The 53,496-nt window shown below is 45.6% G+C and overlaps 1 protein-coding gene across 2 annotated transcripts; it reads right to left on the bottom strand.

Moving 5' to 3' along the window:
* Nucleotides 1-14,967: 14,967 nt before the first annotated feature.
* Nucleotides 14,968-47,712, bottom strand: LOC142923224 (uncharacterized). Of its 2 annotated transcripts, none has more exons than XM_076064158.1 (15): nucleotides 47,566-47,712; nucleotides 41,794-41,987; nucleotides 38,759-38,852; nucleotides 38,174-38,302; nucleotides 36,337-36,450; nucleotides 33,319-33,429; nucleotides 30,720-30,787; nucleotides 30,310-30,595; nucleotides 26,600-26,875; nucleotides 24,317-24,384; nucleotides 23,899-24,172; nucleotides 23,403-23,678; nucleotides 22,419-22,597; nucleotides 21,661-21,741; nucleotides 14,968-15,414 (listed from the first exon to the last, which is right to left on the bottom strand). In XM_076064158.1, the coding sequence occupies exons 2-15, from the start codon at nucleotides 41,848-41,850 to the stop codon at nucleotides 15,226-15,228; spliced, it is 2,202 nt and encodes a 733-aa protein (XP_075920273.1). In that variant the 5' UTR covers nucleotides 41,851-41,987; nucleotides 47,566-47,712; the 3' UTR covers nucleotides 14,968-15,225. The 2 variants fall into 2 exon arrangements, with proteins under 2 accessions (XP_075920273.1, XP_075920274.1); XM_076064159.1 differs by lacking the exon at nucleotides 47,566-47,712 and adding an exon at nucleotides 46,255-46,305.
* Between the last annotated feature and the right edge of the window lie 5,784 nt (nucleotides 47,713-53,496).

Below are 53,496 nucleotides of genomic sequence, written 5' to 3'. Positions count from 1 at the left end.
GGATAGTTGCAAGCGGCAATTTCAACATCGCTTGCAGCTGGGGTTGGCAGCTGGGGTGGGCAGCATCCCCCATCCTGATGCGGAGGGGAAATGGGTGAGGTTCATGACTGTGGCTCATGACTGGCTCATGCAGCTGCAATAGCTGCATTGGGTATGCAGTCAACACCTCCCCAGAGACCCCAGCTTAAGAAGGAAGTGTTCCAGCTGGTTGAGAGAAAACGACAGGCTGATTCCCGTTGTCTACAACATCCAAATCTCCGAGCCTTAGCTCGGAGATTTAAAGAGCCATGCAGTGCTGTAAGGATGAGTGGTGGCTGCGGGTTGCTCACAAGATGGAATCTGCCTCAGTAGTCCGAATCACGAATAATTAAATCCATCAATAAAGTAATTTTGCAGCACCTCACCTATTACTATCCTTACGGGAAAGAACGGCGATCCAATCTCCGACCCCTTTGAACAGGTCTGTAGGTTTGGAGAGCATTTCTGTGTGGTCTGGGGAGAGAGTAATCCCTCAGCCCAGACAACATCATGGGACGAGGTGGAGACGACCCTGATAGGGTTGCGGTGCCTAAAATATTGGCCAAATTAGCCACCCCTTCTGAGTGGTTAGCTGAAGTGATATCTGTGGAGGAAGTACGAGGAGTGATCCGGAGTCTGAGAACAGGAAAAGCACCGGGCAAAGACGATCTCCCAAGTGAAACGCTGAGGGAGGATGGCATCTGTGTGAAAACTGCCCTACATGACATCATCACAAATGTCTGCACCACAGGAAGGGTTCCGCAGGATTGGAAGGATGCTCTAGTTGCCCCCCTCTGGGAAGGATTATTATTCAACATCTTCCCAGGCACGCTGAGGAGATGCTTGCAGAGCCCTAATGTGGTTTCAGGAAAGGGTGGTCCTGCACAGATGCCATATTTTCTGTCCGTTTGCTGCAGCAGAGGCGTAGGGAATTCCCACAATACCTACATCTCTGCTTTATTGACCTGGTCAAGGCCTATGACACCATTAAGAGGCCTGGACTCTGGGCTGTTCGTGCTTTCGGAGTCCCTGACTCTCTGCTCACAATCATTAAGAGCCTTCATGATGGTGTGCAGGCCCAGGTAAAGCTGCATGGCCGGGAGTCAGAGCTGTTCCCAGTACACCTTGGGGTGCGACAGGGATGTGCGACAGGGATGTCCTCTGGCTCCCACATTATTTAACATCTATTTTGACCACGTAGTTCGTGAAGCCTTCAATAGCTGTGCCGGGGGAATTTCCATTTGGTACAGATATAATGGGAGGCTGATCGATGCCCGGTTTGAGAAGCTTTATATGGCTGTACCAAAGAAATTTCAATCTGGTACAGATACAATGGGAGGCTGATTGATGCTCAGGTGTGGTCGAGGGATGGCTCCCTATTGGTCAACCATGTTATGTATGCCGATGATTTGGTAATTGCTGATCATTCAGAGGAGGAATTGGAGGCCCTGATGCTTGACCTGGAGTGTGCTACTAAGTGTGCTGCTAAAAGGTGGAGCCTTACTATCAGCCCCAGAAAACACTAGGCACCTATACTCTTTGGTTCTGGGTATTTTGTGCCATCAAACATTCCACTTCCTCAGCTCCCCATTGTTGATGGGGCAGTTGTGGAGAGAGTGCAGAGTTTTCTCTACTTGGGCAGTGTGCTTATGACCAGCTCCGGTTTGACAGCTGAGGTCTCACTCCGAATTAGCTGGGCGGCACTATCTTTTCATCAGCTGCATAATGCTGTGGGGAAGCTACTTGTTCTGTCGCTCCACACAAAGCTTCGGGTCTTCTCGGCCACAGTCATGCCCTCTCTTCTCTACGCTTGTGAAAGTGGACCCCTTTATTGGAATATATGTGCTGGTTAGAAACATTCAGCTTTCCTGCCAACGATCCATCCTGGGTTTAACCAGGCTGTATTGTGTGAGGGGCTCACAAATCCTCGAAAAATCTGGACACATTCTCATCAGTGAGCTCCTCTGGCAGGTAAGGTTGTGTTGACTTACGTAGTCCAAATGCCCAGCCATCGCATGGCCAAGCAACTTCTGTTTGACCAGATAGAGGAGGCTCAACGAGCATTTCACGGCCTTGAGAAGAGATGCACTAATGCGGTTCGGGATGATGTTGCACTGATTGGACTTGCCAAAGACTGGTGCCAGCAGTGTTAAGATCGGCCTCGATAGATGAGGCTAGTGAAGGATGCTATTGGGCAGTTGGAGGCAGTTGCCCTCAAACAACAACGGAGGACAGAGGAGCGATGCTCACAACAACAAGCAGAGCGCCGGGTGGCTTAAATGCAGCAAGTTGGCACAGTATACATCTTCCAATTATCTCAGTCATTCAACCCATGGCACCTGCGAGCCTTCAACACTTCACGTGGCCTTACAGTGCACCTGGCCTGGAACAGGCGCCATGGTGACATCACCATCAGTTTGTGGCGAATGGCGGGTATTGGTAATAGTATAGCAAATTGTGGGGAGCGGTATTGTAGCGGTTAACTACCTAAATTACGAACCCGGCGACCAAGGTTCGATTCCCGCTCAAGGCCACCATCAGTGATGATTATTTGAACTGGTCCTCGGCCTCCCGTAGGTTGACGCAGTCTCAATTGATTACCTGGTATGGTGTATAAATACTTCCACCAGGGAGACAAAGGCGGCTGATGTGGTGCTCACCCACTCCTTCATGTGCCGTGCTTGTCCTCATGCTGGTCCTCATACGTGCTACTCACCAACACCACTTATCCCAACAGTCTGTTGAAGACTACACTGGGTCTATTTGTCTTTGTAATGGACTAACTACCTGTGATACAACCGCTGCATTCAAGCTCTCCGAAGAGTTTTTGTTTTGTTTTTCACTCATTTTTTAAGCACGATGTTAAATTTTGGTTTTAATTCCAAGATTATACTCTCACGATCAGTGCTGTATTGTGATTCCAGCTTAACCAGTTTATTGTGAGTGAGATCTTCTTGTGTAGATATAAAGTACAAAAATAAGTTAAACTATAACCCTCCATCGCCACCCGGCAGTAGAGGTGATCAAATCAAGGAAGTTGTTGGCCAACTTTAAACTAAAACTATTTTCCCAGCTAAGGGACACTGAGTTATGTAGCTCTTTTTTAGAAGCTACCTGACCACAAATGATAGCTCAACCAAGTGGCTTATCATCACGTGGAAGTTTATAGCAGCCAAATACTCTGAACGTGTAATTTTGATTCTAAATGTGGAGGGAAAAACCGGATAAAAATTCACCCGACCACAACAGGGACAGGGAGAGACACACTCGCAAACTCGACATATACAACAGGCTTCAGGGACGGGATTGAACCCACGACCTCCTGCATACCAGGGGAGGGAGATAACATCTACCTTGCCACCGCGGCGCCCCAACTAGGATGTTGGAAAAGAGTGTAAGGTTTTTTTTTTATTCCCCACGTTTCGTTGGAGATTGCACACGGCATAATGAGACATTCACAGCAGCTCTTTTTCGTGTGAAACAGCTTCCAGATCCACGTCAGTCAGTATGTGCTATGACGTCACAATGACAGCCATGTGGTACATTCTGATCTATTTTTATCGATGCGTCACAAGTCAGGGCCTTGAATAATCTTGATGTAACTTTTATTATTATTATCCTCCGTTTTATCTAAGATGCCAGGCTACCTCATTCCACGAAGCACCGTGATGAGCTCACTAAAGTAAAATTTCCTTCAACAGAACGGAGAAAAACGAACTCTATCTCTACACAATATTGAATATGATCAATATTTTGTTGTCATCTGGAGGGAAAATTTACCTTCCATTTGTCTTTCCCATCATCAATGGCGTTCAAGGTTACTGCTTTTAAAGTGCAACCATTTTCTTTACGGTATTCAGTTGGTGCCTCGCGGTGCTTTTAAAATTAACCAACAATAATAGCCAACTTAAGCACTGCAACAACAGTGGCCCGGATAGATTTTGAGGACCATTAATGAGATTTAACAAAAAGCTATGTTATTTTTGATGTTCAACCGTATATGCTGTTTATTGTCTCTGAACTGTCATTCTTAAACATGTTTTCTAAGTTTTGATGTTAGGTTAGTAACACGGAGTTAGTCTGTTCTGCTCTCCAGTTTCCTTGGTGAAAAGTGTTGCCCAATCCTGGCCATCTGGCTCAAAAACTGACTGAAATGACCAACAATAATCAGAGTTGATTGCTGGCTGATTGGTTGTGATTGGCAGGTTAGGTTAGTGGTTTGTGATTATATTGAAGTGTATTGTTTGTTATAAAGCTGACGTTTTAATGCCAGTATGACTTTAGTTTAGTGTTAATTGGTTATTAATAGGGTTAATTTAATAATTGTTTTGGGGATTATCATTGAGGGATGAGTGATACAGTTTGATTGAAGAGGTTGTGTTTCTTTGCTATAATACACGATCAATTGATTTATCTAAAATGGCTGGAGTTATTTGTTCCCATTGTGAATTTAATGCTGAATACTCTCGCGGTTTTGTGCCAAGTTTATCGAGGTACAGAGGTCGGCCAATTGCACCCCCTGTGGCGGCTCGACCATTGACGGTTGACCGCGAGATTTGTGGGGGCTACCGTCCCCCGCCATCATCGAATTGTCGGGGCCGTTGTCTCCCGACTCCCCCGCTACATTCGTCCCACTACCCCCCGGCTGTTCTGTGAGGTCCGGGCTACCGGCCTCCACTTCCTCGCCCCCCTGTACCCCCGACTTGGTTGCATGTTTCAATCGGTGAGGCCGCCTGCTCTACGCTTACGACGCGCTACGCTGTTCAGTGGCGGCGTGCCGCGGTGAGCGCGCTCGCAAAGTAAAACCCCGTCCCGCACGTATCCTGAATTTGAGTTTTTAATTATACAGTTGTCATGCACTGAAGCGTTTCATGCTTCATTGGACTAAGACTTATTTTTACTCCCCCCCTCCCCCCTTGACAATTTTCCAATGTAGAACCAATTCACCCTTGATTTAAAGCTTTCGTAACTGCAAGAATCCATGCTCTTTGGTTCTTTTGGTAAAGTCACTTAGTTAGAAATAAAAGAAAATAAAACAAATCACGATTTTTCGATCACAACACAAGCGGTCGTCATCAGACAAAGGAGTCAGCCTCTAAAGGCAAACTGTTTATAAGGGTTTGGGGATGGGCGTAGCCCAAGTGCACCAACAACAACAGCAGATGCACGGGCGGTGCACGAGTGCCAATGCAGCAACAATGCCAATGCAGCAACAATGCCAATGCAGCAACAATGCTAATGCGGCAGCAATGCCAAGCGCTGGGGATGTGGAGGGGGGGGAATTAACTCGGAAAAACAGACTAGTACCCAGCAGATATGATGGAACAACCATAAACAGTTAAGGTTTTACCTGGTTACTAACACCCTTCCAATGATTGCTCAATTTGTGTCCATCTCGGTTGAAGTTTTGTCTATGTTTATATATCTGGATGGCTTCATGAACAAACCTTTTATAGTAGCCCGTAAGTTTGCAGAGTACCTTGGTCTCAGAAGCAACAATATCATGTGAGCCCACAGCATTATAACAATGGTCAGCCACGGCAGAGGTATTGGTTCTGCCGTGTTTCAGATCTGTTTTGTGTTCGCGAACACGGTCCGAGACATGTCGTTTCGTTTCCTCAATGTAACTGCCACCGCAGGTACAACTCAGTTTGTAACCAACGAATGTGTGGTACCACCGCGGCGGAGCAGCTCCGTCGGAGGCCGTATTCACCACTGTGACACCGCCACCGGGGAGTGACAACGCCGACGCGGAGTGCCCCTCGCCCCCCCCCCCCCCACATGTATACACACACACACCCCACGTAGGGCCGGGAGGGAAGGTCACCTGGCCGACGGGTTTTTATCCAGAAGCCCCTAATGGGATCAAGCTTCATGGTTTCCCGCGGCCGGGAAATTGGGCGATCTACCCCAGAGACTGACACGCACCGCGGCACCGTGACCTGACATTAAAGTTGCGTGGTCACGGCGGAGGCCGTTGCGCCACCGCGAGCGAAACCGCACACACACGGCACGGGGCGTGTGAACCGCGATATGCCTGTGGTTATAGATGGAATTAGGAACTGAATGCCTGTTGTTATAGATGGAATTAGGAACTGAATGCCCTTGATTATAGGTGAGCTCCCGGGTCCAAATAACAACAGGATAGGAGCATTCAGGCTTCTGCATAGACAGGGCGGCGCGGGGCGGAAGCATCTGAATGACTTTTGTTCTAGAAAAGGTCACGGATCAGCATGTGAAAAAGGACGAACATAACTCAGCCTCTGAATGGACAGGGCGGTACGAAGCGTGGGAACCACGGTACGCCTTTGTCATAAGTAATATTACAGATCTGAATATGACGGAGCATGGGTGGGCAGGCGCCAGAGCAACGGAATGCCTTTAGGGTGTATAAAATACGGAGGCTTAGTGTAGCAAGAGAGAGTTCTTCTTCAACATCATCGCGGCCCACGGAGCTTTGGAGCCGGCCGTTTGGATCGTCCATGTGAAGTGTTTGAGCGCAGCCAGGCACGATCTGCTACGGAGACGACTCACAGGATCGCCTTTCTACAGCGTTCAGCGCAGCAGAGTGGAAGTAATCGTAAGTAGAGGAGAGGTAAGTTTGGGCTATTTAATCGAGGGAAAAGAGCGGAGTGATAGGCAGGATAAATTGAGCCTAGGATTCCCGAAGAATAGGCTAGGAGGGCCTGCTGACTCACACAATCACGCGTAGTTTAACGGGTTACTCGCGGTAAATAAAATAACTAGTAGGGGGATAAACTGTGTCGTGTGGTCTTTGGGAGTGTGAAGAGGAGGGTAGAGCGTGCTTGGTGTTCGCGTGCATGTGCGGTTGTTTACCACGAGGCGGCGTGTTCAGCGATAGGCAGGATAAGCTGAATCTGGGATCCTCAAGGGATAGGCTAGGAGGGCCGGCTGACTCGCACACACGTAGTTAGCGGGATACTCGCGGGGAATAAAACCGCTAATAGAGGATAAAACTGTGTCGTGGTCGCTGTGAGTACGAGGGAGGCGGAGTGTTTTGTGCTCGCGCGCATACGTGGCTGTTTGCGGCGAATACAAGAGTGCAGCGTCTGGTGATCACGCCCATGCACGGTTGTTTACATTGAGGTGGAGCGCTTAGCGTGTGCGTGCCTACGCGGCTGTTTATGAGCGTGCTTGGTGTTCACGTGCGTTCGCAGTTGGTTAACACGAGGTGGGCTGTTCAGTGTGCGCGTGCCTAAGCGACTGGTTTCGGTGGTGTTTAGCGCTCGCTGGCCTATGTGACGGGGTGGCGGTCGCGCACCCGCGCGATTGTGTAATAGCGAGGTAGCGAATTAAGCGCTTGGCGTGCGCGAATACGCAGCTGTGTAAACGGCGCGTTAAATCGGAGCAAAGTAATCGCGGCGTGTTTGTATTTGCTTAAAGCGTGTGGAGCGTGGGTAGGAGGGAATCCCACGGCAGCGCGCCGCACCTGTTTATTCCCGTGCAGGACGGGATTTTACTTTGCAAGCGCGCTCACCGCGGCACGCCGCCATTGAACAGTGTAGCGCATCGCAAGCACAAAGCGTACGAGCCGCTAATTAAGCTATGCAAACGCGGTCGACATCCCAGGCAGAGGTACAGGGGGGCGAGACATTAGGGGTCGGTAGTCTGGGCCTGATAGAGCAGCCGGGGGGTAGCGGTATGAATGGAATGGGGGAGTCGGTGGGCAACGGCCCCGACAATTCAGTGATGGCGGGGGACGGTAGCCCCCAAAAATGTGACATCCATGTACATCTTGAAATTGATCATCTGAAGTAGTACTTAAACATAACAGAAAATGTAAAATATTCTGATCACAGATGCTTTCCAACTTTAGCTCAAAGGACCACTTAACCACTATGGTAAAATCAGGAATTGAACCCTCAACCACTGCGCATCATACCACTTCAACAATTAGTCCGATAAGATGATCACGTTTATGTGGCGAAGTCTCCACAAAAACTACAACATTGAAGTGTCAGATCTTGATACAAAACACCACAAGAAAACTAATGACAAGAATAAACATCTTAAAACAAGGTAGGACACCCACTTTGGTAGTTGTGCGATGAAGACAAAACTTAGTACTTTCCATCATACACAGCACACAATATACAGCCCAAATTAACCAACTAACGCACTAAGCAGAGGTAACTCTTAGTTTCCCCTAAAGACAGCCCCCGCAGAAGTCAAAAGAAAAATGACGATGTCAACACGGTGTACAGCATTCAAAAAATCACTCTTGCTTGGATATAATTGTTACATATTACTTGATCTAACATACACATTCTAGAAATTCAACTGTTAACATATCCACTCAATATGGCTTAATAGGTATAACCACACGCAACATTATTTGTTCCAGTTCCCCCATACTTTATGTTTGACTTTTCAGCCACTACATTACATCCAGCCATCTCTTGGGATCCAAATGCATGGGATCAAAAGTGTAATTTCTTCAGCAGTCATTACAGCACTTTGAATTTACTATTTTGATTTAACATCACTATCATTCTGTACCGTATGATACATGTGAAGATGCAATGACGGTGCTAATGCCTTCGAACGCACAGAACGATTGAACGGCTTATCACCCATGTGTGTTCTCTGGTGTCTGTGAAGATGGAATAAAATTACTAATGGGAGAATTCAATAACAATCAGCAAGCAAATCAGCTACAAAACCAAACTGAACATCTTAAGAATTTGTGTATTCAGTACACCTTCGTATGCCTGCGAGATTTGGACATTAAAACAGATTGGCAGAGATAGGATATTGACACCCGAAATATATTGCTAAAGAATGATAATGCATCTAAGCTGGAACCAAAGAGTGACAAACGCATATACTTATACCATACATATACCAGCACAGTGTGATTCTACTACAACCACAATGTGATTCTAATAATTCTAATACAGCCCTAATCCCTAAGCCCCTAGTTCACATATCCGTCCCCAGATTCGCATATACTTACGTGATCCGAGGATATAAATACTTACATGATCCAAGGTTAGGGTGGGAGGATGACGTCACTAGGGAAAAGAGAGAGATGGAGGGGCAAGAGAGGGAGAGAGAACACCCAGAGAGAGAAGGAGATGTCACCGAAAGAGGTGGGGTCAACGGGGCACTTCTTGGTGGGAATCGGAGCAGGGTGGACACGTATGCTGTGAGCTCGTGAGAAATAAAATATAGTGTGGCCCCTCTGACTTCGATTGGTGGACTCACTAAAACTGTTGGCAGCGGTGGGATCATATGATGCCTCGACGCGGTAACAGGAAGGACCCCAACAGAGACCCCAGCGAAGAAGGGGAGGAACTTGTCTCTACTCCAAGCGCCCCGGACGGCCGTGATCCAAAGAGAGCACAATCTGTAGGTGTGGTCGGAATGGCCCCCCGAACCGTGAGATGATGGTGGTGAGCGAGGAACGACATATTCGAGAGCCCTCGACCCCATGACGGAAGGGAGCCCTGGGTGGTCTGGGTTGATCAGCTCACAGAGGCAGTCATGCTACTCCTGTAACAGTTGAGGGAGGACAAGGTGGCTGCTAGCCCGGCGGCGTCAACGCCACCCATGGGGTCCGACCGGGAAAGCCTACTGTGGGGACGCCGTGGGCAACAGCCACGGTGGGGTTGGTCACCGCCCAAGACAGACCGCTGGAGACGACAATACCGGGGATGGGTGAGAGCATGGCACCACGACCAATGGGCTCCATTTTCACGGGGCCAGCAGGTCCATCGGAGGCTCCACGATTTAAATTGGCAGCGTCGGAACCACTGAGAGATGTTGAAGAGTTACCTCAGGAGGATTTAAAGTCAATCTTAGTGGGGCTGACACCGCTAGCTGCCATTGGAGGAGCGGCGACAAAACACCCCCTTGGCCCAGCGGTAATGACTGCTACAAGCTTTAGGGGTGGAGCATTGGAGCCATGTGGGAAGGTGCTGGTACAATGGTCAGAGGTGCAAGGCATCCGTAGCCCAGGCGCGGAATTTATTCAGCCCGGGGGATCAGAACAGTGACGAGGGGAGGGCGCCAATCGACCACGCAAGTTAGGCAATGGTCAGAAGTTTGTGGCTAAACGAGGGGACTGGGGAGCATTTGTTCGCCGATTTGAGGCCAGCTTAATAACCATTGCTAAAGTCTACATCATAGACTGACAGTATACTCACTATGATAAAGAACCAGGCTACAGTCTATATTAGTGCTTTTTTTGTTTCAGAATGGATGGAGCACGAGGCACCGAAGGCTCTTCCCATGGCCCTTAGTGACGATGCTTTAATTATAATATACTCCTCCATACAGGCGGAGAAAAAACAACACCCTGCAAGCAGCTTACCGAGAGATGGAGTGATTTTTGATCCACTATCCAGTGCTAAAAGATGATTCCAGAACCGTTGGCGGGAGGAAGGAGAATAAGCTTTAGGCCTACAGAAGCTCACTCATGGCCCGAGCACCATCTGCTTTCCCAGGGCTGGACGTGGGGGCACTGCCTGCCCCGAATGTACGTGGCACATCTGTCGCAGGCAACACTGCCCACAGGTCCCCTTGGGGACCTCGCCCAAACTGCACCGTCCATGGCAAGCCCTGTAAAGGCCCCAATGTGTGTGGGTCCAATTGGGATGCCGGCACTGATATCTACATCCCACCCGTCTAAAGCTGGACCGGTCGAGGCCTACCATGGACGTAGTACTCCACCCGCAAGACCACCCATTACATGCACCAAAAACCGGGTCACCGCGAACATCTACACCTTCAACAACAACCGCCATTCGCCACTAAGTGGCGGTAACGTCACCATGACGCTTGTGCCAGGCGATGTGCACATTGAGGCCATGTGAAGTGTTGAACGCCCGCTGGCACGAGGACATGGGGCAGACCCAGGTGCCACGGGTCGACTGAATGAGACGACTGGATCATGCACAACTTGTGCCCCCTTCAGTGCCAACTTGCTGTGCTTTAGCCACCCGGCGCTCCGCTCGTTGTTGTGAGCGTCGCTCCTTCGCCCTACATTGTTGTTGCAGGGCGACTGCCTCCAACTGCCCAGTAGCGTCCTTCACGAGCCTCCTCCACAGAGGCAGATCTTGACACCGCTGGTACCAGTCATCGGCAAGTCCACTCAGCTCCACATCCTCCTGTACCACATCACTTAATCTCTTCTCTATCCCATGCCGCACCCGTTTAGCCCCCTCGATCTGGCCAAACAAAAGCTGTTTAGGCATGCGGTGGCTGGGCATGCGGGCTACATTACCTAGCCAACGCAGCCTTGCCTGCCGGAGTAGCTCACCGATGAGACTTTGTCCAGATCTTTCAAGGATTTGTGAGCTCCTCACACAATCCAGCCTGATTAAATACAGGACAGATCGTAGGCAGGCCAGCCTAAATGTTTCTAACCGGCGAAGATGTTCCGTTAGGGGGGGTCCACGTTTCGCAAGCGTAGAGAAGGAAGGGAATGACTGTGACCGAGAAGACCTGAAGCTTCGTGTGGAGCGACAGACCAGGTAGCTTTCACACAGCATTATGCAACCGATTAAAATATAATGCCACTCGACTGATTCGGAGTGAGATCTCTGCTGTCAAACCAGAGCCAGTCATAAGCACACTGCCCAGGTATGGGAAACTCTACACTCTCTCCACAACTGCCCATCACCAATTGGGAGTTGTGGGGGTGGAGTGTCCGATGGTACAAAATACCCAGGAAGGTGCTTAGTTTTGGTGGTGCTGACCATAAGGCCCCACCTCTTTGTGGCAAGCTCCAGGTTCAGCAGCATCGTCTCCAATTCCTCTGAGTGAGCAGCAATTACCAGATCACCGGCATACCTGGCGTGGTTGAGCAATAGCGAGCCATCCCTTGACCACACCCGGGCATCAATCAGCCTCCCATTGTATCTGTACCAGATGGAAATTCCTCCGGTACAGCTATTGAAGGCTTCATGAACTGCGTGGTCGAAATAGATGTTAAATAACGTGGGAGCCAGAGGACATCGCTGTCGCACCCAAAGGTGAAAAGAGAATGGCTCCAATTCGCGGTTACGTAGTTTTACACGGGCCCGCTCACCATCATGAAGGTCCTTAATGATCGTGAACAGAGGGTCAGGAACTCCAAAAGCACGAAGGACAACCCAGATCTCAGACCTATTGATGGTATCATAGGCCTTGACCAGGTCAATAAACCAGAGATATAAGTCTTATTGAAATTCCCTACACCTCTGCTGTAGCAGACGGACAGAAAATATGGCATCTGAAACTGCATCTGGGCTCCGCAAACTTCTCCTCAGTGTGCCTGGCAAGGCGATGTTGAATAATCATTGCCAGGACCTTTGATGGCACACTGAGGAGTGATATGCCCCTGTAGTTGTTACAGTCTGTGCGGTCCCCCTTCTTAAAGATGGGGACCACCGGGGCAATCCTTGCCATCCTGCGGAATCCGTACAGTGGTCCAGACTTGTGTTACGATGCCATATAGGACCGCCTGTGCACAAACGCCACCCTCCCTTAGCATTTCACTTGGGAGATCATCTCTGCCCAGTGCCTTTCCTGGTCTCAGACTCTGGATCGCCTTCAGTACTTCCTCAACAGATGGCACCTCAGCCAGCCACTCACATGCGGTGACTTCTAATATTTGAGGCACCGCAGCCTCAGCAAGGTCATCCCCAATTTGTCCCACGATGTTTTACAGGATGAGGGATTTCCCCTCCCCCAGGACCTCACAGAAATGTTTAGGAAATCTGAAAATCTGTTCCTGGGGGTCGGAGATTGGATCACCGTCCTTCCCTCTAATGATGGTAATAGGTGTGGTGCTGCAAGTTACTTTTTTGATGGAGTTAAAGAGTGATTTGTGATCGCGGGCCATTGAGGCAGAGTCCATCTTCTCTGCAACCTGCGACCACCACCCATCCTTGCAGTGCCTCGCAGCTCTCCAAACCTCCAAGCGAAGGCTGTGGAAAGCCTCCTCATTCCCTGACGTGGGATGCTGTAGACGATGAGAGTGGGCCTGTCGCTTTTTTTGCAGCCAGCCTGAACACCTCCTCTGTCAGCCAGGGTCTCTGTGGAGGTCTGGACCGTGTACCACAAGCAGCCATTGCAGCTGCATGAGCCACGGTCCTTAACCTCGTCCATTTCCCCTCGACATCAGGAGGAGTGGGGGATGATGCCAACCCCAGCCGCAAGTGATGATGAAATTCTCGCTTGCAACTTTCATCAGCTAGCTGAGACCATGCCACTATGGGTTTGAATGGGCTCCTGGGTGTACACCTACCACCGGAGTAGAAGAATGGCAGACACATCTTACAGATGACAAGTCGATGGTCAGCGGGCAGATTAGCTCCACGGTAGGTTCTGGTGTCAAGGACATGGGCCTGCATCCGCTGTTCCGTCACTATGTAGTCCAGCAGATGTTCTTGCTTGGACTTGGCATGCATCCATGATGTTGTGTGGATGGGCTGATGCCAGAACAGCGTGTTGGTAATTACAAGCTCATGGACTGCACAAAAATCTAGCAGTCTCCTGCCGTTGTTATTGAGCTGATCTGGCCTATTACTTCCAATCACTTCATACCAGGTGCCAGCATCATGACCGACTTTTGGGCATTGAAGTCACCCAACAAGATGACTTTATCCCGAGGGGCCACTTTAGCTAGCACCTGTGACAGGAGGTTATAGAAGGCATCTGACTCACCAGTAGTGGTTTTTTGTTGATCCTGGACGAGCCCCGAGAGTAAGGATTCAGTCTTCTGGCTTTGCCAAATGGCATTTGGCCAGGAGACGTCATAGACGCCTGTCCCCCCGTGGCCTCCGGCACAAGCTTTATTTAAGTTTTAAATCGTGGTTTCGTGGTAATTAATTGAAGGTGGAGGGGTACCAGCCCCTCGCACCCGTCCAGAGCCCCTATTTGGCCGCTGTCGTGGTTACAAACGCCATGAGGGGAATGGCCAATCTAAATTGGCTCTCTCTTTTAAGGTCCGATTTACCCTTTGTATGTACTGTCTTGTCTTACAAGTTATTCATTTACTATTGTCTTAAATACTGTTCTGTATACACACATTTTTAATCCCTACACAAACACAAAGTAACAGTTCTCTGGATGAGTTCGACATTGCTTGTTTATTGACCAACAAAAGTGTATTTTTCTTTCATTCCGTTGGATTCGTGCAGGGTGTGGTTTAGTCGAGGATGACTTTTTTTCAAGGGGGAAGGGGGGGGCGTGATGTAGTCCTAATTCTTACGTGATCCGAAGGTATAAATAATTACATGATCCGAGGTTACAGTGGGAGGATGACGTCACAATGGAAAGGAGAGAGACGGCGGGAAGAGAAAAATAGAGAACGCCCAGAGAGAGGGGGGGGGCATCACTTGAAGAGGTGTGGCGCATAGGGAAACGGAGTAGGGTGGATGCGTGCAACGTGCACCTCACAATAAATAAAGTATAGTGTGGCCCCTCTGCCTTAGAACGGTGGATTCTCTACACATACATACATATAACATGCCTACATACGAACATAGTGAGAGTCTAATACAGGAAGTCATAGAAGGCATCTGACTCATCGACTTTTCCTGCATCCCTCCACTGATGTTTACCTTCGGTGAAGGCATGAGCAACCACCATTCCTCGCCTCCGGTTGATGGGGATGCGAGCCCACAGTAGCCTGGGGCTTACAGGTCCACACACCTTACCGCCACGTTCCCACACCCCCTTCATTCTTGGTGAGCCACTCCCTGTTGTTTGGCATTTCCCTTCCACGAGTAAAGTACCATAAAAACAACCCCCGACCTCCTCAGCGGTTCTGCATGGTAACCACAGCCGCCCACGCGGTCTCTAGATGAGTGCGAAGGACCGGTTACCCCTTCACCCTCAATGCAATTACCGTGAAAACACATGAAAAATATTTCACACATACACACTTGCGTACATAGACACACGAGTGTACATGTAGTGAATAACTCGGAGACGATAAGACTTGGAAGCACTTCTTTATTAACGAGCACCATCGGGGTTAACAAACGTAATATTTAGTCCGTCTATTGTCGGCGATGTTACTCAGGCAGGGCAGTTGGTAGGCTGCCTGATGAGCGGCGCCCCGAGAAGGTAGAGACAGAGACGACGACGAGAAGAATGGTGAAGACGAAGAGAAGAATGTCGACGATGGACTTCAGCAGCACGACAGGAATCTCACTCCAACAACAGCCCCGAGGTGCCCCACAGGGACCCCTCTTATACTGTCAGCGTGGCCTGGCTCCGTCCCGGCCACGCCCCCTTTCTGTAGCCTAATAGCGGGTTCCTGGTGGGCCCCTTCTGTGACCTTTCCCCTAGATCCTTGTCTTGTGTATATCCTGGCCTGCTGACGTGAGGACTGCCGTACGCCTCAGATCTCCTTTTCTGCCAGCAGCCAGTGCTATGCCGCTACATACATACACAGCAGTGTACAATCAGACACATGAGTGGACATACACACGGGAGGCCATCTGCTACAGCCTGGAAACTGATGATCATCTTTGCTGTCTTACGGTATTATAAACCACGCTTTCAAGATATACCATTCAGATGATTATGTAACGTTCATAACAGCAATTATAATAATTTTGGTTGATTGAATATAACAAATCACCGTTGTTGTCGAGATGCACCCTTATCAACACGAGTGTCCTTAAATAAATTGATGAAACAATGTCGACACAACAGTTGAATGCAAAGTGCATGAAAGGCAAAGTTAAGAATAAAGGATATATGGATCCTAGGGGCGAGAATGAGAGATATTTCACAAATGAGAATGAGTATCCGAACCAGTGTGCTGTGGTAAAGGCAAACAAATGGATGTACGCACTTGAAAAAGGCGTGATGCACATTAATAAACCGAATCCATTCACAACACTCATTGAACACACTATGCTCCTTGATCTTCAATAACGTGTACCAAGAATTATCAAGCTGAACTTGAGGCCAAGCTGAGCATGAGGCCAATATTCTCAATATTATAAGTAACTAGCTAAGTTATCCGGCTTCGCATGGGTCTCAGTAATCAAATGTTAAGAGTAATGTATTGCCATGTTGTCTTAGAATAATTTAATGCTGCAAATGAAGTCGGTAAACGTGTATTTTGTTACGGTTGTTTTTATTGTGTGATACAGTCACATGACTTGTTTGTTTGATATGAGGACAGCTTTAAAATGTTAACATTGGAGAGCTTCAGGATATACAATATTGGATGTATTGTTATCTAGTGCCAATATGAATTTTTTTCGCATTGCCAACTCTGGAGCGACCAACATCGAGTTGGAATGAGAGAAACATGGGCTTAGCAGGCTTAAGCTAACAACTTTGAGTGATTGACCCTGTGCCTTGTTGATGCTCAATGCAAAACTGAGCTGGACAGGGAATTGAAGGAGTTAAAATTGAAAGAGCAGGTCAGAGGTAATGGATGGAATGCGTGGAATTAATCCTGCTGCATGGTCAGTCATGATGGTCGATTCAATTACACGGGGCATCATTTTCTTCACAGATAATCGCGTACCATTGCAAAGTGTTGGTGGGTCTAGATTCCTAAGAAGCATGATGGGTGTGCCAATATTGAGGTTGGGTTTGTGTGGAGGCACACCAGGTGGTTGCAGAGAGTTGAGAAATTCTGTAGGGTAATTGGCTGCCTCATTAGTGTCCAGTACAGTGTCAATTGACCTGTATGTATGAGAAATACCTGGTAATTCAGAAAGGAGGTCGTTGTTAGTGATATTCACAGCGCCATTTTTTGGTGCGAGGATGCCTCTTTTGCATAGCCAATTGTGGTCATGTAAGTGGCGAAACATCACCAAAGACAACTTATCAAGTTACTGAAGTGTTGCAACTGTTGTGCCAATGTTGGTCAGAGAGAAACTTCTATCTGCATTGTCATTGCCCGTTTTGAGCAGACTTACAGCAAACTGTGGCTTTGCCAGTGGTCCTGGTAATGTTGCAGGTAGGTGCCTCTGCGTTATCCAAATTAAAGTTCAATTTGAAGACAGATTGAGCTGTTCTTCAATCCTGTCAATAGTGACAGCAATGTATAATAATGCAACTGTATTGGAGATAATGTTGCTCTGCCGGATTTTGGCCAAAAGAAGATTTATAAATAAAGTTTTGCCAGAAATAAAATGGCACCACTGGCCGTGAAAACAGCAATAATAATCTTGTTGAAGCCTTCTCTGTGGCTTGGAAGCAGACTTTGCTCATGCAGTACGATGTATTCAGTAAGCTGCTGCTTGTTTTAGTTGGGTTCTCGCAAAAGGCTATGTGGCACATTATTATCTTTGTTTTGTTCTGGTTCAGGAAGGGCAAAAGTTTAGAGGCTAGCTCCACCTGAATCCTGAACTTATCTTCAATGATAATAAGAGCCTGATTGAAGATGGCATCATTGTAGTGATGTAGCAGGTTTGGATTTTGCACGTGCCTGGTGTAGAATGTCCTCTGCCAGATTCTCCTTGTGGTCGTGCCATAGTTGCAGAGGATTAGACACGGCACATGTGTGCAGCATGATGGCAAATAGGTTCCACACCATTGCTGGTGACAGAGTTGCAGCTGCCTCGTCCAAAGTGCTGTTCCATTGCTCATGATCCTCTAGCAGTCCTCGGAGTTGGCAAGCATATTGGTAAGTATCACAGATGGTGCCATCACCTATTCGCAGCTCTTCAAATGACTTAGGCCGTTTGGCCTCATGTAGAAGCAGTCTGAGGTACAAGCATTTAAAATTGTTGGGATGTAAGTGTAAACACGGCCAAGTGCTTCACTGTTTTTTGTGGGTAATTTAACACATTTTGTCCAATATTGCGGTGCACCTACTTTTCTCGCAACATTCCATGTATAGCACTTGGGTACCTCATGATGAAGCAGTGTCTGAGCAAAGCATCATCCCTACAGTGAAGGAAGAAAGCAGTGAGAGTTGTGTGTTGTGGGACTTGGGCTCGCGTATGTGCATGTGTCCATGAAGAAGACTCTTTTCCCATTCTCAAGGTGCACGCTGAGACAAAACACAGTGGGATGTCGCTCGTGAATGGGGAAGTTGAGGATTCTCAATATGGCTTCATTGGTGCTGATGTGTCTACCCAATTCAAAGTTGTTGAACCTCATGATACACTGTGCCATCTGTTGTGAGGCCCAAGATAGCTATGTCAGATCCTTCGTTGACATACTTGCACACAAGCTTACCCCGAGCTCTCAATACTGATGGTGCATTGTCTTTGAGGTGTGCGCTTTTTGGCGTCATCTGGTCCAACACCATGTGAGACTGGGTACTAAGAAAAGCTGTCTCGGGTGTGTACCAATACATTTCAAGGGCAGTGCATACATTATCAGTGTTGTCTTTTTGTTTGCATTTTGACCGCAAATGTTGCGGTTAATGCAAGCATGATCCCGTGTAAAAAGGTATCAGTTTTGTTGCCAGATAAAAGGGTAAAAACATATTATATCTTGCTCCTGGCAAAGGTCTCATAATAGTTGTATTGTTCAATACCTAGCTTTATTAAAATATTTGCGTTAGCGTTAATTGCATTCATAATTTCAATGTACATCGAGTTTCTCAGACTAAAAAGGTAAATGTGTAAAATATTCGTCTGAGTTTGCTTTCCCTACTGATTGAAGCACGGGTTATGAACACTGGCTTGGCGCATGTGGCATAACGTAATGGCCACGTAAACATCAATCAAAGGACGTCACAGGGGATCATCGTGAAGGTGACTGGGCCCAGCAGCAGCGCGTTCACCACTTGTTGAGGTTGCCGGTTTGCATCCGGCAGGCCGTCCTGTTTATCACTGCGGGTGTATGCAATATTACGCGTCGTCTGATTCAGAGTGGACGTCAAAGATCCCTGACGTCATTAGAAACGAGCCAGCCATTGTGTCATGTAATTCGAGGACAATGTAATACAATAGACCTTTATGCATCGCGACTTTTCCCATCACGTTTTCGATATATCGCAGGGTCGGCATAAGAACATTTTATGGGAAATTTTGGAGAGTTTTGCGAAGGCCACAGACGACACGCGAAGGCCAGCAGACGACACACAAAAAGTTTAGTAACTCATAAATGCATAAAACATATGTACAGCACTGTATAATATTAATGTATTTGATCTTTTAATACCATAAATATACCCACATTTTTTTAAAGTAATATTTTGTAAAAGTTTAAGTTTGCGAAAAGAACGCAAAAGCCAGTAGACGACACGCAAAGGCTGGATATGTAGAGATAACTTAAACCCCCCGGCAGGAGGTGCTCGCTCCACTCACCAAGGGGACCAAAACATTTTACGTGTTTTTTTCTAGATCGCGGGGGGCCTGCGCCCCCTAACCCCCGCGATGTGGAAGGGTCGACTGTAGAAGTGAGGGAATTTCAATGGCCCTACCACAATAATAGGTAATTTGCAGCTCTGCAATGTATTGTCAAAAAACCCTCACGAGGGAAATATTCAGAGTTCCAACTTGGGTGCATTGTTCACAAACTCTTCCATATTGATCCCGCTGCACGCGACTTGCTGATCGACTGTGGTGCACCTGGTTTATACTGCTGATAATTGAAGCTACCATTTTACCTAGGAATGGAATAGAACCCATGCCCCTTGGATTGCAAGTCTAGTGTACGAACCATTGCACAACAACAGTAACATTTTGACAGCAACTTCATTTACCCAATGTAGCTGCGATGAACTGCCAGCAGGCAGTGACGTGGCCCAGCAGTCGCGGTTCATGGCCTTGTTAGAGAATTGCAGATTGAGCCGGGCGACCTGCCAGCATTATAGCTGCAGTGTTTATAAACCGTAAATACGACTCTGTGCCGTCCGCTTCCCTGGACATTAAATATCCCCTGGTATCAATCAGGAGCAGATCATTGTGTGCCAGCTGTTTTGTTCACATTCCAAGTCTAAAAATTACCCAAAAAATACCAAAAAATTACACAGTAACATCACCCCCTGCTGTGAAAATATTGCAACCTGTATCTGTGAAACTTAGTGCCTTTGTGATAGCCGTGATGTGTGCATGACAAGTGTACTAAATTACTTCTGCTCAACTTATCCCCAGTCAAATCTTGACTTAAAGCTTTCGTGACTGCAGGAATCCATATTCTTTGTGTCGCTTGTGTTGCAATGACAAAACGCTGTAGTTTTAAGTTATTTTTTCTTTGAACCTATCTACGTGACTTCACCCAAAGACCCAAAGAATATTGTCCCCAGCCCTGCTAGGGTCAGAAGTCGGCAGCATTGAGCCTCTCAAGATGGCTGCTTCTGAGTGTCCACCAACAAGGTCAGCAGTTTGCCAATGCAAAATAATCGATTACCTCTGCAAAGTTATGACGATTTATGTACGTGGATTACATCTGCATCACAACCCAAGCCTGTGATTTTGGCAGCCTTGAATGTACCTTGATTAGTCACCTGGCCATGGTAGCAGACTACAGTACTGCAAGAAATTGACACGTCGGCCAAGCAAAAGCAAGACAGTTTCCAGTGTGTTTCACCTACACAACGTTGAAGACAACTACGAGCTCAAACTGCATCTGAATGCCCGGTTGCTAATGTATGATGCAGAGCCTTTCTTACTTGGAGTTATGTTGGAGAGGAGTCTGGCATTCCTTCAACAGCTTAAGGTATCCAGAAAGTTGTGCTCACGGCACAGTCTTCTAGCACGGCTGGACGCGTCAACCTTCGGCACTGTCGCCCACACACTACGTAGATCAGGTCTCATGATGGATTTGCAGTGAGTCCACCTGAGTGGCAGACCTTGTTCCATAGAGGCACCACATTTATTTGTAACACGTATACACTAAGGGGTAACTGCCCCGTTACCAAATACAGCCTAGGGTGGTGACCACCCAGGCAACTACACTATACATAGGAGTTACAGCTACGAAGGGCCTCGACCCCGTGTTGAAGTCTTGTAGGATGTAGAGCTTCCAGCTTGTAGAATGCAGCGACCCCGGTCCCTCCGAGGGACCCACCTTATATCCTCCCGGGTCAGGGCCGGCTCCGCCCTCGGCCCCATCTACCTTTGCGAGCATTCTAGCTCGCTCTTAATCCCCCTCAAGAGCTCTCCCCGAACACGTGATCACCCTTAAGCCCCCCCACCTGGGACCCTCTCTGTGGACACTCTGGATCACGTGTCTACGGGGTCAACCAGAGTGCCGTGGCCCAGGGCAACCCTGTCCCGACATTCTCCCGCTCCCCCTTGTGATTTTTGCGTGGTGTCTGCGCTATCCCAGCGCTCACCAAGCCCCGCTAGGGCTGGTACTACACCCACCTATGGGGTGTACACCATAACGGTGCATCGCACGCCATGCTCTGCTAGAGCCGGCCTCACACAGCCACCCACACGGTCCATGATGTAGGAACATCGCATGGGACGGCCCTTCTGGGCCAGCATCATACAGTGACATCCCCGATGTCACTACATATTGGTAACAGTTTGTACAAGAACTTGAGTAAATAGAATATGGTGGGGTATTCCACAGACAGGTAGTGTGAGGGAAAAAGGATTTGAACAACATTGGTTTCAAAATTCCATGGGTAACGATGTGCTCTAACTACTGCACCACATTTTTCCTGCACCCCAGTTAGAATTTCTCAAAAATGTCCTTCAATTGTGGGTAGGTTTCACGGAGATCCCACAGCACCTTCCAGAATTGTCTGACCTGTCTTTTCACGCAAACCAGCTCCAGCACGTATTCAGTCGCCTTCTCGCTGCCTTGCCACTGCTCCCTTTCTTTCGCTTCCTACACCGACACAGGCACAAAGCGTGTTGCTTAGAACAGGGCGATGTTCCAGGCATTAGTAAATTTTCAGATCCACTGCCAGGCTACTCTGTGTGTGTTTCAGTTAAATGGCAGTGCTAATGGCAAAGGTTTGACTTCGTTTGATGCTTGTGCATCGATGACAACACAATCCGTTGATGATGTTAAAATTATCCAACTGGGGGCACAAATCAATGTGAGCAAGAGTTTATTATAAAGTTTCGCTGCTATTAGGGACTCGTCTTGAAGGATGTTGGCCAAATTGATTAAAAAGTCACCATAGAGTTGGAGGCAGCTAGTGCCAAAAGGCTTCACTTTGCATCTGGCCTCGCTGACAAGGCACCTCCCCGTTTGCGATCCAATGACGTCATCATGCGTGAGGTTATCTCAGAATGTTACCCATCATGTTCCGTGTGAGGTTTTTTTTATTCTGCAGATAGGAATGTGATGTTATTTTTTATAATGAAATACTTCCGAGGACAAACGTTAGACATGTTCATAGAATACTTGGATCACCTACATGGAACATGTTAATGAGGGCCGTCGTATCTTCATGTTAAGGGCAGACTGCACACCATTCTACACTCTCACCTTGTAATTTAACATTTTCAATTTGATCCTGATCCCCCTTTAATTACTACACCAGCCCATGGACATACCTGCACATTCAAGTCAGTGAATATATTTCGGCTCTGTAGTTGAGACAGCAGGGGTATCACGTTGGAGTGCAGTGCCTGGATCAGCTCCCGTTTATAAGATCGAATTTTTTCTTGCAGCGAATAGTTGGTATACGTGTTCAGAAACAAGCTCGTCTTCTTGCAAAGCCTTTTGAAAAACACTGCAGTAAAAAAAGACAAAGTTAATGCTGTTTCAGCCTTAGAGATGGACAAGTTGAGGTTGGAGTGCTTTTGGAGAACGGAACTCAATCCTGAAAAGTAGCACACATTTTCCTGAAGAATAACAATTTAATTAATTGTACATTACCTGACATGACATGGATCTGACACATGGACATAGACAGAAAGTGGAACACATGTATGCATATTCTTGGTTCTTTCGGTAAAGTCACGGAGATAGAAAATAAAAATAATAAATGTAAAATTAAAAAAAATAAACTGAAAATAACAAAAGCTGTGTATGGTCTGAAAGACGTTCAACATACATGTATGCGTATGGTCCGTAAAAAGTTAAACATACATGCATACAATTTTGGAAGAAGATGCAATGTTTTAGACTGCTGAGAAAATTAATTAGGCTTTGTTGAGACAGGTCACTAGGAGGATTGGGAGCCTGGTGGTGGAGACTAGCGATGGAGTGGCAGACAGAGGAGGGAATGCACCAAAGGGTGTGCACAGCGTTGAGTTGGAGTTGAATTGGCTAAGGTTCTGGAGCTATATGGAATGTATCACATGACTATGTGGATTAACAGTGGCTTGGGGATGCATTCATTCAGCAGTGGATAGAATATAGGTGAGGATGCCTCATAGAAATCGATTACAGGGCTATTAAGCAGGGTTAAAACTGTCGACTCGTTGACAACCGACTCCTTCGTGAGTGTGCTGACCACTTGGTCACCCAGTATTCAATTGGCCGTTATTTACATAAAAAAGCAGGAAGGCGTTTAAAATGTAGTAATTTCTCACCAAGAGAGCCCAGCCACTGCGTGACTTCAGGATACTTGTCCTGCACGGCTTGCAGAGCAAACAGCAGCTGGAGGCAGTCGTCATTGCCTCTGGATATGAAGTAGTTGAGCAGTGCCTCTGCAGACTTCTCACCATTATTCATGCACTTGGCTTGAGTCAAGATCTTATTGGGAATTTGTCCTCGAATCATCAGCTGCAGCAGGAGATGTCGGGGGTCTTTAGCGATCCAAAACTTCAGATCCAACTTCTTCTCTTTAATGGACCGCACGGACTCACCTGTGACAAACATAACTTTGGATGCATTTTACATTTATCTTTTCATATGCATTGTCTTTTCATTTAACTATCCTGTTATTCCAAAATGTGCCAAAAGAATAAAGGAGCAGGCAACATTTTTTATTACAGTATTCAACCATTTTGAAAATTAACATTGGAAAATTGTACAGTTGTACAGTATCCGTGCATATGCACTATGTATTATTAGTGTGGGTCATACCGTGCTTCTGAAACCAGCTCTTTAGTGGCTCGTAGTTCCTCCTCACATAATAGAGACCTTTCCACAGTTCCCACAACGCCGTCTCTTCTTGTTCAAAGAAGTGATCTAGTATAACATCCACACACTCCTCTCCATGCTTGTTCTTGGCTGCTTGGTAAACTTCGTGTGGAATAGAATGTGATTCGTCAAAAATTTTTAGGAAGTGCGATGTATCCGCTCCAATCCATTCCTTGAAATTCCCCTTGTTTTCTTGGATGAGTTTCAATGTGTCACTCTGATTGTGGTCGTGAATTAGAGAACATGGGAGTTAAGTTTGTTATTTATATGTGCAATGGATTCCAAAGCATGCTTCATCCTAAGCATATATACTAAACAAATGAAGAGTGTTCAATGTGCATGCAAACTGCATCTAGTTTACCTGAATTCCATTTGACAGCACATCAACACGTGGCACACTGATTCCATTGCTCTTTGTTTTGGTACCACCTGTGAATAAATACAATACTACTAGGTTACCATTGATTAAAGTGGACAGTTGGTGTGGTTAAATATTTTCTCACTTCATAGCAGCAAATTACCTTATTAGAACTGAATAATAATGATGATAAACACAGAATGTGAGACACTGAGATAAGAGTGATGGAGCATATTTACATTACAAACTTTATAAAATGTTCTACAGACATGAACAGGAATTGAGTTTGAACAATTGCAATAAAGATCAAGATGTCTCTTGATGCTACCACGCATCCCCAGTACATTCAACCCTCTGCCAAATCATGCAGTTGCTACACAGTTGATAAGCGACCTCAAGATCTGCTTAAACTTTATCTCACTATCTACACGTCGGTCTTCCCTTTGTTGTTACACTTCTGGAGACCACGCCAATGCCTGTCTCAACGATTGGCCATGACCCATTGTGTACACACGTCCCACCCAGCGCAAACGTGTTTATCTAACGATATCTAAACCGCTTACAGATCATGTTCTCTTGCCAACTAATGCATTGCTTATGCTATCTTGCCAATACCTTTCTAGAATCACTCGTACATTTGTGATCAAATTGCAACATAATCTTATTTTCAAACTGGAAGTAATGTTTGTCGTCACTATCATGGTGTGGTTGCTGGGACATGGCATCACGTGGTAATTGCTCCTTTTCCATTGTGTGCACGTTTCATTGGCATCTGAATCTCATCTGCCTCTAGTAACCCACATTACCAAGGCTCCCAGTGCCCTGTTGTGGACAACATTGTCTCTCGTGATCATTATCTGTATGAAGGTAGAGTTAAGACTACACAAAATGTCCCACACTCATGAAACCGATCTCTGTAGCCATCACTTCCAGAAAGGTCACTCATGATGTTGCCCATCTTCCACAACAAGGACATGGAGTTGTTTTTCTGGAGAGCAGAGCATTCTCAACGACCAAGGAAATCTCACTTCTAGACAGTGCTAAACCCAAGTTAAACATAACTAAAATAGAAGTGTAGCTAAGCACTGTCTCAACAGGTTAAAAGATACTCAAGAATATGCTAGCCTGCAGAAGTATATTATTTGGGTCTCTCGGTAAAGTCACGTAGATACAGTAGGTTCAAAGAAGATAACAACAAAAACACAAGATACTACGACGTTGCGATCACAACACAAGCGATCGTCATCTTTTTTTTCCTCCTGATGACAATCGCTTGTGTTGTGATCGAAACGTCGTAGTTTTTTGTTATTTTTATTATTTTCTTTGACCATATCTACGTGACTTGACCAAAATACCCAAATAATATGAATTCCTGCCGTCACGAAAGCTTTAAGCCAAGATTTAGCCTGCAGAAGGATAGCGTTATATGGTCACTAAAGCTTTAAACTAAGTGTTACAATTGGTATAATAGATTTGTTGAATATTACACGGGATTTTCACATGTATATATGCCAAGCCACACTTAACTTATCAGCTCAAATATGTATTATGTACATTTTATCAATCTCAATGTGTGCATTAGATCATTTTTGCAAGTAAAAAAAATTGTTTGGATAAAACTACCACGTTCTTAAAGTCAACGTTGTGTCATTCATCCATGATTAAACCAAAGAATCAAAACTTTATAGGATCTATGAATGACCAAACATCCACAAACTTCATGAGTAGTTGTACTGCATAAGTATAATGTGGGTTTACTCTCCAACACACCGGTGTGCTGAAGTTGTAACGAATTGGCATGTTTTGTAAATGTGACAAACCTTACTAAATTGGCTGCATCGGGTGGTGGCAGGTTTAACGGCACATTATATCTAGATGATCTAACCCAAAAACCTCTTATGGTCATGATACCTAGCTGGATAAGGTGACATTGTGTGTATGACTTCCCGAACATTGTCTTGATGATGTTTGCTGTTTTTTAATAATGTTAAATCGAATTGATGAGTTTGGTCTTGAGGATTGCTCTACAACTTTTCAGTGAGATGAATCAATAATAATTGGCATATTAATCGCTAGTACACAGATCTAACGACACAGATTTGGTGCTATTATTCCGTGGCCCAACCAAAAAATGAATTATGAATCATGATGTTGCAAAAACCTACGTGTTAAGATTACAGGGCTGCTGTGGCAGAGTTACGATTGTCTGCTTGTCCTCCAAATTATCATCTTTCCCGTTGTTTACATGAAAGAGGTGTAAGGCATTTTAAATAAATAATAACTTACCAAGAGAGCCCAGCCACTGTTTGACTTCAGGATACTCATCTTGCACGGCTTGCAGAGAAATCAGCAGCTGGAGGCAATCATCATTGCCTCTATTGATGAAGTAATTTAGAAGTAGCTCTGCACACTTCTCGCCGCCATTCATGCCCTTGGCTTTAGCGAAGACGGCATTAGAGATGAATGTTTGACTCTTCAGATGCTCTAGAAGATGGTGTGGGTCCCTACTGATCCACAGCTTCAGAGCTGACTTATTCTCTCGAATGCACTGCATTGCGTCACCTGTGATTGACAGCGTTGAATAAATGTCACGGGTATTTTTTTCATTGCTCTTGACTTTTACCACAAGTGTGCTAAAAGAATCAAGAGGCGAAGCAGAGATGGGTTCATAATTGTACTCAAGCATTACGGCGTTTAACATGAAGCTGTTCAGTCACATGCCACTTGGTGAGTGCCATCTTGTTTTGTGGCACGGAACATAACTGATTAATTATTTGAAAGGGCAAGCACAAGCTGCAAAGTTGTACGGAATCCAAGCATATGAATGACTTTTATTCCTTGTTCATTGTGTAGTGATGTTAAATGGATCACTATGGCGCGTAGCGCCGAGTGCTGCAGAAATGGGCACAGAGCCTCACACACCATGCAGTACCACTCAATGCGCCACTAGGGGCATGGTACTGGGTGCTAGCAGAAGGAAGCCAGATGAGTACTACCGACAGAGTAGGGGATAACAGCCTCTGCCAGCGCCGCAGGTAATCGCCACAGAGTCGGTCACTGGGGGAGTGTGGTGGGGGTGGCAGGCGGCAGGGGGGGGGGGCATGCGAGGACGAGTCACCCCATCAGCGGGTTAAGCACGTGATGGGCTGGGGTGAGGAATGTGGGCCAAGGGTGAACGACGGGACACGGAAAGAGGAGCTGAGAAACGTCTAGAGCAGTGGTTCTTAACCTGGGTTCGATCGAACCCCAGGGGTTCGGTGAGTCGATCTCAGGGGTTCGGTAGAGCCCCCGCCACGGAGGTCCGGACACACTTGAATTATTGTGTAAATTTGTGATGACACACACGGCCCGCTTAGCCATCACTGGCTGCAGATGATCATGCTACACTGCTTGGCCAATCAGCGCTGCGGGGAATTTAGTGCATACTCAGTAGTCAACGTGTGACTGTTGTTGTCGTACGTCGTGTGATTTCTTTAATATTTTATCCATACTAACTATGTCGGGCAAAAGAAGAAAGTGGTCGGACGAATATGTACAACATGGATTCTCATGTATCACGGAACGTGATGGGAGTGAGCGTCCTATCTGCATGATTTGCAACGCCAAGTTGAGCAACTCTAGTCTTGCACCGGCAAAACTAAAGGAACACTTCTTGAAGCTGCATGGAGACAGGGAATACAAGAACACAACACTTGCTGAATTCAGGGTGAAGAGAGCCAGATTCGATGAAAGGGCCATTCTGCCTGCTCTTGGATTTGTACCTGTTAACAAACCGATCCTGACAGCATCGTACGAAGTTGCTTACCTGATCGCAAAGCAGGGCAAGCCACACACCATTGGTGAAACACTTGTGAAACCAGCTGCATTAAAGATGGGGAATCTGATACTCGGAACAGCGGCCGAAGGTAAATTATCCCAAATTCCCCTTTCAAATGACACCGTCAGTGACAGAATAGAAGACATGAGTAAAGACATCTTGGCTCAAGTAGTCGCGGATCTGATTTCAAGCCCGGCAAAATTCAGCCTTCAACTCGACGAAACCACAGACGTTTCTGATCTAAGCCAGCTTGCTGTTTTTGTACGCTATGTGAAAGACGACATGATAAAAGAAGAGTTTTTTTTATTTTGTAAGCCTCTTATAACAACAACGAAGGCAGCCGATGTGAAGAAGCTTGTGGATGACTTCTTCAGAGACAACAATCTTTCATGGGATATGGTTTCTGCAGTTTGTACGGACGGAGCTCCAGTCATGCTGGGAAGAAAGTCTGGTTTTGGTGCGCTAGTAAAGGCCGATGCACCACACATCATTGTGACGCATTGTATTCTGCACAGGCATGCGTTGGCAACAAAAACCTTACCTCCAAAAATGACAGAAGTATTAAAAACTGTGGTGGAATGTGTGAACTATGTGCGAAAAAGTGCTCTGAGGCACCGCATCTTCAGTGAGCTGTGTAAAGAAATGGGCTCTGAATTTGAGGTACTTCTGCTCCATTCTAATATTCGGTGGTTATCCCGGGGACAGGTGCTGAATCGTGTTTTTGCCATGCGTGTGGAATTAGCCCTGTTTTTGCAAGAGCACCAACACTGCCATGCAGATTTCTTCAAAAATCCTGAGTTCATTCTCATTTTAGCGTACATGGCTGATATATTCGCAGCTCTCAATCATCTCAATCAGCAGATGCAGGGTGGTGGAGTCAATATCATGGAAGCGGAAGAACACCTGAAGGCTTTTCAAAAAAAGCTACCGTTATGGAAACGACGAACAGAGAACAATAACTTCGCAAACTTCCCGCTTCTGGACGACTGTGCAAGTAAGATCGAAGATGTGTCTGGAATCGGAGATATTTCTGTATCCACGGAACTGAAGCAAACAATTGCCACGCACTTAGATGAGCTTGCAAAGTCTCTCGACGGATATTTCCCTACAAGAGAGTCATATCCAGCATGGGTGAGACAGCCGTTCACGTTTGCTGTTGAAACAGCAGATGTCAATGATGAATTCCTCGACGAAATCATTGAAATTCAGCAGAGCCAGGTTCAACAGCAACTCTTCAGAACAACAACGCTCTCAACGTTTTGGTGTCGACAAATGAACAAGTATCCAGTTATTGCTAAGAAAGCCCTGGATTTTTTTATACCATTTGTTACAACATATCTTTGTGAGCAATCCTTTTCGAGGATGCTGGACATAAAAACGAAGAAAAGGAACAGACTTTGTTGTGAAAATGACATGAGAGTGGCACTTGCCAAGGTGAAGCCACGCATATCTGAACTGATCTCTCAAAGGCAACAGCAGAAGTCACATTGATTTCCAGGTATGTAATTTGTTGTGAGTTTATGCATTGTGTTGGTTTTATTCTTTGAACAAGGTAATGTTCATGCACGGCTCATTTTGTGTACCAGTAAAAAACATATCTATGTCTTGAATTTGAAAAAAATCACATTTTATTTTTCACTAAAGAGGGGTTCGGTGAATGCGCATATGAAACTGGTGGGGTTTGGTACCTCCAACAAGGTTAAGAACCACTGGTCTAGAGAGTTCCCGAAGGGGGCGTGGTTAAGAGCAGAGCCAGAGAGGGAACAGGTGTGGTGTAATTCCAGAGGTAGGCGGGGCCGAGGGTGGAGCCAGGCCGCGCTGGGAAGGATAAAAGGGGAGCTCTGATCGTATATCGGGGCTGTCTGCAGGTAAAGTGGAACCCAAGTGATATATCTACGTCTTTGTCTTCGACATCGTGGGTCAGGCAGCACGTTGGTTGCTCTGACCCGATTATAGTTATCCTGTATGTGAGAGAAATAGGTGTATTGTGGTCCTATGTGTAACAAGAGAGATAGGTGTATTTAGTCTCGTGTGTAACGGTGTTGCACGAAGTGTAGAATTAACGTTGTTGCATCATAAATCGCGTCTCTGAAAAGATTCACTACAATTGTAACAAAAGCCATGCAAAATCAATTCACTGCCAGTACGCAACTCTTGTTATAATGAACGTGGGTCATACCTCGGTTGTGAAGCCACCTCCACAGCTGCAAATAGTGCTTCCTCACAAAGAAGAGTGCTTCCCACAGTTCCTTACAGCCTGTGTCTCCTTTTTTTAAGAAGTGGTTCAGTATGTGCTCCACACACTCCTCTCCATGCCTCTTCCTGGCTGCGTTGTAAACGTGGTGAGGAATCCACTCATAGTCCTTGAGATGCTCCAGGAGGTGTGAGGGATCTACTCCGATCCAGGCCTTGAGATTCTCTTGGTTCTCTCGGATGAGTTTCATTGTTTCACTCTTCTGGCTCCCCTGTAGTGGAGAACACGGGATCTGATTAATGAGGGATGAAGCCCACAGCTGTCCTTGTGAGTAAGCCTACACAATGAATAATGAATGTTGGAGTCAATGTGTAAACATGCTGCGTTCATTGTACCTGAACTTCAATGAACACAAGAGCAGCAAGTTCTTCGCCTTCATCATTATTCTTTCTATAAGTAGTGCCTGTGAAATAAATGCCGTAAAATTAAGTTACAAACGATTCACTTAATACTTCATATGGTTGATAATTTCCTTCTGGTAGCAGAGCAAAACATTCAATTATTGGAACCCATATTCAATTCAAAGAGGTCATTTATACTACGAACATTTTAATACTGTTTTGAAAATGTCACAAATAAGTGGCTGCAGTGTTGCCGAATGAAAAGTAGTATTGAACGTTAGTGTCCAATCAGAAGTAATCAGTAGAAAACAACTAAAATAGAAGTGTAGCAGAGTGCTGTGAAACTGCAGACCAAGAAAGCAGCAAAGTCGTTCCCCACATTGTGCTGATGGACGCTAATCATTGTCCCGGTGTTAAAAAGCATTTTTAGTGTCTCCACCACAAATTGATTTTCTCCCGTTCCCTTGCCGTTTCCACTCGACTCCTCAGCAATGATCTACGTTCATCATTCCCTGTAGTAGCCTTCTGGCTTATCTCTACACCTGCCACTGCTGAACAGTTCTTCCGAATATGATATTCCTTGTATCTTCCTAAACAAATATTAATCTCACGTTATTGCAAGCATCATATAACCATCTTCTTTTCTACCGCAATTCCATGATCTCTTAGTAAAGGACAAGTAATAAATATAACCTCATATAATACGTCTAAGCGGTTTATCTGAGCAAATGTGTAAAGGGTTTTTTTTTAAAGAACAAAGCCTGTTGAAAAATATGGATTTGGGAACCACTAACATGTTGTCAAAGGTAGGAAAATTTTCGATGGCCACCAAAAATCTCAGCTCATAGTCAACAAACATAGCTGTCCATAAAAATAATTTTGGGTTAGATTGATATAAATGTTTCGTTAAACCCGACACATGACACAGCCAATTAGCAAGGTTTGTTAAGTTCACAAAATATGCCAATTAGTTACTAATTCAGCACACTGCTGTGTTGGACCTTAAAACCACAATATTTACAATTTGAATATGACGTTTCGCTGGTGATTACAACCAGCTTTGTCAGGTGATCATCAAAAATTGTGAAGAAGTCTTCCTGTTTCAGTCGTAAAGAGAGTAAATGTGAAGCCATCATTGTGAGCATATCAGGTGCCAAGACTATAGGGGGTTTAATGTAGTAATATAAATTACAATGGATCATGTTAACCTGAGAATATGCATTACCAATTATTAGTTGGGTTATTCACAGGTAACATAGTGGAATGAGTTTATGTTCACGTTGTTGTCCCTCCCCGAAACCTATGATTAGGATACATTAGATCTGAGATTATTCATATTGATTGGGAAAGCCTACGTGCTGCTAAAATGTTTATATTGAAGGTTAAGGCATTCATTTCCTATGAAAACAAATATTATTTATTGAAGAAAAATGTCCAAATATATTGGAGGCACAGACATTGTAATTCCGGAACACACATGTCATAGTGGCAGAACGATAGACAATTACAATTTTCATAATATCTGGATTTGCAAGTTAGTAACATTTTAAAGGAAACTTTTATGATGGAAACATTAGTCAAATTGTAATCTCATCTAATATTCTAGGCCTTATTAGATTCCTACAAGTCTCCAATACATGAAGTGCTCTCTCAGTTTGTATCTGATTCTTTATCAGTTCCTGCATCATGTTACTATTTATACTTTCTCTTGTTCAACACTATCACTGAGCGTGTTTGGTAGAGGTGCGCTTGTCTATTGGAGTGATGAACAGTTCCCTCAAGGTGAGCTGTGATTAACTAGACGCTGATCAAGAGTTAACTGCATTTGTTTTGAAAGCGTTTAACATCGTAAAAAATTCTGGTAATTTCATTGGCAGAGTATTGAGTGAGATTCATGTATTTTGATTTAAAGCTTTCGTGAATGCAGGGATTCATATTCTTGGTTCTTTCAGTAAAGCCACGTAGAAGGGAAACAATAAAATAATAAAAATAATAAACAATACAATTCTCACGACGTTTCGACTGCAACACAAGCAATCATTTTGCTGTGGTTTTCACACCTGATGATGCTTGCTTGTGTTGCAGTCGAAACGTCGTGATAATTTTATTGTTTTATATTTTTATCATTTTATTGTTTCCCTTCTACGTGACTTTACCGAAAGGACCAAGAATATGAGATTCATGTCGTTGACTAAACTACTGATTGTGAATATGCACGCATTAAGAACTCAGGATTTGGAGTCTTGTTTTGTGGCACGAAATTGAGATTAATGTTGCAGTGGCTGCAAATATACAACAATTAAACTGATGCAAGATGGCTCATTAAGTTCTGGTCTCGCATAATGAGATAGTAAAGTACATGAGTATTGTGTATTTTAACAATCAAATATAGGGAACACCTTACTCATTTGTGTCAAAATATGTATGGTGAGAAATGACTTAACAATTTCTTAATATGCAACAGTTTGTCTCTGAATATCATTACTTAGAGCATGCACCTGGAAGATCTCAAGCGGTGTCGCCATGGTAGCATAAGAATACATTTTTATAGATTCATCCCGTTTTGGATATAATAATGGAACACTATACTTACCATAATGCTCCGATGTTTTTTTCAAAGTCAGCCATTTCCGTTTTGTCTTGAGTAGAAAGAGACTAAATGCAGACAGTACCAGTCCAAGGATAGACCCCAAAACTATAGCTGCTGCAGGTGCAGTGTAGTTTCCCAAAGGATGAGAAACAAACATCTGTCAAAACCAGAACATTTGAAGTCTAATCCACACCTGCTGATGACACATATCAGATCACATTATGTGTACATTTATTATTCGCACCATTCTTTTTTTGCAAGACTCTCATGAAGGAAGGTGCGGTGTTTCATAGACACTGTCTGCAATACGTTCTCAATAGGGAGCGAAGCTGCTATGTGGCTTCATGCACTTAACTCAATTGTGGGTACAGTAAACACTCACTATTCGCGAGTTCTGAATCCGTGGGTTTCGCGAGTAACTAAATGTATAATGACACTAAAGCCTGCATGCGGTGTGAGTGGACTATTGGCCATGGGAGATAATGACAGGGGAATCAGCCTACAGTGTGAATGCACTGGCGGCCACGGGACGTAATGACAGGGGTATCAGTTGAGTGTGAAGGGACTGGTGGCTACGGGAATGATTGAGAAGGGAGCATGGTCAGGTCACGAAAGAGGACAGTAGAGTCTGCTGTGGAGCTAGCATCCAGAGTGAGCGAGAATGATCGAGAAGGGGGGCGTGGCCTCGGTTGGTATATAAAGGAGATGCTCAGGAGACTCGGGGCTGTTGCCTGATGTCAAGTGAACGTGTCTTGAATAAAGTCCCATCTCAAGAGAAGTGTGCCAAGTCGTCATTACAAATGTGTAATGGGTTCAACTGAGTCGCAGATGTAGACTTTGGAGGCAATACATTTATTTAGTTCCAACACATGGGATAACTTCCCCTTAACAGAATAACAACCTTATGTGGTGACCACCTGGCTAACTACACTCATGATTACGTAACTGCTACTATGGACCAGGACCAACGACTTCGGCCCGGGTCCACGTGTTGGAGACTCGTTGGATGGAGATTGTAGATGAAGGGTTTTTTTCCTGGATGAACAACAACCCTGATCCCTCTTGGGACCCGGCTTATATTATCTGTGTCATGGCCAGTTTCGCCCTTGGCCACGTCCACCTTCCAGAATTATTGGGAGGTTCTGGGTCCCAACCACGTGACCCCCCCTAGGCCCCTCTTGGGGCCCCTCTGTCAACTTAGCTGGTCACGTGTCCTCCGGGGTCAACCAAAATGCTATGGCCTCACACAACCTTATCCTTCAGTCGGCACCCACACACCCTATCCTGCAGGGTTGGCATTGCACTTAAAGCGTGGTGCCATCCAGGGCTCTTATGCAGCACACACCGTGCTCCTCTAGGGCCGGTACTGCACCCACAGCATTGAGACATCCAGTAATGTCACTACAAATGTATACTAATTCCCTATTCGTGACCCACTGGACTTCAGTATTTGCGAGTGTACATGGTGCCAGACCACCAATACCTCCTCGGCTACCCACTTAGTCCTCAAGTCATGCAGTGATCCCACTAGGAACTCGCTATTGTGCAGGTTTACTTTATACTTACAATCCACTCGTTTATACATTTAGGTATGAACAAGTCGACTGAGTTGCAAAAATGCAGGAAAGTGTTGTGGCTCGTGTTCTCCAAAATCATAACTGTGCATTGCTATCAAACACCTGCATCTACTGAGTCAACCTCCTAAGCTCATCAACATCACCACCACCCTCCATCAGAGTAAAATCATCATCCAAGGTAGTTACAAAAAACACATGGTTGTTTATAACTATTTTTTTTCCAGGTAAGGCCCACTTGTCAGATATGACTTGGCCACAAATGATAGCTCAATGAAGTGGCTTATCGAGGGGTAATTTAACGCAGCCAAATCATCTAAATGCATGTTTCTAAATGTGGAGGCGAAAAACCTGAGTACCCAGAGAAAAATCCATCTGACCACGGGGAGAACATCCAAACTCCAAATATACAGGTGTCTGGGTTGGGATCGAACCCCCGACCTTACGTATACCAGGCAAGGAACCACTGGGGTGACCACTCGTACAATGAACGTCACCCCATTTTTCCGATTGGAACTAGGTTTCCTCATGAGCGAATTCTGCAATCATGTGCATTTTCAAGAACAAATCCCTCGTGAATAGAGAGAGGGTTTTTCTGTGTACCTCAAATTTTGCGTAATTGGAAGCCAACACACTTGGCACACTCTTTTAGGAACAATATCACGGGATCTCTAATGTTCAGTGTGAACAATATGCAATGTAGTATTTATGGATAATATACCCATAATATTAATTAATGTGGTTGCTGGATTCGAACCCTGAACTTCTGCAATGACACATTACCACTTAGCCATTCAAATTAAGATTGGCGTGAGTTGGTGAGGAGAGGCGGTGATGTCATGAGACGTCGGGGTGGTGAGTAGAAGGGTTTATGACGCCACGCGGGATTTGGGTGCAGCAGGGAGAGGGGGTGAATAATTGTCATTTCTTTTCCGCATACTGTTAACAGAGATAAAAATCTATATTTCTGTATGAAATAATCAGTTTACGAAATCATAAGAGTCTGTACATATTTGCCATCTTCTTACCATAGACATTCTGCGGGTTCCTAATAGTTAAATAATAGCAATGCTCACCTGATTTAAATAAGGCATTCCATACCCAGCGTATGCCTGAGGTCGCTGAATTTTGGTTCCACTGATTCTGCTACTGATAGTGATAAAGACGATGCTAGGTATGGTGATGATGCTGTCTCAAAGTTGTGAGTTGTAAATGAAACGTGCACAATGAATCCTGTTTTGGATTTCACCTTTCAAGAAAGATAATTTTAAGGTTACTCTTGGTCATATTCACATTCAAACACGAGTCTGTATTTTGCCTTCATTCCTATGCAGCGAGCGTCTGCTATTTCAGTTACCAGACTGTTGTTGCTTTGACTGTCAAGATAACAAATCAACGTCTCTACTGCATAACTGATGGCACCGGTTCCAGTGGCTGGTTAGCTCACCTGTGTGGGGATTTTCATGGAGACAAATCCCTGAGCCAGGGTCTCTCTTGAGCCCCTGAATGCACTGACACACGGTGTCCTGGGCCACGGAGCAGTTGTGAGCCACCTCCTCATCTGCAATGAGAAGCATCACATCAAACCACTAACCTCTCCATTCAAACCAAAGTCAATTTAATAGTTTTGTTTTTGCATCATCAGTCACTGAATGAGAGAAAACAATGGTTGCCAGTTTGCTGCACATATAGAAATATCTATAACAATAAGCATACCATTTAAGACTGGGAAAGAAAGGTAACCACTGCTGTGTAAGGTTAGCACACTGAACTTGTAAGCCAGAGGTCACTGGTTACATTAATAATTATCATTGTGTAATTAGAGAGCGCCATCTAGGAGGTTACAAGGGGTTCCTGCATGGCCACAGCTGGGTAATCGGTATCCAATCCTAAGCGGGGATTCCATCTGGGCCAAAGGTAACGGGCAGAGTTGGAGAGAATAAACGGGAACCATCGGGAGGGTTCCACGAGGGGGCGTGGCTGAAGGTGGAGCTTAGCTTCCCCAAGAGGGATATAAGCGGAGGCAGGAGAGGACTCGGGGTCGGTGTGGGAAGCGTCGGGTCAGGACTGCATCGCTGCTCAACCTCTCCTCGCCGACGACCATGTGGCGAACTCCCAGCGAAGCAGCCGCTCCTCCCGGCACGCCGACAGCCAGCGGCAGTATCGGAGAGAGAGGGAGGCGTGCCACGACGGTGGACATAGAACGGCTCGTCAACGGCAGTAGAGAGAGAAAGGGAAAGGAGAGAGGAAGAGAGAGTGGAGATGTGCAGAGATTCTATAACTAAAAAGACGCCAATCAACAGTTGTCGTGATAGTGGTTTATTACAAATGTAAAAACAAAATGCCTCTGTCCACCCCGCACAATGCCATGTATCGTGAGACATCAATATATTCTCACATTGACTATTCAACTTAAGAAAAATTACTTATTAAAAATACAAAACGTAAAATAGTTAAACTGATAGGCTGGTGTTTCATGCTAACACCCTTGGAGTTACCATTGAGAGATGGAATACCTCTTCCAAGACGTCTGGGCAGTGTGGCAGTCGGCCAAATACCCTCTAGAGGGGCTGTCGTGGGCAATAACAAAATAGTATGCTAACCTCTTCCAAGATAGCTGGTCTTCTTGGAAGAGTAGGCCACATATCTGGTAATTAATTGCTAAAATAGTTACCAGTTTTGATTTGACAACCCTTGGCGGAATGCAGACGACTGTGATTTGACCATTTTCAGAGGTTATATTCATGTTATCCAATATGTACCTGAGAAAACATCCAAGAAATATAGTCCTCTTTGTCCCCTGTTGAGGTTGTTTGTTCATACTTCACCACACAGAGCAGGTTGTAAAGGTGAGGAACATAGATGTAGGAAAATACTACAGAAAATAATACAGTCCAATTGATTTTGCTGCACTCCTCAGTACGTAGCCCTGTAGCGGTCTATATCACGAGTTCTATGCATGGTTGACCCCCACTTAAGCACTTTCCAGCCTGAAACTTGTTTAGCTTCTGGTATCTGATGAGATCAGTTACATACCCGAGAATGTGTCATTGGCAGGACATTATTAATTGCTACAGATTCACAAACCAGGATATCAGCACTGCTGGTATCTTGGTCTGTTTGATATCCTGTTTTGTTTCTTCACTGTACACCCCAAATATAACGTATCTGCCTTATTACAAGATGCTGATGGCACTATTGGAATATGATGCATACAAAGAGATAAATCTCAAAAACACACAATGCAGATATGGCAGTAACCTACTTGCTGTGCTGTCATTTACCTTGTCCGCAACTGCTGCACGGTGCACACTTCTCCTCATGGTTGACTCTGCTCATGAAGCTGTCCTCAGGGCATAGATTACACCTCGCTCTCCTTTTATTAGCTGCACAGTCGAACATCTTGTATGTCCCTGGAGGACAACACAGCGTGAGCAGGCCAAGACAAAATACCTCACTTTTGTATTGGTGCTGGACTAAACGTCCAAGCAGGAACTGATTCTTTGGGAGACAGAGTGGACAAACTTTAAGCACGCGCCTTTTAGGAACAATGCATCAACTCGATGCATATTGTTGTGTTTTTTTATTTATTACAAATTAACCCGTCTGGTGGGGCCACTGGAATGGCGCTACCAATTGGAGTTCCTTCACACATCTGTAGTGCGTCAACCTGGCCACCAAACAGGCACCTGAGTGCCATGCTTTTTGTTTCACACAGCAGTAGGTGTAGGGCAACGGTTCTCAACCTGTCTGCAAAGTCATGAAAAGTTCTCCACGGACTTCTGCTGTTTTCATTGTTATCGTGACAATCGAATGCCAAGGGGAGGGAAGTGTTATGACCCTGGATGGCCACGTCTGTGTTGCTTTACCTGCAGGGCACAGCTCACAACAGATGCCTCGTTGTGATTTGTAGAATCCATCACCGCACTCCTTGGCAAGAGACAATTTGTGCAGTAAAGAGATCTGCAGAACGGATCCATACAGAATGATTGGGCAATCAGGCGGAGGAACTGAACAGCAATACGATCCAGCTAAATGAATCATAAATATGCGCCGTCTGCTTCACTCATATTAAAGATGCCCTGACATTCGCACCTTCAATTAGCACGGTTGGATGCGTAGGGTGTAAAAGAAGTTCAACCAACATACGTAATTTGAAAGGAACCAGCCATTGTATGACGTGCCACAATCTAAATTTGCCAAATGTAAATTACCTGCTATACTCAATTGGGGAAAGCACCAATCATTGCCCCCGACTGACAGACTAATGTCCATTTGTAGGCCAGGTGCTGAGTTACCTTGTGATGTGTTTATGTTGCCTATAATTTGCACTCCTGTCATGCTTTTCTATATCTTGCAATTTCACGCCTGTCTTTGTCACGGCTGGTGGAAGGGCCTCAACTACTGGGAGCTCCAGGGGGTATTTGTCGACTCTTCCATGCTCACCAAACGTCTTGGAAGAGGTAGGGGAATTCCCAATTCAACCCATCACATCATCTTATCCTATCAAGGATGTGTATATATCGTCTTATGAATAACTTGAGACCTGACGATCAGACTTAAGTGCGATGAACTCATTTACACTGCTGGGTGGACAGAGGTGGTGGTGTAGATTTAAATTGAGCCACAGACCACTGTATGGAATGTTCAGTGTGCTCACGACTACACCATGACAGCCCCCTTAATTTATCAGTTAAAAAAGTACAAATCTTCATGCCCTTGACATTTATATATTTGTTGCAAAGTGACAATCAGTTATTTTATGTTTTAGCAGTTACCAGGAATGCAACAAATACCCTAATTTCCCTCACAAATCAGCAAATATATTAAGATCCATCAGCCTGTTGGCTCTTCAGACAAATTATATCATTTTAAAGCTTTCGTGACTGCAAGGATTCATCTTCTTTGGTTCTTTCAGTAAAGTCACGTAGAATGAGAATAAAATAATAAGATAAAAAATAAAATTCTCACGACGTTTCGGCCACAACACAAGTGGCCATCTTCAGGTGAAAGGAGCAAACCCATTGTAGCTCTGTCGTCCCGACAGGTTTGCTCCATTCACTTGAAGAAGGCCACTTGTGTTGTGGCCGAAACGTCGTGAGAATTTTATTGTTTTATTTTATTGTTTATTCTCATTCTACGTGACTTTACCGAAAGAACCAAAGAAGATAAATTCTACCCAGTTGTATTTGTTAAAGCAAGAACACTGTGGAGCGGTTTTGAACTTCTGGTTAACATAAGCAGGCAGGCTTTTTAACAAATGGAGCAATATACTACATATAAACTATTGGGCCCTGGTCAACACAATAACTAATGAAGTGTATACCCTCATCATGAATTGGCATGAAACATTAAAGATAAACGCAACGATACACAAAGCTACAATCTCTTTTCACATAGATTTAAAACTATTGTAACGGTTTAGTCTATTGGCCTATTGGCTTTCCATACCAAGTATGATTGGTGGATTACACAGAGATTGTTGTGTGCAGAGAGACAAACTTGCTGCGCTCTGAGGAGCCACATTATTTTCTGACCACTGAACATTGCACTCATGCAGCATTGTCTAGATCCACTGCCTGCTGAGACTCTCATCCATGCCGTTATTCTTGCTTGGACTACTGTGACTCATTCCTCCATGGTCCAGGTTACAGATGATTCAGAATGATTCTCTAAAGCTCCTCAACCATAGACACAAACGTGGTCGCATCACGCCAATACTGCATTCTCTCCACTGGCTTTCTGCCAAATCTCAGATTCACTGAAATATTGCAGTGACTGTTGTTCTATTCGTCATGATCTTTCCCCTGTCTCTTACCTCTCCCGTCTCACCTCACTATTTTCATCGCCACGCACTCTCCTACTCGTCCCCTCTCATCTCATCATTTCTCCCCTCCATGCAGTCTCCTACCTCCCATCAAACCACTCTCCTACCTCTGCACTCCCATCTCTCTTCCTGAAGTTCACAAACTTGACACTGAACGTAAAATTTACTGTCTTGCCATATGGTACAAGAACAAGCCAATAGGTATTACATCTCAGTAGATCGTCTCCTAGATGTACGTCAGCTCTCTCTATATTAGCCTAACTAAAATCAGTTATTTTTCCATTACCAGTAACTGGATGAATAAAAAAGTTACTGGATTACCAAACGCATAAATGTCTTGAAAAATAATCAAAACAGTTTTACTTTTATAACCGACAATTGAAGGAGCTACCGTGGTGTAGTGGAAACTTATTGGCCATTCACAGGCGGCTGTGTGGTGCCATACATTTTTAATAACATGCAATCAACTCTCAATTGCAATGTACAACGCGTTGATAGGGTGGTGGTGCTACAAGTTGATGTAGGGTGGGGATGGAGACATTTTGGGGACCGTATGGGAGGTCAGTGGTGCTGTGGTGGTGAGTGTATGTGACTGGTGGGGTGTGAAAGAGGGTGTTGCTGTATGCTGATGAGTGATGGGGTTTAGAGGCGATTGGTGCTGTGTGGAAGGGAGTGGTCATGTATGGAGGTGAGTTGAAAACCTGGTTTAGTCACAGTTCAGCCTATATTTGTCTCTATGCGAGTCGGTGCCTCTGTATAATTGTATTCCTATGTGTCACTCTCTGAGTTTATGTGACTCTATGTCACTCTATGGGTCGCCATAGCAGGGCATAGGTCTCCGTGCGAGTATGCATCTTTGTGTGAGCCCAAGCATTTTGTTGTGAATCTTTGTGTCTCTGTGCGAATATATGGATCTCAATATAGAAATACAGATTTCGATATAAGTCGTTGGTGACAGGGCTTGAGTATCCGGTTAAACAGCAGGTGGCTGAAACCTTGATATGAACCCAGGACCTCAGCGACACGTGAACCCTTTAACTGACAAATGACTGAGACAATGTGAGTGGTCGTCCTCACCATGAGGAGAAGTTTTACTCCCATCGTGAGCCCCGTTGGGTTTCTCCGCGAGGTCATGATACTCCGCTCTCCACGCCGCAGATGCTCAAACTCCTCCGTCGCTTGTCCAGCTCGTGTCCAGCTCAAAATGTGAATCCAGACAGTGCGACCTTAATTTACCGGCCTCGACGTTTTGCTGCATTCTTTGCAAGCATCTGTTGAAAATAAAATCACTCTGGATTATTACTTCGAATTATTGGATCAGGTCAAGACAATGCTTGATGGTGGTTGCAAATGAAGTAGTATCAAATGATTGTGTTGTTGAACACACGCCCAATATCCCAATAGGTTGCCAACAATACCATAGTGAGACTGTAATTTGTTGATAACTAAAGGGGGATAAACCATGCCTCCTCAGTCAAGGATTCATGGTTGGGTAGCAGAACGCCCAATAAAATAATGAAAAAGAGTAATAGAAGGAAAGTTCATCTGATGAGGCGACAGTAGATCATTGGCAAGTCTATAGGTACATGGAATCAAGTCTAGATTTGAAGCTTTCGTGACTGCAAGGATCCATACTCTTTGGTTCTATTCGGTAAAGTCACGTGACTTTACCGAATAGAACCAAAGAGTATGGAATCAGGTAGCCAGAGGGCCCAGATGAATGGGCTAGCAAAGACTCAATGCTCGTAATGATGGTTAATATATTTCAAAATTACATCGTGAACACGACGTAACAGATGTTTCATCTATGGTCATGACATCTGCCTTGAGTGGGCCGTTGAGTGAGTGTGACCTGCAGTGTGGTGATTGAAGAGAGAACGGATGAGACAACAGGGGCATTCTGGTAGACCGAGACCTCAACATGGATGGAAGGATCGATGAGTGAAGTTCACGGGAATACTAAAAATGATAGTGGTAGCGATAGAAGAGTGATAAGGAGGTGACTGACGAGTGAAGCAGGAACTGAGAGCTCCAACCCAAATGTGACAATTCCAAATTTGGCCGAATTTGCACTTTGTACAGTAATCATTGTTTCCGATTTAAAAAAAAGAAAGTGGCACGGAAAAGAAAGGCTTTGTTGCCTCGTATATGAGTATGTTGAACTTGTTTTGCATCGTATGTAGCCAACCGTGCTCAATCGGAAGTAGGATTGTTGTGTCAACCATATTAGTGGATATGAATATTATTATTCTTAGCTCTTTCGGTAAAGTCACGTTGAAGGGAAACAATAAAATAATAAAATATATATTATTGTTAAACATGATGGATGGGACTGTAATTTCTGGAGTTGCGAGTATTGCATTATATCATTGACTTTAATTGATATTATTCATAATAAAGGTTTTTGGGTTAGATCGCGTTTATTTATAAATGTGTCGTAACCCTCCACCACCCGACATGGCCAATCAGCAAAAAAAGTGTCACGTTGACAAAAGACAAATAATTCACTACTTCAGCCCACCGGTGTGTTGAAGAGTTAATCCACATTTACAGTTTGAGTACGACGTTTCGCTGGTAAATACATCCAACGTCATCGGGCAATTCGCCAGAATGGTAAAGCCCTCGCTTGCTCCCGGTTTTATATAGAGCAGCAGGGTGACGTCATCACTTAACTCATATCAGGTGCAGTGATTAGAGGCGGAGGGGGGGTATTGTAATTATATAATCGATTAGTAATCAGTCATTGGTTATGATTAGTAATGAGTTGTAGATTAGTAATTCTTTAAATCAAAATGTAATGTGTATTATTTAATAATAGGCTTCCAGGCCGCACTAAGCCGGTAGCTGTCAGAGCGATTAAAGTTATTCTTGTTCCTCTCAATTTCAATGGATTCTCTAATCAGTCTTTGCCAGTAATAATTAGTTTTACACACCACTGCAACATTGTCAAAATCAATTGAGTGTCCTTGTTGACAAGCATGTTCTGCCACTGCCAACAGTTGTGTTTGAGATAATTTAATATTTCTCTGATGTTCTTTTAGTCTTACGTTGATGTTACGTCCCGTCTGCCCAATGTAGCAGCTGCCACATGAACAATTAATCCGATATACACCTTCTGTTGATAGTTTAGGTAATGCGTCTTTAGTGCAAGATACTAGTTTTTGAATTTTGTGTACTGTACCAAATCTTACTGTAATGTTTTGCTTTTGCAAAACACGGGTTAATTTGTCAGTTACTCCTGAGATATATGGAATTTTTATTGTTTTAACAATCTGGTCGCTTTTAGCAGTATTGCTTTGCGATCGTGATTTGGCATTCAGTGCTCTGTTAATTTGAGCATTATTGTAGCCATTCTGTCGTAATGCTTCTTTAACGTGTTTAATCTCTCTCACTAGACTCTCACCATCTGACACTGTTTTAGCCCGATGTATGAGCGTCTTGATAAGAGAGGATTTCTGAGCTGGATGATGATGTGATTCTGCATTCAGATAGGCATCAGTGTGCGTTTGCGTTCTGTAAATGCTGTGTGTTATTTTACCGTTTAGGCCATGTCCAAGCAAAATATCTAGGAATGGGAGTGTGTTATTCACCTCCATTTCCATGGTGAACTGGATGGCCGGGTTTTGTGCATTGAGATGATTTAGAAAATCATTAAGTGTATCTTTACCATGTGGCCAGACAACCAAAGTGTCATCCACATACCTAAACAAAAAGGATGGTTTTAATGTGCTCGAGGCAAGTGCTCTTATTTCAAAGTTTTCCATGTACAAATTTGCTATAGCAGGGGATAAAGGAGAACCCATTGCTGCTCCTTCATTTTGTTTAAAGAAATCTCCTCTCCATAAGAAGTAAGTGTTATTTAAACAATGGCCAGCAAGTTTCGGAATATCTTTTGGTAAACCGGTATTCTTTACTAGTGTATCTTACACACACACATGAACTGACACATACACATTGACTCACTTACAGACACATGGATCTACACACACACATGGACGTACACAGACACATATCGACGCACACACATATGAACTGTCACACACACTACACCTTCTCTACTGCTGTACCACTACACCTTCTCTACTGCTGTAAAACTACACCTCCTCTGCTGTACCACTACACCTTCTCTACTGCTGTACCACTACACCTTCTTTACTGCTGTACCACCACATCTTCTCCACTGCTGTACCACTACACCTTCTCTACTGCTGTACCACTACACCTTCTCCACTGCTGTACCACTACATCTTTCTATACTGCTGTACCACTACACCTTCTCTACTGCTGTACCACTACACCTTCTCCACTGCTGTACCACTACACCTTCTCTACTGCTGTACCAATACACCTTCTCCACTGCTGTACCACTACACCTTCTCCACTGCTGTACCAATACACCTTCTCCACTGCTGTACCACTACACCTTCTCCACTGCTGTACCACTACACCTTCTCTACTGCTGTACCACTACACCTTCTCTACTGCTGTACCACTACACCTTCTCTACTGCTGTACCACTACACCTTCTCCACTGCTGTACCACTACACCTTCTCTACTGCCGTACCACCACACCTTCCCCACTGCTGTACCACTACACCTTCTCTACTGCTGTACCACGACACCTTCTCCACTGCTGTACCACTACACCTTCTCTACTGCTGTACCACTACACCTTCTCTACTGCTATACCACTACACCTTCTCCACTGCTGTGCCACTTCACCTTCTCTACTGCTGTACCACTACACCTTCTCTACTGCTGTACCAGTACACCTTCTCTACTGCTGTACCACTACACCTTCTCTACTGCTGTACCACTACACCTTCTCTACTGCTGTACCACTACACCTTCTCTACTGCTGTACCACTACACCTTCTCCACTGCTGTACCACTACACCTTCTCTACTGCTGTACCACTACACCTTCTCTACTGCCGTACCACTACACCTTCTCTACTGCTGTACCACTACACCTTCTCTACTGCTGTACCACTACACCTTCTCCACTGCTGTACTACTACACCTTCTCTACTCCTGTACCACTACATCTTCTCCACTGCTGTACCACAACACCTTCTCTACTGCTGTACCACTACACCTTCTACACTGCTGTACCACTACACCTTCTCTACTGCTGCTGTACCACTACACCTCCACTGTGTAAACATCATCATTGGGATACAAAGACGGCCAAGCATTGTCTTGGCCACAGCACCCATTTATAAGTAGGCACTAACATCACTTGCCCTAGCAATATGTTAGGCTATACAGGGGATCTTTATATTGTGTGTGTATGTGTAGGTGCGTGTACGCATTGTGTTTGCGTGTGTGCGTGTTACATTCCTGTCTGTGGAGGTTTTTGTTTATCAGGGGAAACGAAACTTGTCTCACCACTTCCCTGCCATGTCCACACACGGGCAGAACAAGGTGAAACAAGGTGACCATTTGGTTCTGAACTAAGACAATACAAATATTTCGCTTTACCGTAATTCTATGTCCCTGCGTCTACTATCTCCGAATTTAAAACCCTCCACTGACCTCGCAGTGAAGTAAGGTCACATCACTCCCCACAGCGCACACGGCGTGAGAAAGTCCGCATAGAGCAGGGGATTGACAAAAAGGATGCCACAAAACACATCCTTAATACACACACAGTACATTACCCTCTTCATATCTTACACCACATACACTTCTGTACCACTACACCTTCTCTACTGCTGTACCACTACACCTTCTCTACTGCTGTACCACTACACCTTCTACACTGCTGTACCACTTCACCTTCTACACTGCTGTACCACTTCACCTTCTACACTGCTGTACCACTACACGGTCTCTACTGCTGTAACACTACACATTCTCTACTGCTGTACCACTACACCTTCTCCACTGCTGTGCCACTACACCTTCTCTACTGCTGTACCACTTCACCTTCTACACTGCTGTACCACTTCACCTTCTACACTGCTGTACCACTACACGGTCTCTACTGCTGTAACACTACACATTCTCTACTGCTGTACCACTAGACCTTCTCCATTGCTGTACCACTGCACCTTCTTCACAGCAGTATAAAATATATAGTTAAAATGCATATGCACGCATCCTTTATTCAACCCCTGAAATGTGCTTATACCCAAATAAATAACGTGCTGACCCATAAGAGGTTCATCTTCTTTGGTTCTTTCGTCGTGAGAATATTATTGCGTTATTTTATTTTATCAATTTATTATTTTATTCTCATTCTACGTGACTTTACCGAAAGAACCAAAGAAGATGAATCCTTACAGTCACAAAAGCTTTAAACCATAAGAGGTTTTTTTGGTTAGATCGCATAAATATATAAATGTGTTCTTAAAACCCGTCACCACCTAACACAGCCAACTTGTAAGGGATGTCACGTAAACATGGCAATTCGTCAATAGTAGCACACACCGATGTGTTGGAGAGCCAAGCCACAACATTTACAATCTAAGTGCAACGTTTCGCCAGTAATTACAACTATCTAATCTGAGTACTCCAGCACACCGGTGTGCTGTACTAGTGACGAATTGGCCACGTTTTGTTTCCGTGACAAACCTTACCAGTTGGATGTGTCGGTTGGTGGCATGTTTTAACGACGCATTTATATATTTATGCCATCTAACCCCAAAAAACCTCTATTATTGATGTTGGTCGCGAAAGACTACGTGTTAAAACGTGCTGCCCCATGTCACTCCAACACGTGTCGTGCTAAGAACATGAGACGTAACATTAACCATCACATGCCATGAGCGATCAACTGCTGGATGAAGACTTCCCCGAGCCATAACCATCTCTCACGTATCTGCGACGCGAGAATCCCAGTACCTGCACACGGGATGATTTCATCGTTCCATCTCCTCTCAGACTTCTTCTGTTCTTGGTTGCCTCACGTACTTTGGAGTTGTACGGCACTGCAACACTCAAGAGAGCCTCGCATTGCAAAACGCTGCTGCTGCTGCTGTGTAGAGAGGCGTCGAGAAACGACTGACACCTCTCCCTTTCAACGGCCAAACCGGTTCTGTCGGATTTTTCCCCACATTGCATGAGGGTGTGGGCGAGTGCCGATGGGTTGTGTAAATATTACACAGGTTCTAGATTTGAAGCTTTCGTGACTGCAAGGATCCATACTCTTTGGTTCTATTCGGTAAAGTCACGTAGGTAAAAAATAAAACAACAAAAATCACGACGTTTCAGCCACAACACAAGTAGCCTTCTTCAGGTGAAGGAACAGAACTGTCGGGACGACAGAGCTTCAATGAACGCTGCTAAGATTCGTGGCGTCTTTTTAAACTGGGTGAGAGAAGTGAGGCACTTTGACAAAGGAGTTTACATATCAAACATGATAATTCAGCATTGAAATAGCTGAGGGATTAGCTTGTGACTGGTCACAGAAATAGCTATGTTAAAGTAAAAGTTTACACATCCACAGAGGCACCAGGTACATGGACGCCAAAGGGGCTGTGCTACCCAACTATCATACAGTAAACCGATGTAAAAAACTAAGTCTAAATTACATCAATATAATAAATGTACTCAATATATTCTTCAATAAGCTGAGCTATTAACAGCAACTGGGTATACACTTCAATGGTGTGAAAAGGGAATTTTAAGAGCTGCGAAAGTTTGGGGTACCACTACTTGAAAAAAATATATACTGTACCATTGAAAATTAGTTTACTGTTTGGTTCGATTTAGAAAATCTTTCCAATGGTTGCTTAATTTGAAACCATCTTCTCGGTTGAAATTGTGTCTGTGTTTGTAAATCTGAATTGCCTCGTGAACAAATCTCTGATAAAAACCCGTGGGTTTTCAAAGAACCTTGGTATCGGAGAAAATTATATCGTGATCACCCACAGCGTTGTAACAGTTGTAGCGCCGTGAATTCACTCGGACGACAACCGTCCCTTTTTTCGCCGTCACTTTTATTCCATCGTTGCGTACACACAGTAATTCTCTCCGTGCTCCGCCAACTCGGACACTCCGATTTACGTCAGCATCGTCCGTGCATCCCCTTTCACACACAGTGTTTCTTTGCCTATCTCTTCACACACAGTGTCTTCCCTTCCACACACAGTGGTTCATCTTCTATCTCTTCCACACACAGTGGTTCGTCTTCTATCTTCTCACACAGTATCGCCGCTATCTCTTCACACGCAGTGACTTCCATCTATTCACACACAGTGACTCTATCTATCTCCGCTAACGATGACTCTCCCTATCGCTATTTACTGTCTTTGGGGTCCGGCTCTCTATCTATTCTTCCCTAACATTTCCAGCTGTCTTCTTCGTATCTCTTCACCTCTCGCCAACAACTGCTCAGCAACGACTCTCCAGCAACAACTCCCCAGCAGCAACTCTCCAACAGCAACTCCCCTCCGTTCAAACCACCTCGCGTTTTATCCCCTCTCGCATTAGCCTTAATTAATTGCCACGTGGCTCGCTGGCCGTTTCCCGCCAGCCCGCACCTGTCCCCTTCATCAGACATTCAGACGCCACCACTTAACGCTAACAGCCTCTCGACCAATCACAGCCCTCGTGCCACGACTCCCTTAATTACTTGGGTTTGTTTACGCCACTCGCGACTCGACCACCTTTTCGACCTCGTGTGACCCATTCTCCTTGTCTGTCTGTGTGTACTGTATATGGCCAATTCCTATGCGCATTATCTACTCCACTACATCACCCCCTCCCCCTGTGATGAAAGAACCTAGCCATCCCCGGCTACGATATACTCGAATTGGAGTAGTGGAGTGAAGCGGACGGAACGATGACAACATATATACAAAACGCATTTGCAATATACAACCATTTTGTACAATCACGCAACAACACGCACACAACACCTTTATACAGCATTCCCAACCCCCAAAGTCAATGTATTGTATTCCTCCTGGAACGGGTTCCCACTGCCGGTCCATCTCCCCTGCACGGGATACCCTGCGGTAAGGGAGGGCCTCGCGCGTCTTGCCAATGAACCCTACACCCATCCCTGTCCCAGCGACACTCAGCTGGCGGGGCTGTCCGTCGTTCCCGGTCGGGACGGCCATTGGTCCGGATCTGTGGCCGTTCAATCGGCGTCCGGTCGGTAACCCTGCCCAAAAAGAGCGATCCTGCAGGCACACGGCGGGCAGATCTCTGGGACACGCGCACTTGTGACCTCCCCACAGGTTCGTCGGACACATCCAATACAGGCCGCTCTCGGATGGGGGATGACGCATCATATGGTAACACAAATTTCTTCAGGCGCGACGGGTGAACAAACCATGTCCGACGACCGAATTTTATTCGCACACTCTGATCCCGTAAAACCTCCACAATATCAACAGCCCCCTGCCAGGGGCGGTGAAATTTCGGGGACGTTCCCACCGGCACCATGGGGCAGTGCAACCAGGCTTTATCGCCAAAACTCCACGGCTCTCGTGGCCACTGCCTGCCGAACAATCTTTCGTTAGCGGCTTGTCGTCGTGCCGTATTTTGCAATGCAGCCTCCCGGGCTTCCCTTAGACGGTGTAAAGCCACCTGCATTGGAGCAGGCACCGTCGTAGATTTCTCTCGCTTCCGAATTCCCAATTTAACAATAGCCGGCGCTTCTGGTTCCCGTCCATACATTAGAAAAAATAGCGAGTACCCCGTTGAGGCATGCGGGGCCAATCTATACGCGGCCAGCGTCGCTGCAACATGCAGGTCTCAATCATCTTGAGCGGTGTTTACTTGGTGACAAAGCATGGACGTCAGCGTCCTATGCAGCCGCTCGACCATCCCGTCAGTCTGCGGGTGGTATGGGGACGTCCGGATTTTTTTGGTCCCCAGCGAGTCACACACGTCTTTAATCAATTTCGATGAAATTTTTTTGCCTTGGTCAGTAAGCAATTGTTCCAGGGCCCCGTTATCTAAGACGTACCCTTTCAAGAAAGCCTCAGCGATCGACATCGCTGACTGGTCTACTAGCGGCCATGCCATCGGCCAACGAGTTAAGTATTCCACCCCGACGAGCAAATATTTGTGCCCTCGGGGGGTGACGGGGAACGGACCCAAAATATCTAGTGCCACAATTTCGTTCACTCTCGAAACTTGAATCGATTGCATTGGGACACGATATGGCCGTGCCGGCGCTTTCCTCCGCGCACATTCTTGGCACGCTTTTACATGCTGTTTCACATCATTAAACATTCCCGGCCAGTAAAATTCATTCCCCACTGTCAACGCGGTCTTCTTCTCCCCCAAATGCATCAATTTCTCATGTATCTCGCTAATGAGTTTCCCCCGCAACACCCTCGGGACAACAATACAACATTTTTGTGCTGCCACATCCCAGCGAACAAGCAACCCCTCCGTCAACATCAAAAATGGGCGATCCTCTGATCCCCTTGAACGTGAGGCACGCAGCCTCATCCTGGTCAGCAAGGAATCCTCTACCTGCAGTTGCTTCCACTGTTTCAATGACAACCCCAACAATCCAATTTCTGCTCCAGGACTTATCCCTGGCACTCCCGAACCCGCTGCAGCGACCGTTTGCGGACCCTCCTGCAGCGGCGGGCTGCAACGCAGTGAGCCCTCTGCGCACCGACTCGTCTCAGCCGGTCGCGGCAACCTCGACAAAGCATCCGCGTTTACATGGCGCGTTCCTTTCCTATGTTGGATCGTGAAAGAGTACTCCTGGAGGGTCTCAAGTCAGCGAGCCATCTGCCCCGATGGCTGATCCACGCGCAGCGAGAACTGTAGTGCCGCGTGATCAGTGCGGATCAAAAATTCCCTGCCGTACAGATACGGTTGGTACTGCCGAACAAAATGGACAATCGCCAACAATTCTCTACGCGTCATACAGTATTTTTGCTCTGCCGGCGATAACACCCGGCTGCCATATGCCACCACTGTCTCGACGCCCTCAACCGGGTATCCCAACGGCAGTGCATCCGCCAATGCGGCCCGCAATGCTTCGAACGATTTTTGTTCTGCAATCCCCCATTGAAACTTCACACCTTTCCCGGTCAGCGTATGCAATGGTCGAGCAATCGTGGCAAAATCCTTAACGAACCGCCGATAATACTACGCAAAGCCCACAAAGCTACGCACTTCCCCTGCTGTTCTTGGCACTGGCCATGTTCGCACACAACTCGTCTTTTCCGGATCAGTGGCCACTCCTGACGCGCTAACAACGTGCCCCAAATAATTCACCGATGTTCTTAACAATTGGCACTTCTTTGGTTTAAATTTCAATCCGGCGCGCCGCGCTCTGCCAAAAACGGTGCGCAGTCATTGCAAATGTTAATCGAAATTCTTACTGAAAACAATCACATCATCTAGATATATCAAGCATGACTCCCACTGTAGGCCCGACAACACGAGTTCCATTAATCGCTGGAAGGTCGCCGGCGTGGAGTGGAGTCCCATCGGGAGCACGTTAAATTGATACAATCCTTGTGATGTCCGAAATGCCGTTTTAGGTCTTGACTCCTCATCCAGGGGCAATTGCCAAAAGCCCGACAACAGATCGAGGGTCGAAAAGATTCTGGCGCCGGACAGGGCATCCAGTGAATCATCAATTCGTGGAAGCGGGTACGCTTCTGCCACCAAAACTTTATTCAATTTCCGATAGTCAACACAAAATCGCATGGTTCCATCACGTTTTTTAACGAGGACAATAGGGGCACCCCACGGGCTGGACGATGGGGCAATAATATCTTGCTCTAGCATTTCATCAACAGATCGCCGAATACATTCTTTCTCAAGCGGACCTACACGATGCGAATTTAACCTGATCGGAGGTGCGTTTCCTGTGTCAATACGATGCCGCAACAACGTCGTCCGACCCACGTCGTATTTCCCTGAACTGAACACATCTTTCAATTCCATTAGCAACGCATGCAACCTCGACCGTTGCACAGGCGATAACTCTGGGTTTTGTTTGTAAAGATCGCTTAACCATTCCGGATCGTCTTCCTCCCTTGACAACATTTCATCCTGTCCCATAGCAAAACACGATTTCGTTTCTGGACCCGGCGCACCCGTCGCGTGCGCCAACATAGTGCCCTCTTGAATAACAACCTCTTTGTGTCCCGCATTTACAATTTGAATGAAAGGATCGCAATATGTTGGTATTATGGTCAAAGCCCCTACCACGGTGGGCATTCTCAATACAGCATTTGAGGGTGTTAACAGCACTCCCTCCTGCAGCTCATCCCAAGGCAATTCCTTCTTTAACCATAGCGGCACCAATGTTTGCGATGCAGGTGGGACGCGCACGGTGCGGCTCACCACGGCCTGCACCACAGCGTTCGCCACCGCAAATTTTGAAGGCGTCCCCAAAAATTTCATACATCTCCCCGACGGTAATTCCAAACAACCTTTTTCCACTGAAATCTTAATCGGCATCTTTCGCAAACAATCCGTGCCCAACAAACACGGTACCGCCAAGGCCGTTAAAAACCAAAACACTTCCCGTCACAATCACCTCCCCAATTTGAATTGTCGCAACCACGCAGCCCATAATGCCCAAACTACCCCCGTTTGCCGCTACGCATGGCCCTTCCACCGGCCCCAACGATCCAGGCGACGTCGGCAGCGACCGAAAAATTTGCAACAAAATGAGAGTTGCCGACGCCCCGGTATCTACAATAACCCATACCATAACACCTTGAATGCATGCCATCACATCCGATGATCCCGGCACGGCCCCCAACACACGATGTACCAACGCGCCCCACGTATCCCGGCCATGCGTACTATCCGAACTCGATGAATACGGGTGAGATAACG

This window comes from Petromyzon marinus, unplaced genomic scaffold, assembly GCF_048934315.1.
Source record: "Petromyzon marinus isolate PM22_M1 ecotype Great Lakes invasive population unplaced genomic scaffold, UKy_Petmar_22M1.pri1.0 PM_Scaffold_34, whole genome shotgun sequence".
Taxonomy (NCBI): Eukaryota; Metazoa; Chordata; class Hyperoartia; order Petromyzontiformes; family Petromyzontidae; genus Petromyzon; species Petromyzon marinus.
The sequence above is the reverse complement of the archived record's forward strand: the minus strand, read 5'-3'. Positions and strand labels throughout refer to the sequence as shown.

Excerpts from the sequence above, each read along its gene's own strand:
- LOC142923224 (XM_076064158.1), bottom strand. The coding sequence starts at position 41,850 with ATGACCTCGCGGAGAAACCCAACGGGGCTCACGATGGGAGTAAAACTT. Across the intron at positions 38,303-38,758 it reads TTGTGAGCTGTGCCCTGCAG|GGACATACAAGATGTTCGAC; the intron begins GTAAAGCAACAC and ends GTTGTCCTCCAG. Across the intron at positions 30,596-30,719 it reads TTGTGTTCATTGAAGTTCAG|GGGAGCCAGAAGAGTGAAAC; the intron begins GTACAATGAACG and ends TCTCCACTACAG.